The sequence below is a fragment of the Pyrus communis genome, chromosome 10, assembly GCF_041283825.1.
Source record: "Pyrus communis isolate YQ-2024b chromosome 10, ASM4128382v1, whole genome shotgun sequence".
Taxonomy (NCBI): Eukaryota; Viridiplantae; Streptophyta; class Magnoliopsida; order Rosales; family Rosaceae; genus Pyrus; species Pyrus communis.
In genome coordinates, this window is record NC_142574.1 from 15,334,919 (window position 1) to 15,406,405 (window position 71,487).

The window sequence follows — 71,487 nt, forward strand, 5'->3', positions numbered from 1 at the left end:
TCTTTGACGAGAATTAAACATAAGATCTCTCATTTACAAGAGAAGAGGAATATCATTATACCGTAGTACTAAGTGGCAACAATAGATTTTGTTAAATTATATGTTACATTAGTCACCGACATAGTTTGAATCTACACCGTCATGCAAGGACTCAACACATTTCCATTACTGTGGTATAGAACCACTTGCACTTGTGAATAGTTAGGAGTATGGGTAAATAAGAATTTTTTTATTATTTAAAATTTCTTTGTTTTATTTGATTAAATTATTCTACAACACTAATTAATAAAGGGATTTTGGGATTGTTGGAAACTTAATCTTATCGGATAGTTGACATCAATGATAGGAATAAGGCAAGAGAGTGGAGAGGAGAAAAACAGTGTGATCATTTTCTTTTTCTCAAATATAGTATTGATAGGTGAATCAACTGCCAGTGTAGTTAACGAGGAAAACTTATGCACCTAATCTGACCTATTCTGAAAGCATATAGTCACAATATATATATATTTTTATTACAAGAGAAATTATTATTTTAAATTAGATTATAGGGAGGGGATATTATCAAATTCAGAATGCAGTGGGTTAGTTGAATTTGCTCCTAAAAATTATATAGCCTACTAGCACGCATGCCGAAATAACTAAGGAGCTAACTAAGTTTTTCGGTGGTTGATTGTTGATGTGGGCTTGCCATTTCGCTACAAGCTCAGCCAAGCAAATATTTTTTAGTCGGTGGTGCAGTGAAATGCGCTACTAACTTCTAAACTGAGAGATTTCAAAGGTAGAAGGAACACTCTCGGCCTTGGGTGCTATAACCTGAAGACAAGGTTATGCCTATTGCTTTGAAGTTCAATAATGATTCGGCTTTCTGCGTTTATGAATCAAAGACTCACTGGGTGAGACTTGAGATAAATAACTAGTCAAACTTGAGAAACTTACTGTCTATCGACGCAATCAAGACTCCTAATCCAAATTGATTCTGCAACTCTGTTGTTAGCTAACCATGTTGTCGCCTTTGCTAGTTTTCTTTGGAAAACCTCATGTAACCAAACAATGGTCGTCATTCGTCAGTTGCTAACCTAAATTTGTCTAACTAGACTGTATTTGTGTTGACGGTTAGTAAAGCAATTACTGCTTTTTCTCAAAATGGATGAGAAGGTTCGTGTCAAGCGTTGATTTGTGTGTTGATTTGAAGGTCCCTTTTCACAATGTCAACTCTCCTGTATATATATCCAAGCTTTCTTAATTATTGGACAGGGCCAACCCAAGCCTAGTGCGGGTTGAGCGACCGTCTAGGATCCAAAAAAAATTAGGGGCACCAAAATTATTACAGTGGTATTTCATATATGTTTCCATAAGAGTATAAATTTTCAAAATTTGGTAAAATGACACAAATATTTATCTAGAATTGGTGACTTTTGTTTTTAGATTAATGAGGGGGTCTTGGGTTCAAAACACCATGTGTGTTTATTTACTTTCCATTTTTTTTCAAATTTCTTTTCATAAGAGTAAAATTGATAAAATTTGGCCAAATGATCAAAAGTTTGATCAGAAGTGGTGGCTTACGTAATTTAAAATTAACAAGGTGGTCTGGGGTTTGAAACACTAATTTTACAAATTTCTTTTCATAGAAGTTCAAATTTATGAAACTTGGCTAAATGATCAAGAAGTTTAAATAGAAGCAATAGTTTTTGTTGTTTAAAAGTAATGAGAGGTCCTGAGTTCGACATGCTATGTGAATGTTTATTCTTTTCATTTTTTACGAATATATGTTTGGTTATTAATTTCTTTTTAATCATTAGCTAGTAGCTATGTCAGTTTTTAAACATTTGTTCCAATTCAAGTCTAACCTGCACTAAAGAGTAGTGCGTAGACCAAATTTGTAGATCACATTTGCGAATCATATGACGTGTCACCTATAGTTTTAATTTAGTGTTCATTCATTGATTATACATATCAATTAAAGACTCAAAAACATCATTATTTTTTTAGTCCCATATTGATAAGGTTAGTAAATAAGAAAAAACACATCACGATTTGAATAAAAACATTTTAAAAGTTCACACAAAAGGAAAACAAGTTTTTTGGTTCGCTCTCGATACAAAATAAATTAGTTTTTTTGTATTTCTAAATTATTGAGTTTGAAATACTTTTCTAAGTATATTTTATTGAAGCCTTACATGTGAAAACAAATATTTTTTTTTTTATATGAAGTTAGAACACATTTTTCTGGCTTTGCCCAGACCTCAAAATCTCAGGACCAGCCCTATTCCCGCATCACCAATCCGTAGATATCTCCTTAACTGCAAACGTCCACATGCTAAGAATCGCAATCAAATTTAACTCGATGTCCACCATCCAAAGAGATATCAAGTTAATCTCATCAGAATTCTCAGAGATGATTACCATGACTTTAAAATCACAATAATATTTGAAAGATTATCATAACAATCTCTCTATCCAGTGGCTTAAAATGCATAAGTCGATGGTGCAAAAGCGGGTATAAACAGTGTTGAAGAAAAGACCTTATTCACTAAGGCATTCCACCACTTAGTTAGAAATTGCAATATTAACTTGTTAAAATATTACAGCATTTCCATGGAAATGGCTAAATGCTACTCCAGGTTTGTTCCAAGAAGTCAATGGCACCACGTCAGAATTGAGATCCAATCACCATAAGGGAAATGAAGTCAATGAGTTTCCAACTTTCAATTTGTTATCCAATAGAGTTGTGCCTGAAATCGAAACTTGTAATGATTAGGTGAGGTGGTAGACGGCAGTTATGGAATCTTTTCTAACACTTATGTGGATCAATGTCATTGGCTTATGAGTTATAAAAACATCGAGAGGGGACAACAATCCACTCTGCAGATAACACCGTCTGGTTGCAGAAAATATTGGAGAATGTTAGACTTTAGACCCTTTTAGCATGATCTCAACAGCCTATTTGTTCATGTCGCTATCAATATCAGTTGAACCAATATTTATATATGCTTCTTAATTACTCCCACGTTCTTTTGGTTGGTTGCCATGTGTGATTCTCTCTCCACCAACTTCACCAAATATCATTCTCTCAAGCAAGCATCTCTCTTTCCAGAAGTAATTTTTTTAGTGCGACGGTGGAGAGGGATGCGGAGTTAGGAATTTACATAGCAATGGGTTAGTATCTTTCTTCTGTTGGAGCATAGAGTGCAAATTAGGTTTAGGATGGACTAAAATTTTGTTTCTCACAAATTTAAGCTAAATATTAGTAGTAAATTAGTATTATCAGACTTTTCATATGCACTAGTGATGTTATTCATAGTATAATATGAGTTGAAGATAAGTTAGATATATATATATTTCTTGAACTTGGGTTAATATTGATAAAAAATACATGTGTTATAATATCTGTAAGAGTGAAGTGAAAGAGTGCATAGAGTGTGTTGTGCAACTGTCGTATGTCACTAAAGCTCAAGGGAAAATTTTATAGGATGACAATAAGGCCAGTAATGCTTTATGGCACGAAATGTCGGGCTGTAAGGCATCAACACGTACATAAAATGAGTGTAGTGGAGATGAGAATGCTTCGTTGGATGTGTGGGCACACGAGAAAGGATAAGATTAGGAAAAATGATATCCGAGGTAAAGTAGGAATAGCTGAAATTGAAGGAAATATGAGAGAAAATCGGTTAAGGTGGTTTGGACATGTAAAACGAAGGCCTACAGACGCTCCGGTTAGAAGATGTGATTACGAGATAGAGGTTCAGGGCCGAAGAGTAGAGGAAGATCTAAGAAGACTTGGAAAGAGACTCTAAAAAAAGATTTAGAATACTTGGATCTAACAAAAGATGTGGCACAGAATCGAGCACAATGACGTTCTAGGATTCATACAGCCGACCTCACTTAGTGGAACAAGACTTTGTTGTTGTTGTTGTTGGTAATACCAGGTGGGTTTGTGATTGTCATACTAAACCGTTTTCTTAAGTTACTAACCAATCATATAGTGATAATTACTTGTCCATGACACTACAGATCAGTACTATTTCCCTTCACTCTCGAACCATAATTTCTGCATTGTTTTTAAAGTTCTGTTATTTACCTTGGTTCCATCTGAGCTGTGTTGGCCCCAGCAGGGAATCCTGCAATTGGTTTTCAAAGAATTATGAATTGTTATGGCATTGTTCAGATTAACTAAACCCTGGATATGATTAATGACATCATTCTGTATTATTATAATTGAGTTCACAGTTGGGTATAAATAGTCACTTTAATTTCATTTCCACCACTCATTCATAAAGCATCTCTTAATTTAGAATAAAGACAAACCTTTTTGTTCCTTGGGAAAAAATGGAGCATATTGAAGCTGTTTCAGAGGGAGAATGGACCTCTCTCAGTGGGATGTACATTGCTGAGGAAGCAGATTTCATGTCCCAGTTGCTTGGAATTTTTTCAAACCAAACATCAAGCATGGGAATAACTCCAGATGCTTTTTGGTCTGGTGGCAACTATGAAGGTTCACATTATTATTCATCAGAAACATCTTATTCAAATTCACTGGAGGGTAATTTTAGTGGTGGTAATAGGACTTTTTACCCCACTTCAAGGAGTGAGAGTTACTACTTGAGTGAATCTTCTCACCCCATGTTGGTAACAAAGAACAGCAAAATCTCTATGTCTATTGATTTTGGTACTGGGGATGTGATCAAAACCCTAAATTCCTCTCTCATTGAAGGAGATCATGATCAATGCTTGAACCAAGAAAGAAGTGATGGCAATGCAGAAGAGAGTGGTGGAAACCCGGCTGAAGATGTGGCCCTTGGCAATCAGAGATTTGATATGACTGCAGCAAAAGAACAATCCATGGAGGAAATTAACCCCACCAAGAATTCATTGAAAATATCTCAAAGCTTAGAAAATGTAAGTATATTTTTCTCACCCTTCAGTCAAAATTATTTACTTAATTGTTACCATTTCTTAAAAATATAATAATAAGACAGGAGTTAGTTTATTTGAGCATTTTCTGATCATAAATACAATGCAGGTTCAAATGAAGAAGAGGAACATAAAGGCAAAGAAAAGGGGGCAGGTAACAACTAGCAACAATGAAGAAGACGGTAATGCCGCTGGGCTCAACAGACAGAGCTACAGTTGCTGCTCAGGAGATGATCAGTCCAATATTGTTGCCTCACATTCCCATGAGAAATCTCAGGAGCTGAGTGGAGGAGTTAGTATTACTTCAACTTCAAGCTTGAGTCCAACAGAGGTTGCAGCTCTCAACTTGAGTGGCAAATCAAGAGCTAGAAGGGGGTCAGCCACTGATTCCCAAAGCCTCTATGCAAGGGTGAGTTCCTATACACTATAAAAAGGTTTTATAGACTGTCTATTTTCCTTTAAGAAAATGATATATGCACACCAATTTTCTTCCGTTGCACATTCCTATTTATTATTTTTAGAAAAACTAACGAAAAGTTCAAAAAAAATTTCCCTTTTAATAAAAAGCCCTTTTTAAAGGTATAGTAAATTTTACCAGGAAAAAGTATAAATGTGATTTTTCGTTAAAAGTGAACAGTACCGGAAGTGTTTTGTTAAACCTCCTATTTTTAGGAAAACTATTCTATTCAATCGAAGACCAGAAATAAATCTAGTGTCCCAAAATCACTTTCCATTTGTAAAATAGCTCATTTTTCTACTTTTCCCTTGTCGTGCAGAAAAGAAGAGAGAAAATAAATGAGAGGCTGAGAGTCCTGCAGGGCCTTATCCCCAATGGAACAAAGGTAGGCATAATTCCTTGAGACATAATAATATTTTGTCCAAAAAAACATTGATGCAGATTGAATTCTCAAATATCTAATTCAGATGCGTGAAAATGCAGGTTGATATTAGCACAATGCTTGAGGAAGCTGTCCATTATGTGAAATTTTTACAACTCCAAATTAAGGTAATAACAAAATCAAATGTTCTAATTAAGAGGTTTAGAATGAAATCTGAAACAATAATTCTATTCAAAGAAACATGAAAAGGACACTATAGTATGGTTGGGCCTTTCTATTGGACGTAGGACTCACCTGCATTAGAGAGTGTCTCAGCAAATACGTCGGTTTTTATGTGTCCATATAGCAATTACTCTATCTGAGAATAGATACTGATACTGTTCTTTTTTTTTTTTTTTTTTTTGTCCCCTTGTTTGTGGTTTTGTAGATGTTAAGCTCTGATGATACGTGGATGTATGCTCCCATCTGTTACAGTGGAATGGACCTTGGACTTGATCTGAAGCTCACCACACCACAGCAATCATAAAAATTTTGAGATTGGAAAATGCTTTGGAACTCTATACTTCTCTCAATTCTCAACTTATGTGACAAAGTTAAGATAACTGTTCGCAAAGAAGTTGGGTTCTACAGCATTTTCCATAAAAAAAGAATTAGTTATGCAGAGTAGTGAAGTCCTAAATAGCACTTGTCAAGTCCTAATTATTTTATCGAATCGTAGCAACTGAGCTGTGAGCTCCACTACCAAAACTAGATATCCTACAATTTACTCATTATGGTTGAATGGCTTGATCATGTGACTGTGATAGGATGATTCTTCTGCAGATGTTATTCTTCCACTTCAGAATGATGATAATAAAGGTGATGTTGGAAAAAAAAAAAATTCAGTCTCCAATTTGACTTAACATACGAGTCAGATTGAATTCATTGTGATTTTCTAATTAAGCACATATATATTTATACATTTATTTGAAGTTTGTTTTAAATTGAGGATTTATATTCTATTATGATTTATGTGATAACAGATGTGGATGAAAATTAGTAACATGACGTATTAGTCCAAATTCAAAATTTGACAATTTTCTAAAAGTGAAAAAAAAGAAAGACAAATAATTTGTAAAAAAGTGACGTGTCATTGCCAATCCTTCCTCAAATTACAGCGCATTGCAATCCCTATTGCTTTACATGTTGGAATTTATTAGGTTTATTTAGAAAATTAATTAGATATTTGATTTGATTTTGTATTATGGTATTTTTGGTATTTATACATTAGGGTTTTTTAAGTTTATATCGCTATAAAGATAGCTTGTAATTTAATTTGGGAAACAACTCAGTCAAGATGTAGCCTCTTCGGTTCATATAGCATTTTTGGCAATTCCATTTAATAAAATTTTATATTCATTTAGTTCAGTTGTTCGTTGCGTACTGTAATATTCAACTTGGTACCAGAGCAAGTTTGATCCTTCGGGGTTGAATTTGTTCTTGGTAGCTAGTTTGCTTGTCTTGTCACGTTCCTCTTCTTCGTATTGGTTTGTGTTTTTTTTATCGAACAATAGATTTTGTTAGATTAGATGTTAGATTAGCCACTAACGGGTTTGAACCCACGCCGTAATGCAAGGACTCAACACCTTTCTACTACTGTGGTAAAGGGCCATTTGTAGTTTGTTTGTTGTCTTGTCCGTTGTTTGTTCTAATACAGTTGTCCTTTGGTTTAGTTTGAGAAAAACAGGTCTGTAAGATATGAAGTCGTGAAACCCATAAATCATCCCTGTTTTCATTGTCTGATGAACCTCCTGCTTGAGCCACACCATGCATCTACGCCCGCCATTGAACCATCACATCTCACCTGTCATCTCCGCCTTGGATCATTACCGCTTTTTCTAATCCATATTATTGACCTGTTATTCTTAATTTGCATACACTATAGGAATAAATACACGAGAAATATTGACGTGTTATTGCTAATCCGTATACTATTCTTCAATGTATTATATGGTAATTCTATATAAATGTATTCGATGACAATTTGGGTTAATATTTGAACATTGGGCTGCAAGTGTGTGAAAGCCTAGAGATGCCAATTAGAAAGGAGACTTGCCCAAAGCCTAAGCAGCAAGCCCACGGACAAATTGGAGCCTTCCTATTAATGCATAGGCCATGTGCCTATGATTTAAATATCAAGTGATAGGGACTAAATTACAATTAGCTAAAAAGCACTTTTCAGTGGCAATATAAGTAAAAAGCTAATGACTCACTACCCTCCAAGTGCTTTTGGGCAGGAGCAAAGCCACTGCAGTCAGGCTGATTTGCCTATAAAAGGAGGAAGAGGCCCCAAAGACAAGGACACTCAACCAATCAAACAAACAAACATACAAACTCTGCTCTCAAGAAAGATTTGCATCTAAAAGTTGTAATAAGCCCAGATCTCAGTCCTTTTCAGGATATATCCCTCACAAAAGCTATCTTTTATCTTGTTTAGAAACTATGTTATCACCCCTAGTGGTGTAGTATCGATTTCCTTATGTAAATTGGTTTACCATCCATCTCTTTTTAGCATAGAAACCTTTGTAAACTCAAAGAGAAGTGATTGCAAGAGGTTCAACCTTGCCAAAAAAGGTGAAATCTTACCCGAAGCTCTTTGTTTGCTTTCTGAATTTGTAGATCTATTACTTAATGCATTCTCCAGTATGTATTCAAGTCATATCCACCTGTTTTCCTACTTTAAAAGTCTTATTTGTATATGGATCTGGTCAGTTTAAGGGATATACTTTTGTTTAAAACCAATCAAGAACCAAACAAATGACTTAAGGGGTGGACTCCCCTCATTCGAATATACAAGACTATGAACTGAAAGTCCTTGGTCACAAGCCAAGAAAAAGAACTTAATGTGGACTTAACCCATCCACGACAATCCTTTGATAACAAGAAGTCCGAGTAACTTGGGGCGCAAGTAATCGACTTAACACAATCTTGTTCTACATCTGCTATACAGAGATAGAAGTGGCACGCCTAGCACTTAGTTAGTTTTGATTGTGAGCCTCAAGGCTTACACCTAAGACCCCATAAAGGCACCTTTCAAAACTAACTACGCCCTTTTATTGTAGCACATCAGCAAGCAAAAGCCCAATTACACATCCAAAGTGCCAATCCCTTGGGGAGCTGTGCTGAGAGCCGATAAGCCCTCTCCGGAGAAATCTTCGCCCGAACATAGTTTTGGCACACCCGGTGGGACACATTTAGTCTTGTACGCCAAAAAGAATAAGGAAAGAGAAAACATTCAGGTGGAATACAAAATACAGGCCACCCTAGTGTTTACCAAGATCAAGCATGACAACTCATCCAGTGGATTTTCCTTCCCTGCAAGGACCAACTATTCTAGAAAGCCCGACTTCATTTGAGAAGTTAGAAGGGAATGTGACTAATGAGGACTTACAAGCTACCATGGTGCAAGTATTGAGGAGTATGGAAAAGATCACTCTGGAAACCAGAGGAAAAGTAAGCAGACTCTGTTCTTCAATAGGAAGTTTGCAGAGAAGATTACATCTGGAGTACTCTACCCCAAAAGATAGCCATGCTTGGGAAGTGATAAGAGAGGCTAGTCTTGAGAAAGAACCAGTTATTCCCTTATTTCCTTTGCTTGAGGAAAAAAGGGATAAAGGAAAAAACATGGAAAGATTTGGAGCTAGTCAGTCAGTGTTGGAGGAAATCTTAGAAGCGGAGTTGCCCGACCCCTTATTATTTTCACTAGATAGTAGGGGGCAGAGCGGGCCAAAAAGAAAGAAGTATGGGATGCCCCAGTTGATCAGGGAATCCAGTGAAAAAGGCTAGCCTACCAAGGCAGACAAGCCTCTTCCTTATAGGCCCCCATCATTGGACAATAAGGGAGGGGATGCCAAGTGGAGAAAGCCTGAACCAAGAAAAGAGACTTTCTTACGCAATGATCGTAGCCCGAAATGGGAACTTCCTCATACTCCTCCTGATAATGAAGCTCACCAATAACTCAGGGATAAATTGGCCGAGTTAAGAAGGATGATAGCCCAGAATCATCCAACCCTAAGCTCGCCCACTGTTCAGGATCACCTACCAAAAGCCATACCCCAAGCATATCGATGAGCAAAAGTCTTTTTCCCTCAACTTCAAGATGTCTGTAATCCTCACTTTCAGTGGGGAAGATGACAGTATATCCTCTAGAGACCACATCTTCAAGTTTTTCAACCATTGCGTAGCATTTGAAGATAATCTTAACTATAAGTTGAGGTTGTTTGGGAACTCATTGGTTGGCTTAGCATCTCAGTGGTACTCTTTGTTGCCCCCCCAATTCTATTGCTGACTGGGGGCAAATGAAGATGGTTTTCCATGAGCAATTCTATAGGATAGAGCCTGAGATGTCCATCAATGACTTAGTGGAGGTGAAGCAGCATAAGCATGAGTCTATAAAGGACTTCATGATGAGGTTCAAAAAGACAAGAATGAGGTGCCAATTCTCTATCAATCATGCGCAACTTATATCCATTGCTCAGAATGCCTTGAGGCTGCCTTTGAGGAAGAAGTTTTATGATGTACAGTTCAATGAGTTGCAAAAGTTAGTGATTGCTGCCATGAAGTATGAGATGTTGTTGCTTGAAGAACAGCAAGTGAAGCACTCGTCCAAGGTGCCTCATTTCTACAAAAGCAAAGCTGCAATCCAGCAAGTGGAGTTTGAAAAGGTAAAGCTAGAACAAAATGATGGACATGGAAGAGAAGGGATGGACATGTGTGTAGCAAAGATGACTACCCCCTTTAAGCCTTTAATAGTAAAGGGGTTAGTCCAGCTAGTCAAGGACCAGAAAGTGGTGATGAATGATGTGGATTTGTCCTTGTGAAGCCCCTTAAATACCAAAGTTATTCTTTTGATTTAACCAAGGCCGCGAAGATTTATGAAGAGTTGGTGCGGGCAAGAGTGATTGTGCCTAACAGCACCAAAACGATGCCTAAACCGGAAAAGTTGATAAAGAAGAAGTATTGGAAGCTGCATTATACTTTAATCACTCCATAACCAACTGTGTCTAGTTTAGGGATTAGATACAAGACCTTATAGTAAAGGGAAATTTATTGTTGGAGAAACCGCAGGCCAATATGATGATTGACATAGATCCCTTCCCGGAAGCCCTAATAAACATGATCAACCTGACGTGGGCTGAGAAAGGGAAAGGGAAGGCCACTTGGGAAGTAAAAGCAGAAAGGAGGTAAGTAGTTGACAAGCCAAGAGAATGAGCCATCAAGTTGCCTAAAAAGCCCAAAGCAACCATAGTCAAAAGAGTGGTATTATGTAGCAGGTGTCAATGTAAATGTGAGTTGGAAATGTCAGCATCAGGAGCTATCATTAATCAGGAGTTGATCAAAAGAAGAGAAAAGGAAGAACAAGAAGCCCGCAGAAATATCTTGCGGACAGTTGAGAAAGAGACCTCCATAAATGTTTTCCAAAGATTGGAAGGAGATTCTCAACCAAATGGCTTGTCAGAAGTATTCAGAAATTATGAAGCCTCTGAAGAAGTGGAAGACAGAGAAGCCAAAACACCAAGATGGGTGGATGTGAGGCCACCCCAGCTAAGCTATGCCGGTGGAAATGTCAGAATAAGGGAAAGGATAGTGAATCCAGTCACGAAGTAGAATCATGCCCGACTCGGGCAGAAATGGTATGTGGTTAGAAAGGATGGGAAACCCGTAAAGGAAATGGGAACCTCTATGATCAAGAGAGTTCAGAGGCAGCAAAAAGCCCACATGAACTCATTAAAAGTCTCCACTGCCTCAGAAACCTCTAAGAATGTGAAGTTTGAGAAAGTACAAAATCTTGAAGAGAGCTCAAAAAGGATATGGTGATGATGCCAACCCCAAGATGGAGTCTAGAACCAATATGCTTTGGAACTATCTTACCTAAGAGAGTGTTGCCCACACCATTGCTGGTTGATACTCTCTGTGAAAACTCAGCACAGACATAGAACTTTGCCATAACTTGGGAAGAAAGGTTGCCCGAGCTGATGTTACCCGAAGAAGTAGAAGCCTGGTTAAATGAATTCATGAGTCACATTGGGGCAAGAATGAGGACTTACCTGGACTTATCAACTTCCACATAAACATGATATATGTTTTATTTGCCATGTTTTATCCTAAGCATGATCAACCTGCCACAATGGAAGGTGATTATTTGGCAACATAACCTATGATGACATATGTTAGTGTTGAAGAAGCAGGAAAAGAGGAGTCGGGCAGAATAAGTTTACCCAAGCTTGTAAGGAAAAAGCCCGAGAAAATGTACTCGGACATAATAGTCTTCAATCGCCCGAGTTTGATCCTAACTAACCATCTCAAGCCTATTTATGTAACTGCTCATCTGGAGGAAGTACCCTTCAAGAGGGTTTTGTTTGATGGATGAGCTACGGTCAATGTGTTGCCATACAAGCAAATGAAAAAGATGAGTAGAAGTGAGGAGGATCTCATCCCCACAGATCTAACAGTTTCCAGCTTCTCTGGGGTAATCACTAAAACTCATGGGATATTCCCCCTAGAGGTTGACTTAGGTTCCAAACAAATCATGCTAGCCTTCTTCGTGGTGAACAGTACTTCCACTTATGGAGTTTTGCTTAGCTGAGATTAGATTCATCAGAGTCTATCTGTGCCTTCCACCATACGCCAACATGTAGCAGTTTACCATGAGGAATAAGCCCTGAGACCAGGATTTTGGGATATAGTGGAGGCCAAGTTATGACCATTCCTCCCCACAGCTAATGTTGCAGAAGCCAGCTTTTACAATCCTAGTATTGGGATTCTCTAATGCTTATGAGCTGATAAGAATGGCAGCCCGACTAAGGTGACGACCCAAAAGCTTCTAGAACATTATTCATCACCAAGGAAGAATGGGATAGACCCCATATTGTCCCAACTCCTCAACACCAATAATGACAGAACAAAGAATAAAGGACTAAGTAATTGCAATCAGGTCTTTAATCAAAAGATTGTTGGTGTATGGAACAGAGAAGAAGTAGGAAAATGAGAACTGTTGCCCGAGCATACAACAAAAAGGTAAAAGTTAAAAACCTTCAAGAAATGAGAGTTAGTATGGAAAGCAATTCTGCCTTTAGGAGCTCAAGTTGAAGCCTTTGGGAAAATGAGTCCTACTAGAGGAGGACCTTTTATCATTCACTAAGCATTGGATAAGGGAGAATATTACTTGATAGATTTAGAGGCAAACTTGCAAACACATCCAGTTAATGCCAAGTTTTTAAAGAGATATCATCCAATTCTCGGGGATGTTAGAAATTGTTGTGTTAAAGAGAGTTAGTGATTTCAAAAAGAAATGAAGTAAGATGGTGCAATAAGAGCTTCAATATAATTCAAGAAGTACATGCAAAGAATAATTTTATTTCATAAAATGAAAGTTACAATAGCCTAACAGATTTACATCTCTACCCAGAGTGATTATTCTGAAGTGGTAAGTTTGCATAGTTGAGAAAATCCTACTAGGCTTGGCCAAAACAGTGCTGCTATTGATAAGTTGAGACTCGGCATCTTCCAGTTCCATATTTGCCTTCTTCACTTCTTCAATTTGTTGCTGAAGTTTGCCAAGGATAGTCACTTGCTCAGCCCTTAGCACAGTTAGTTGCTCTTCTAACCTTTGGATCTTAGAAGACACTACTTTGATCATCTCCTCTGTGGCTGGGCCTTCATCCACCAACTGTTAAATGCAAGTTGAAATAATAGATTGTTTCTCTTTAAAACACCTCACTTGATTGGCTTGCCTCTTAACCCTTAAATATTGATCCTTCAGAGCTCTCAAGTTCTCGAAATATGAGAAGAATGACTTATACTGAACTCTTGATAGTTAATCAGCCTTGAACAAGTCAATTACGGCCTTTTCTATGTCATGGAGGGCCTTGAGACTGAAGGATGCTGAGAATTTTCTCCCTAACCACTCTTGGAAGACTCAGCGTTGATCTTGAAGACCTGAAGATTTAGAAGGATTCTTTGAGGATCTTAGCTTTGTCTTAAGTTGCCCGAACTCTTTAAAAAGCTTAGGCAAAGATGTTGTTGTGGAAGAGGGTGCATCAAGAGAAGAAGTTTCAACAGAGAGAGGAGCCCGAGAAATAGGAGCAGTGAGGGTTTTAATCTTCTTTTTAAGCCTAGGGATAAGTGTCCCCGTGACTCCAGAAGCTAAGGGAGGTCGTGGAAGCTCGGTCTTACGCAATAGATGAATAGGAGATTTGCCCGAGTCTTCCCTAGAACCCTGTGGGAAACCAAGAAAATAATGTAAGAAGAAAGATTACAAATCAGGACATTGAACAAATAGTAAAACGAGAAAAGTGGTATACCTGAGTCAAGCCTGAAGCCTTGAAAGAAGGAGGAAGATGAGTGGTAACACTTGGGTGTTGAGAGGGATCATCTTTGCTAACTAGAGAAGGATAATTGGTGCCCCAACCTTTACTAGAGGCTTATTAAATCGAAAAAGATAAGTGTCAACAAACTAACTGATGCAGAAAAGGAAAACAGAAGGAAAAAAACCTTCATACCTTAGCAGAACCCTGAGAATGAACAGGCAAACTAGCCCGATCTACAGCTTGAGAAACCTATGGGTTAGTGACCTCTGAAACCACAAGGATCTCAGGGACTACAGGCTCCCCAAATGCAGATGTTGCCTATTGATGAAAGGTTGGTGCAGGGGAAGACTGAAAAGAGTAAAAAGAAAATAAGTATAAAATGAGGGAAGGAGGCTTCAAGCATAAAAGTGCTAAAATAATAAATACCCATCAAGTTAGTATCTTCGTCTACAAAATGCAGTATTTCCTTTGTCTCTGGATTGAATTGGGAGGTTGGAGTCACCGCCAACATAGGTTCCCTAACCTTAACCTACAAAAATAAAATACAAGTGTTAAAGCTCTAAGATTGGTAGAGATACAAGTCAAAAGAATGAAAAAGAGATGTACCTTTGGAGACTTAGCCCGTGGAGGGGAAGTTTGTACCATTCGGGCTGAAGGTGAAAAAGCCTTGGGCAGAGAAATCCTTTCTGCCCTCATGGCCTGTTTCAGAAATCGGGCAGAAAGTCAAGAAGAAAGTAGAAAAGGAGAAAAGGGAAGAACTCAAAGGAATGAAACTTAAGATGCAAGTTAGACCTCCAGTTCTTCCAGGGTGGAATCTTGCAGATTTTTGGCGTGTTGATACATCTCAGCCCCTAATGGGTCATCCTTTGAAGCAATAATAGGCTTCTTGGTTGCTAGGGGCCCTAGAGTCGAAGAAAATAGGGGTTGTCAGCTCTCATTACAAAATTGCGAATAAGAATTAAAGGAATTAAATAAGGTTTACCTCACCCTTTGAGTCTCCAAGCGACTCGGAGACATCTCTGCCCTCTTCAACACCTGGCCTTTCTACCTCAGCTACGGCTGCTTGGAGGATGAAGGCATCTGCGACATCTTCCCCTTGCCCGAGGACCATCTCTGTGGGGTTGCCTTAAGCTGCAAGTACGAAGAAATCAGGAAAAGGATTAAAGTGGGTAGATTCATAAGAATTTCAAGTTAAAAAGTGAGAAATACCTATAAAAAGGAGTTGGTTTTCTGATGAACCATTTCATTCCAGTTCTCAAGCTCATTTGAGCTAGGATAAACTTGATAGAGAAATGCTTGAAAAGACGATCATGGGCTTTGCGCATATCTCATCTATACTTTTTGGTCCACTTTGTCTCCCACCAAGAAGCAAAGCTTGAACTACATTCGAAATTAAGAACCATGGGCTATCGAGCGACCTTTCTCATGACCTCAAGACTGTGTCGGGTGGCTTGAAAAGTAACTTCGGGTGGAAAGTGAAGACGGTAGGAGGTGCCACATTGAACAAAGTCAAAGAAGGGCACCGGGATAACTTGTCTAAAGCCTAACTACCTGCTACAAAAGTTTGGGTGATAGACTTCTAGCCTTTACTCGTAGCGGTCACTCTTTACACCCCAAGCCAGATCCCTCGACTGGATGTAGCTGATAAATTTTTCTATACAAAGGGGACTAGCATCTTCTCCAAAAACATCTTGGAAAGCTTGGTCACTGAACCATGGGTATCTTGTAAGCACTAAAGTGCCCCACTCTAGATCTGCGTGAGTCATGCAGACTCTGAAGAAGTATAAATAGCAAAACATGGAGTGATTGGTGGGAGATGCTTCAGCGAGGATTCGGGTAAGGGTCATTCCTTCTGGGAATTCTAAGTTGAGAGCCCGAAGCTCGGGGAGATACCATTGAAGCCAAAGCTGGATCATCCAAGTTAGGCCATTAAGGTGGGTTTCGAATGGTTCACCCTTTGTGATCTCATACAGAAGATGATAAAGATAAGCAAGAAGGAAGGGGCCCATGGCCACATTGTCAAAGTTGTGAAGAGCTTCCACCAGAGTAATCCATTCGACTTTTACTCCCTTGGACTTATTAGGGAAGACATGTTTGTTGAGCCAATAGAGGAGGAAATACATATGTTCCTGATCTCTATTGGCTTTGGAGGAAGAAGGGCTAAATTCCTTCTTGGTAAACGGGATAAAATCCTTGTAGGAAGTCCCATAACTCTTAAAAGTCACAGTGTTGTACTCCAAATGAAGAAAGGGGGAAGACTGCTCGAAATCTTAGCGGTCGAACGAGAAATAGGAGCCTAGTCGTAGGTAACGTCCACAATTATACCCTGAAGGCCTTAACCCGCAGACCTGTGCCATATCCAGGATAGTCGGGGACATTGGACCCATCCTAAAGTCAAAGGTATTGGTGCCCGAGTTTCAACAGAGAAGAGTTGTTGTAAGAAGCTCGGGCTTAACGATCACGGTGGTTTTAGAGAGCATTATCAGCTCATAAATTTTGTTGTTCATCCACCTCTGCTTAAAGGTGGGCTCGAGTTTTTTTATCTATTGCGTCCATGCTTCATCCTTCATGAGTGGGAAGCCACGGTGATAGTTTGACCATTTAGAGGAAGAAATGCTCGACTTAGCCTGAAATGGGTTGGGCATGAACCATTTCTCCTTGGGTATGTTATTTTCAACGACAACAGAGACCTTAGAAGTCCACGTAGGTCCCAAGGAGTGTACTCCTCCCTCCTCGAAGAAAAGTTCAGTGTGCAGGCCTGCCCAAGTGCGATGAAAGCCATTAAGTAAGCGGCGCATAGTAAAGATCCCCTCACCAGTTTCGTAAGAGGATTGAGCTCGAGCAACTTTAGGTGCCATTGAGGATTGTGAAAAGAAAATAGGAGGAAAAGTTGGAATTCGGGGGCAAGAATTGAAGAACTGAGAAGGCAAGAGCATACTGGAATTTCTCAGAGTTCGAAGGCTTGAAATGGTTAAGGTGCTTTGCTGAAGAAGTTAAGTGAGGACTATATAATAAGTGGTTATTAAACGGTGGAATTCGTGGGTTAGGGCAAATATATTGTTAACAAACGGTTGCTTTAAATGGTGCAAGTCCCTATAGAAGATGTGCGACGACTATTTAATCATTATTAGCGCTTGGGATTGCAGCCTCAACAATGATTAAAGGGGGCAATGTTTGGGTTAATATTTGAACATTAGGCTACAAGTGTGTGGAAACCCAGAGATGCCAATTGCAAGGGAGACTTGCTCGAAGCCAAGCATCAAGCCCAGAGATAAATTGGCATATTCCCATTAATGCATAGGCCATGTGCCTATGATTTAAATGTCAAGTGATGGGGACTAACTCACAATCAGCCAAAAAACACTTTTCAGTAGTAATACAAGTAAAAAACTGAAGACTCACTACCCTCCAAGTGTTTTCAGGCAAGAGTAAAGTCATTGCGATCGGGCTCATTTTCCTATAAATGGAGGAAGAAGCGCCAAAGACAAGGACACTCAACCAATCAAACAAACAAACATACAAACTCTGTTCTTAAAGCTGTAATCAACCCAGATCTCAGTCCTTTTTAGGATATCTCCCTCACAAAAGCTATCTTTTGTCTTGTTTAGAAGCTCTGTTATCACCCCTAGTGGCGTAGTATCGATTCCCTTGTGTAAACTGATTTACCATCCATCTTTTTTTAGAATAAAAACCTCTGTAAACTCAAAGAAAAGTGATTGCAAGAGGTTCAACCTTACCAGACAAAGTGAAATCTTACCCCAAGCTCTTTGTTTGCTTTCTAAATATGTAGAACTATTATTTAATGCATTCTCCAGTATGTTTTCAAGTCATATCCACCTATTTTCCTACTTTAAAAGTCTTATTTGTATCTGGATCTGATCAGTTTAATGGATATGCTTTCATTTAAAACCAATCAAGAACCAAACAAATGACTTAAGGGATTTGGACTCCCCTCATTCGAATATACAAGACTATGAACTGAAAGTCCTTGGTCACAAGGCAAGAAAAAGAACTTAATGTGGACTTAACCCATCCATGACAATCCTTTGATAACAAGAAGTCCGAGTAACTTGGGGAGCAAGTAATCGACTAAACACAATCTTGTTCTACATCTGCTATACTGAGGTAGCAGTGGCATGCCTAGCACTTAGTTAGTTTTAATTGCGTGCCTCAAGGCCTATACCTAAGGCCCCACAAAGGCACTTTTCAAAACAAACTTTGTTCTCTTCTTGCAGCACATCAACAAGCAAAAGCCCGACTACACATCCAAGGTGCCAATCCTTTGGGGAGTTGTGCTGAGAGCCGAGGAGCCCTCTCCGGAGAAATCTTCGTCCGAACAATGACATTGCGAATTCACATACATTCAGTTTTTCTCAAATCCTTATGCATTGTTGGATGTCTATATTCAAACACTTATTTCTAATGCAATATTACTTACAAAATGATTGAAAGCTGACTGATAAAGTCAACAAAACCGATCAAGTTCATGATTGACCAGACACACATAGGCACTGGACCATTATGCCATCCTCAATCATTTATAAGCAGTCGCCATGAGTCAGCGAGAGCAAACGAGGGCGTCACGGCTGAATAAAATGCTCGTCTTTAGGGTTGCATTTACTACGTGTTTACGTAACTGTAATCGAAATTAAATTGCGGAGTTAGATTCTGATTATGGGTTACTCTTGTGTTTACTAAATATTAGGGAATCAAAAAAATATGGGATCCACACAAATTTAGGAATTCAATTCCTCCAAAGTGGAGGAATTGGACTCCTTGGATGAACGTAGTATTTCAATTCCGGGTGAAGCCCGGAATAGGGAATCAACTTGTCTTGCCCATTATACCTTTAAATAATTTCTAAAGATTCAGTTTCCCCGCCCACCACTTCTCGCTACCCAGCACCATTTCGTCTCCATCTCTTGTGCTGGTTATGTTATCTTCAAATTTCTTCTCTCTTTAACCAGCCCATAAACAAAAGAATTCAAAATTTTCAAATTTTATAAATGTTCCAACAAAAGAAAATCTATTAAAAATCAATATTGTCATGTTCTTGGTCAGAATAATATAATTAATTTACTTTAAAAAATAATCCAATTAATTATTATATAAATAAGGGTATTTTAGTAATCATAGTGGTATTCATTTCAATTTTTGTGAACTAGTAAACAACACAAATGAAATCAATACTATTTTTATTCTGATTCCAGAACATTCAAGTAAACATCTTCAACATAAATTTGATTCTGATTCCTCCTCAATCTTATTTCTCCTCAATTCAATTCCTTTTATTTGCAGTTGCATTGAGAAGCGCAGGGTGCCTAAGAATTTGTGGGTTAAGAGTCAGAGTCAATGTCAACTACTATGAATCAACACAGTTTTTTGCATTTCTGACCATTCAACACCTGTATGTAAACTTAATTGACACAACAAAGATACAAGTAATTTGTAGCTTAACTAGTTAAGAGTGTCTGTCTATGCATTTGAGCTCATGTGCTTGATTTTTCCCTTCCTAATATCAAATTAGAATATTCAATGAAAATTGACATCAGAGAATGTAAAAAGAAAGTTTATAGAGTGCCTGAGAATTTGTGGATCAATTATCCAGATTGTACAAATAGTTTAGGTATTTTTTTGAATTTCTATTAATTAGACACATATATGCACTTAGATCATTTTCAGTAGAGTCTCTAAATAGGGACAACCACTGCATAAAATAAGTATAAAACAAATATATGGACAAAATAAATCTTGAGTGGACCATAAAGTATATGGACTCACTGGATATATAGTGTATTTACGCACATATAAAGACCGTATAGGGACAAAACTTTGAGTGGAAAACGGGCTCACAATGTTGATGGAAGCTTTTAATTCTTTTAATGCTTTTAATTAAGGTTTAAATGTCAAAATGGTCCTATCGACCAAATTAGTCCATGTGTTTTCAATTTGGCCAAATTGGTTACTATGTTTACATCTATTAGCCAATTCATGACAATCCGTTAAAAACAGTTAAAATTGACATGTCCTAAACTGCATAGTATTCAAGTGAATTGAACAAAGCATCAATTCTAAAGATATGTATCGTATTTGTTTAGTAGGTGTACATAAAGTTACATTTTTGTCCTCTCATGTGCCTGGCAAATATCAATTTTAATGGTCGTTTAATGGATTGTCTTGAATTGGCTAACAGATGTAAACATAGGGACCAATTTGGCCAAATTGAAAATACAGGGACTAAAATTGGCCAATAGAGTAAATGAAAATTAAAAACGAAATGGTTATAAAATGGACATTTTCTCGACTCACAAACCTTTGTTTAATCCTATCCATTCCGTAGTTAGAAAATGAAAATTAAAAACGAAATGGTTATAAAATGGACTTTTAGGAAACCACAATAACAGCAAGCAAGGAACATCAAAACAAAATAGTTTCTTGCATAAAAATTATATATATACTAAAAGAGAAAATGAACTGAAACACTGTTCATAAGCATAGTGTCCTCCCAATTTTACCCCTACTTGATCTGTTTAATTTCATTTCTGCCAGGTTTACACATGGTGGACGCGTGTTCCCTCTCAGATTTCTTAAGCTCTCTCTCGAAGGTTCAGTAAACTTTTCCATTCCCTTCCAGTGCAGATCTCTGCAATCGGAACCCACGAACGACAAACACAAATCCACTAAATGTCTTCCTTCTCTCTTCCTTTCGCTCGCCTTTCTGCTTTCTCTCTCTTTGGTCTTTTATTTCATTTCTGGATTCTTCCTCCCCACACTGTTTCAGTTTCTCGACTCACCTTTTCTCTGGATGATTCCTCACTGTGTGAGACTGTAAATTGTTTCTCCATATAGTTTACCCAAACCACCGCATCACTGATTCATCCAAATCCATGAATTCACATAATCACGCCACATAACCAGGCAACAACGCAGAGCTCTCTTCATCCACGGCAGCGCATCGATCCACCTCAACGCCGCGTGTGCAACAACTAGCACAATCCCAGCTAGCAGTGGCACCTAAACATTCATCATTGCTTGTGAAGAATAGCAGTAGAACCCGTTTTGCTAAAGGTAAGCAATTTATCCTAATTTAGAATTCAAAAGTTCTTTACAAAAGCAGTTTATCTTCTCAAACACAAAGGAAATTGCAAGTTATACGGTATAAAAAAATCTAATAAAATCCGAACAAGAAATTTAGGTCTGGGTATTAAGGATTTTTTTTTGGTTGTGAAAATCTGCAAAAAAACACAACTCAGAAACAACAATTGATAAAATATTGAACCCAACGATTTTAAATTTTAACTTATTATTTTGATTTTTTTTTTTGGCTGTATTTTAATTGTAGAGGATGAGCAAGCTGTTGTTTGGTTTTGGCCAGAGAAAGGGAAGCCACATGAATGCTCAGTCCAGCTTTTCAACATAATACAACTGGGCAAGACGCATAATACACTCTGAATCGGAAGAAGAAGAAGAAACGTTTACGGCGTGTCAAAGTTTGTTACTTTTTGATGGCCTAGGTTGGGGCATAAGTTTTCCGATGCCTTGAGTGTTTGTGCTCCTTTTTCTTAATCTTCATAACAATCATTCTGATTTTTTTTTTTTTATCTCTGTGCAGACGTTTTCCAAAGTTGTTAGAAGTTGGGCATCAAAAAAGTTCATGACAAGATGGTGGGCATTTCTTTCTTCTGGCTCCTATTTCGTCCAAATCATGTTCATATGAATATTATTTTCTGTTTGATACTGTGTGTGTAAACCATCAATTCTATGTTGTGGGGAGGGTCAAATATCTTTAAAGTTGGTGGATTTCTGATTATTCTTAAGATTTAGAGTTGAAAGATGGAATGCTTTAGTAGTGATAGGAACTTAAACTTAGATTGTTGGCATGTATTTATAATCTATTTTTCTTTCTTTCTAAAAGTAGAAGTATATTACAAGTTAGCTAAGACAGAGAACTAGCCTTTTGCAGGATGAATTCAAGAAATGTACAACTTAGCTTATTACAAGTTTTAGACTGAACCCATTTCATATAATTTTACGCTAATGTCATATGTGCGTGGATTTTTTTTTATGCATCCATTATGTAGTAGCTAATGAGATCAAAGCTTCGTTCTCCTTCTTTAAGACTGCTTTTTGCTCACACACACACACATACACACACACACACCATATTAGCTGCTCACTCTTTGCTCTTTTGTAGTGTGATCCTATTTCCAATAGTGGTCATTTTCTATATCACGTGGTAGTTTACTCACTTTGTGGATGGTTTCTTCTCTCCGAACCAATGCCCCAGTACTCAGTATCCCTCTTATACTGCTCCATCCAACTCTCCAATTTACTCAACAAAACCGAATCACCAAGACGTTTTGAATTTGATTCTTCTGCATTACCTGTTTCGGCTACACTATCGTAAGCAACCCCATTACCAAATTTACTCTCTTTCACACTATCATCAGAAATCGAATTGCTAGATTGACTCTCATAATCAACAAAATTACTATTCAAAAACTGAAATTCAGAACGTGGGTTTAAAGGAATGAAGTTAGTGAGCTTCTTCCTCAGCGAGATTTTGTGGCTGGTGGGCCCATCGAACTGCGCGAAAGCTGGAAACTTTTTGCTGTTACATGAGAGTAAATGGATGGAAAACGATGGGAGATCGAAGGTGGGAATGTTGTTGAAAAGAGTTAGCTGATTTGATAGAGAAGATTGAGAATATGAGAAAAAATGAATCTCTTAAATTTTTATTCCTATCATTTTGACGTCTTTTTTTTTTTGTTGTATTTTAATTGTAGAGGATGAGCATGATGTTGTTTGGTTTTGGCTGGAGAAAGGGAAGCCACATGAATGCCCCGTCTGCACACATTAGTTTGTCGTAAGTGGATGCTTGAACTTGATGTGATAGATTTTATTTTATTTATTTATTTTTTTTCCAGCTTCCAAGACTTTTATGTTATTATTTGGATTATGATCCAATGGCACGTGGTTGGAACTACTGGTAGTGTTTTGAAGGAACAAGAAGACACATAATAGAACCTGAATGGGAAGAAGAATGATGAAAGCCAACTTTTCAACCGATAAGCTAAAATCAATCCCCTCGATCTCCTCATCGGCAGTGGCAACGACCACCAGGTTCATCTTTTTAATTTCATTTTAATTTTTGCTCTTTTTAGTCGATTTAAGAAATGAAGAATCTAAAAACGTTAAGCACTCCAAACGGTTGACCAAATTTAAATTGAAAATTGAGCCTATTTGAGAGAGTTAATTAGTGAAGAATGCTTACTTTTGTTACCTAGAGGTGTTTATAAAGAATTTGATGTAACATGTACTATTAACAAGAAGCCTATCACAACATCCCACAGCCTATCATAATCTCTGTGTACCCTTTTTTCCCTGATATTGTGTGTCCTGCAAAACTTATTTTTTGTGCAGATTAATTCAAAATCATGCTATGGATATACATGGGAAATTGCAAACAAGTTTCCATCTATCCCATGTATCTTTTTTACTCTTTGTTTTATGTGTTTTTTTTTTACAATTAGAGTGCCTATCTGCTCTAACTTTAAAGGAAGGATCTGAAATTTACACTGCTCGGTAATCAATAAACATTGAAAACAATAGAAGGTTAGTTGTTGTATGCAAGTTTTTGAGAAAATGGTATTGAGAATTTGATAAATTGGGAGATACAACGTTTTGAAAAAATGGTATTGAGAATCTGATAACTTGGGAGTGAGTGATCATAGGACCAAAACAAATCGGAGTTGTTATTTCTGAGGCTTCTTTATTTCAACTTCAGGCCTTTCATAACTTAGAATATTTCTTGAGAACCAGAATGTAGTTTTCGTTTTTAGAATATTGTCATTTGACTTGCTGAAAATATTTAGGGACCTAAGTTTATATAGAGCTCTCATTTCTACCATGATTTAGACCTGGTTTGGTACTGAGGTAATTCTGAAAAAAACTGGTATAAAAAATAGCTGGGAGCTATTTTTGTGTTTGGTAAACATTCAGTTTCAGTTTTTTTTCACAGTTTTGGGTGACAAAAAGCCAAAAACAAGAAGCTGCAAAACCCAGCTTTGAAAAATCCGTTTTTTTTCACATCTGTTTTACATAAAAGTTTACCAAACACTATAATACTGTTTTTTTTTTTTCAAAAACACTTTTACAAAAAAGTTTACCAAACACTCTGCTGCTTTATTTCACAGCTGCTTATTCTCACAGCACAACAAAATCAGCTTTTTTTCAAAGCACAACAATACCAAACCAGCCCTTACACGTGTCCTTCATATTTAAGAAGGAAGGAGACTGAAAAAGCCGGGCTTTTCCATTTGCTTCCGGTGCGTTCTTCTTTCCCAACCCCTCCCAAAGTCCCAACACGTTGCCTCTACGCACCCCTCCTGCTGCTCTCTTCCTTCCTTTCCTTCCATGAACGAAGATTTTCACAAGCCCAGCATCCGAACCCTCAGACCCAGTTTGGGTTCAACATTCTCGGCGACTTTCATAAGTTTTCCGGTCGCGGCCGGCCCTGCAACCACATCTATTCAACTCAGGAGAGTCCCAACAACAACATTCGAGTTTTGCATGCTTGAATCTGCCCCTAGACCGAGGAGTTCCATAAACCCAGCTCGCGGTGGATTTTTCCGACAAACATCCGAGTTTTTTCCGAACGGTTTCAGGCATTTCCGACATTTTTTGGGTTAGTACAAGGTGATATTCCTACTCTACAGCCTCAAATTAGCTTACATTGTGAATTTGGTGTGCAATGGTCGATTTTTAAAGCTAATCGAAATCTCTGTGTTTTATATTTTTGTTTTCATGTTAAAGAAGAAAAATTTTCAATTCCTTCTCTGGAGTACCGGTCTCTTGGTGTGAAAGAATAGGCTTTTGTTTTGTTTTGTTTTTTTTTTAAGAAGGGCTTCAATTCGGTTAGGGTTTCGTTCATTTTCAATTTCATTTTCTGATTTTAGTTTTAATTTTAGATTAAATCTCATTATTTTGATTATAATTCAATAAATTTGTGTGAAGTAGGTTTTCTGTTGGAGGGCTCGACTTCTCTCTCTGCGATTCTACTGGTATCTCCCCCACAAAGTTGACAAGAAATTCTTGACAGCTTCCTATTACCACTGCAAAAGGTCCTTCATATTCTCCCTCATTTCTTCATCCTAAACCCTAATTTTCAAAATTATTCAGTAATTTCACATTTTTAATTTTTTTATTTGAGTTTCCTGGGATTTATTCGATTCAACTGGGGTGGGTTTTTCAGTTGTTTGGATTTTTTTTATTAATTTAGATTTCTGGGTTTCTTTTTTTTTTTTTGTTGGTACCGCAATGATAATTTCCTTCAATTTCAATTTCATTTTCTGATCTTTGTTTTAATATTGGATTTAATCTAATTATTTTGATTCTTATTCAATAAATTTGTGTAAAGTAGGTTTTTTGTTGAAGTGGTTGACCTTTTAATTGTCCCTGTTGTGTTAGTGGTCGTTGCTGGACCGGCAAGAAAAAAAATCTGCTGTGCATAACGACACACCTGCTTTTTTGCAGCAAGGACCAAAACAAGTAGAAGTGAAGGGTTAACTGTTTTGGGTATTTCTCCTAAACCTAATTATTCTTATTTAAATGGAGTCTACTTTTACAGATACGAATTTGTATTATGTTATTCAACTGTCTGTGGAAGTCTTTTAATGCAAGCAATTAGGTTTTCTTTTTCAATGAATTTAAGGGGTTTAGGATGAAAAGTGGTACACAGAATTGGTGTTTTGTAAGAGGACGAGGTTTTTCGATCTAGTCTGGTCAGAAAGTGAATGGAGGGAGTGGTGTGGGATGAGATGGGAAAATACTTCTGTGGTTGCCGGCAGCAAAAGCTAAAGGAGCAAAAGGGTTGGAAAAAGGAACTAGGGCGAAGACATCTGTTTTGTCTTGGGAGGAATCTGCAAAGAGGTTAGAGGAAGTTAGTGATAATGGTTCTTGGGGGAGAGCGGCAAAGAGTTTAGATGGAGATAGTAGTAAGTCGTCTTGGGACAATTCAGCAAGTATGTTATAGGAAGAAACAAAGTCGAAAACTGATCGTGCTTCTCAGGAGGTGTCAAGAAAAAGTTATGTTTGGAAAAATGGTGAATCAGAGCATGGGAGTAGAGAAGGTAGAACTGGAAGGGGAACTTTGGTAAGGGATCGTCAAAATGATTACCGTGGGAGGGACAGAAGATTGGGGGAAGCCGATACAAAAAAAAATTATGTTAGGAAAAGTGGTCCATTTGAGCATGGGAGTAGGGGAAGTAGAATTGGAAGGGGTAGTGCGGTAAAGGAAAGAACTTCATTATTTTCTTTTCACAAATAAGCTCTTTCCGCTTTTCATTCCTCATGCACTGAGAAGGCTGTCAAGAATAAAACTCTTTCCTTCCCTTTTCCGCGTGAACTAGCGGACCGATTACTAAGTGGGGATGCTCACTCCAGCATGAGCGAACCTTTTCGAAACTGGTTAGGAATGGGCGCCACTATCCCTGCCCAGATCCGTATATTCAGTCATACCGGCATGGCCCCACTGATTTGTTTTCGATGAAGAAAGAAGAAAAGATTATTTGTGTTGCTATTCATTGTTAAAATGTTTTTTCATAAATTTGCATACATTTCTACTTCTATTCTAATCCCATGTATATTTGCTTGCAGTTCTATGGGAATCTCCTCTGAACCCAGAAAAAAATTTAGCCTTCGGACGACGCCGACTGCTATAATCTAAAGTGGTTCAGCAACTAATAGGTATGCCCAATACCTCTTACTGCTTGTAACAACCTTCGATTTCTTTCTCATTCTGTACATATAATATATATTATATTATCATAACATATATAAACAGTTTTATACATACATAAATAAACATGCATATGATCATTTGCTTGATTTGTGATGCTCAGTGAGCTTGAAAAAAAAATTAGGCCCATTAAATTTTTTTAATTTTTATAATATATCTTGGTTATTGAAATTGTATACTGTGTTTAGTTTGGATTTGTATTGGATTTTGATTCACAAATTTTTGGTAAAACCCCACTGAGAAATTTAGGAATGTGTATTAGTTTTATTTGGGTCTTCTTTTTATTAAGATTTTACAATGGAGAATTCCCAAGTCTTTGTGGTGGAGATCACAGTTTCCATTTAGATATTTTTTTGGGTTATGAAATGAGTTGGAATGTTTGGTTTGTTTCTTTGTGCACTATTACGGATCAGATGCACAAAGAGGTCACTGTTTCAGAATTTTAACCCTCCACCACAAATTTCCTAAGAGCTATAAGAAGACAAAATGTAGAAGATGAATATTTTGGAAAAGAAATGAATTAATTCCTTAACTTAGATGACAAAACAAAATACTTGAACTTGGATGGACTTCCTTGCCCTCGCTAAGCTTAGATTCCTAAAGTTGGGTGGCTGTTTGGTACTCTTGACTAGAGCTTCGCTCAAAGTCTTATCTCTTTCCACTTCAGCCATTGATTTCTTAGGTGGTTTTGCTTCTGGATCTTAGCTTTGACCTGTATTTCTTTTTGTTTATTGATCGTTGGGGCGCCTGTGTTCTCTCCCCTGTCTATGTGTTTCTTGATCAAAGTTTCTCTCCCTTTCATTAAAGAATGGATTTTCGACCAAAAAAAGAAAAGAAAATAGAGATACCAAATCTAGCATTAATTAAGGAAGCTCACCTCTCAAAACTTTTTCCAAAAAAAAAAAAAAAAAAAACAACCCTTTTTTCTATTTCTTCTAGTGTGCAAAAAGTAAGCTTTTTGCTTCACTTTTACCATATTGCTAAGACTGATTAGCAACTAGCTAGACTGTTAGACTTCTCTTATGATTGTATATGTGGTTTTTAAAATTTATTTTGGTTCTTGCCTAAATTTATTTATTTATTTTTTTTGAACCTACTTTGGATAGGTGTTGTTATCTAGCTTTTGTGGATATATTTTTGGAAGTTTTGCAAATCTACTGCAATTACAAGTGAGTTTTATACTCTCTTTTAAAAAATATTAATCATAGTTGTTATAAATTATGGCAAATGAAAATTTCCACATCTATAGTTGTAATATGATTATTGTTTAGTATCTTTATTTTATTTAGTGCGATTGAAAATAAATGATAAGCTGGGTTTAAGCGTTGAATTGGGTTCCTTTGCGGTTGGACTAATTATATCAACTACTGATCTCATATGGTCAAGAAATATGTAAGCTGTCTTTATACTCGAGAGAAATTAAGTACGTTGGATAACATCAGTCGTCCTCTTTGTTTTTCTATTTACTTTTTTTAATTTATTTTCCCCCTCAATTTTCCTGCCATGTTATTTCATTTGGTTTTTGTTTTTTTTTTCCTACAAGTTTTCATTTGAAAGGAAAGTATTGCATTCGTATGAATTCTACATCGTTGCTCAGTATATAATATTTTTTTTTTTGTTCTTTTTCCTTGCTCAGACATTATTTTCTTTTCACTGCATATTGATATTGAGTTTTTGGAAATGCCTCTATTTTTTGGTTCACGTGTTGAGAATGGTTCTGCCAAATTTTTAAGGGCCTTTTCTTTGTTTCTTCTGATCTTCCTCTTTCTTTGTCCAATTATAAGGCAGTTTTTGGTTTTTGTTGCTATAAAGAGCTTTTCTTTGTCCAATTATGCCTAACACAACTCTTTCTAATTTAAATGCACTCCTTTTGTCGCACATTGTATCTGATAGAGCAGATGAAAGAAGAGCGAAAAACGGATTATATATTCTCCCTCTTTATCATAAGAAAATTCTGTTTTAGCTTTTGGTTATGTGTCCCCCATTTGTTTACTTATATGTTATATTATTTTGAGTTAAATTTAACAAACCATCCACACTAAGAGCTCCCTGTTCCAAAATGCAAACCCATACAAAGAAAATTGCAAATTTCATTTTTTCTAGAATATCAAATCCCATTTCCAGCTTACTTTATATATTATTCTACAACATTGTACTCATTTGTATTGCTCTCAGACTTTAGATAATCCTCATTCGCTTTTTAACACTCTAATGTTGCATTGTTTGCACATGATTCTTTTATATATGGTTTCTTTGTGAAATTAATTAGTAGATTATTACATCTTCGTCATAACGATACCTTCTTTACTATTGTAATTTCTACATACACATTTGTTTTTTGACTATTTTTGTTGCTATAAGTGATTTATTTGAACTCCCCGACTCTGTCTAATTATGGCTGGTTTGGTATTGTTGTGCTTTGAAAAAAAACTATTTCTGCTATGCTGTGAGAATAAGTAGCTATGAAATAAAGTAGCAAAGTTTTTGGTTAACTTTTTTGTGAAAGTGGTTTTGGAAAAAAAAAAAAAAAAAAAAAAAAAAGCAGTATTATAGTGTTCGATAAACTTTTATGTTAAACAATTGTGACTATATGAAATGACAAAAAAAGGTATAATAGTGGATGTGCCATTAATTTAATTTTCATAACAAATAAAGGTGAATTACTAAATATACTTTATTTTTAAAAGAAAAATATTTATAAACTTTATCTTAAATATTAATTAGTATGACAAACTACTTCAATTGAAATATTTTAGACTCAATAGCTAGGATTCATTAGTACAATATTGTTAATGTACTTGAAAGTAGTCTAATTAGATGCATTTATCAAACTTGCCACTATTCTATTTCTTAATGTTTCTATCTTATGTGATTCTTCAACTTGATAATTTTGATATTCTTCATCATCATCATCGCTACTATAGCTCTCTTGACAAAAGTCCCTAAGGTCATCAAAATGACGATCATGTTCAGAATGCCTCTGTATGTAGTTATGAAGAGCCATAGTAGCAATGACAATCTTTACTTGCTTATTGAACGGGTAATTAGGCATATCCCTTAAAATTGGCTATCTTTTCTTCCATACCCCAAAAGTTTGTTCAATGATACTCCTAAGAGAAGAATGCATGTGGTTGAATATCTCTTTATGACCTGTTGGTTCGGGACCCCTACAAAAATTCGGGAAATGATATCTTTCACTTTTATATGGTCCCAAATAACCTCTCATTTGTGGGTACCCCGCATCTACCAAGTAATATTTTCTTGAAAATTGAAAATTTTGTTTTGTATTGTAATAATTATACAAAGCAAGTATGTAAAATGTTATATTAAGTATGAAGATTACCAATTGGAGGTTTAGAAAAGTTTAAATTTGGATTCTGTAGCACGAATAGAAAAATCCTTGTATCATGTGCAGTGTCTTCCCATCTGGCACAAGCAAATGTGAATTGCATGTCAAAATTACATGCAGCCATAACATTTTGAGTCGGCATTCCTTTCCTACCAATGTATGGAACTTGATCCGGAGGTGATAATGAAGCCTCAACGTGTACTCCATTTATGGCACCAATACAATCCTAAAAATAATAATATAGAAGAAAACAGTCAACCTACACTTATAGTTTGCAAATAAGTTAGAAGACGAGTCAAACTTTACCTTAAAATGAGGCATGTATCTTGTATCTCTCCCTATTTCTTGGGGAATGCCATGAAACTCCGAATCCATCGGTTTGATAATATCTATTGTCATCTTACATACGATATCTAACATAACACCAAAATATCTACTAATAGTTTCACCAGAATGTTGAAATTTCTCTTGCGCTAATCTTATTTTCACACCATATCCCAACATATGCAAGAACATTCCTAATATTTCAGTGGCATTCATTCTCCTTAAACCTTTCAATCCATAATTAGTTTGCTAGTCATTGGATAATCTATAAAAGACAACTTTGTTCATCCTAAAACATTTCATAGCATCGCACATCATTTCTTTGTAGTACTTTCATCAACCAAATATTACCTGTTTGGGAAGAATTCATACACGGAGTTTTGTGGGCATATTTTAAATAATATGTTTTAACAGCTTTCACTACAGTGCATATAATTACACCATCCTCCAAATCCTCAACATCATCATCAGAGGTGGTCGTATTGAATGTACACCTGTAACCTAACACATAATTCAACATTCCACAAGTCATAATCCAACAATCACTAAGAAGGCATAATCCAACATTCAAGAACAAGTCATAATCCAACATTTAACAAGAAATCATAATTTAACATTCAACATATAATCCAACATTCAATAAACATGTAGCAACATTCAACACATAATCTTAATGCAAAGTACAAATCACACATAGTCCTAATTCATAGTTTTAGTTCCTTATTGTTGTTTGTTGAACAAATATTTCAACCAAGTCAGCTAGACTTCAAAATCTTTTATCGTGGCAAAACCCTCTCGCTTCTTTGCACTACAAAATGAACATGTAGCAAATAGTCATAACTCGCTAGGTGGCTCACAACTAGGCAATTGTGCAACAGCCGCCAACACTTCCAAGATACTACTGTCTATATGCAGTTTGGACATCAATGAGTTTGCAGAACTCCTAGTTTCATAAACTTCAACAAGACGGTCAATTTGACCACAAAGTTTTGCAGCACCTCCAATTTTTTTCCCTTTCTCATCAACTTTCTTGTTTTGCAATTCTCTTTGGTTAGCCGCTGTTTTTTTTTTCCCTTCCTAGTAGCTTGCCTTAGATCCTACATAGTCTCAATTTCATCCTCATCATCTGAATCAATTTATCATATAGATTCCTCTCTGGTCTCTGGTGGTAGTACTCCAGAAGAAGGTGCCCAGGCATGTTCACCAGTAACAACTATGTTCGAGAACATCCTATCTAACTTGTCCTCCATCTCAGGACTGATGCCCTTTTTTCTACAAGTAAGAAAGAATATGGTTAATACATATTGCATGATATCATAATACATAATAAAAGATAAATACACAAACCTGAATTTTATTATTCCACCATTCCTCAGAGGCATCAACGGTACCCTTGCTCGAATTCCATCCTAGGCTAGTTTCTTTACCAACTAACTCTTTCCACAACTTCCACTCATTTTTAAGTGCATCCCACTTATTTTTCAATTGCACTCTTTCATAATCATGGCCTGTCTCTGCCTTGAAGTTAGCTCTAATATTTGCATATCCTTCTTTGTTAAAGTGAGTGTCCAGACGATTTCCGGCCTCAACCTCCTTGATGCAAATATCACAAAATATAGATATATTGTGGGCATTCCATGTAGCTGAAGGATTTGACGAAGATGCCCCCCTTCTTTGCCATCGATACCAACTACTGATTTGTATATAAAGGGCCTCAATCAAACAGCAAGAGCCCCCTTCTTTGCAATCAAACAGCAGGAGCCTAGATCGAAAATGTACAATAAGGCATCAAAAGGGCCTCAGCCAACCATCTACTAGAACATTCTTGAAACCAAAAGATCCATAATCCACATTGGACTTCTGAAATTGGCCGAAGTGAGTAAGAAATCAGGCCTTGCAAGAGTGATGAAACAAGACAGTACCCACCAACTTGCATGTAGAGAGAAAATTATACTAGTCAATGCGAAGCCTACCAAACCAGAAATAGGCTAAGATCCACGGCCACTTATATGCTCTATTTTCCTTTTTGGATAGTTAAGCAACCTTCTAATCTCTACAGAAGCCAACTTAAAAATTCAAATATATCAACCCGCACTGTATCAATGAACAAATTGTAGGTAGCTCTGCAGCTTATTCATTTGCAGAAACAACCATTATGTTTTAACGTTTTAACATCCTCTGAAACAACCATTACGTTTTAACGTTTTAACGTCCTCTGCAGCTTATTCATTTGCTGCTTTCGACATTACAGAAACAACCATTACGTTTTAACGTCCTCTGATTTCCACTAAAATAGCAATTGTCATGTCATTTGCAGTTGCAGTTGTTATTTAAGAACCCATCATTCATGTTAATTAATCAAAATATCCACTCTAACCAACTGCCAATATCCAATACATGGCATATAATATGACAGATAATAAGAAAATCAAACAAACAATGACCATCCAAAACACCATTGAAGAAAAACACAAAGCAAGAACTCACCAGTAAGGCAGGATGTGATTCAAAATCTTCCAATTTCCAAACTTTCCTAGTAAGTGGCTTCGGAATCTAAAACCAATTCCCAAACAATCAAAATAAAGAACAAATCTTGAACATAATTCAAAACAAAATTTAAAAAGAACAAGTATATATGTGGTGCCTCAAAATTGGGAGCTCGAAACCCCAGAGAGACCCCTTTGGACTCGGTTTGAGCAGCTTGAGCGACAAACTTTGCTGCGGGCAGAAAAGTAATCAATTTTTCTTCTTTCCTCCACAAACCCTAATTTTTTCACCTTGCCATCCCTAAATTTAAAAATCCAAACAAATAAATAACAAAATTTTAGACATGAGAAGCTTACCATATGAAGGACGTCGAGCTGGAGAACGCGACCTAGAGAACAAGAGAGATTGGTGAGAGGAAGGAAGTTTCAGGTTGGCGGCTGTTGGGAGTGAATGAGTGAGACCGGAGGGAGAGAAGTGAGATGCCAGAGCAAGGAAGAGAAGTGGGAGTCGAGACGCAAGGGGTGAGGGTAGGATCGTCATTTGAAAACTTTCATTAAACGTTACTGTTCACCCCTATTACTGTGCTAAAAATTTGATTTTTGAAAGCAGCAAATAGTTGCTTCCACTTTCCAGCTATTTCTCACAGCAATTTTGGAAATAAGTGCTTTGTTGCTGAGTTACCAAACACAAAATTGAGCTCAACTTTATTTCATCCCAGCTTTTCAAAAATTTAAGCAGTACTAAACTAGGGCTTAGTATCATTGAGATATATTTGATATAGGACTGAAGTGCAAAAAATGGGTTGGTTTGAATGCACTTATTTTAGCCTTTTTGCATCTGATGGAGTAGATGAAAATAGAGGGAAACAAAAATCTCATTTGTACCTTCAAATTCACAAATGAACTCTATCTTAGTTTTATTTTTATGTCCCCCTTTTATTTCTCATATGTACGAACTAACAACTCTTTTTTTTTCAAAATTTGTAGAGACTAGATGAAACCTTAAACCTCAACATAATGAAGATGAAGATGAGTCGAAAACAATGAAGTAGGAAAATCTAGATTTAGTAACATGTTCATGGTCTATCTAAATATTTTGAATAATGAGCAGTTTAATGCTGTTAATCTTATGATCACGGTAATATGTTGCTAATTTACCTTCTCAAACAACAAACATGTAAATATTGACATATACAACTTTTTTTATGTTAAGTAGTATTGTCTTAAACGGTGTTCTTAAAACCCGCAGCAAAGCACGGGTATTCATGTTTGTTATAACTATAACATGAATAAGGTATAAGTTATAACATGAAGTCAGTCTCAATTTTCAGGCAATAGCAAGTTACAGAATAACAACAGATTAACTAAATGGAAAGGATTTCAAGATTTGAGGATGGGAAGAGACTTTTTCTGACACTAGACCTACACTCCTTGCAATCTACCTTACTCCAAGGGATTGGCATGCTACAGTCCTACGAAACAAGACGTTCTAATCTGCATTCATTTACAGTCCGATACAACGTAGAGGAATATGAAAGATTATGCTCAAACAAACATTCGAGACCACAAAAGAAAGATGTATAACAATCCATCTCCATGCTGCGCCATATAAAATCCTCAACGTGCAATAATGGGGTTCCATCTTCATGCCCTCTCCTCATTCACATGATTTGGAACTTCGGCTTGGCTGTCCAAAGGCATATATTGTGCCATTATAGCTCTTATCTCCGAATCCATGTATGACTGCAAAAATACAATTGAAAGTATCAGCAACCTGAATCAACAACAAAAAAGTGGAAAAGTTTTGTATCCTCACTTTAATTAACTCCCACGATAAAATCATCGTCTAACTATAGCAGTCCTCACAGGTTAAAAAGTTGATTAAAAGACTTGTGAATGCAAATCAAAGTAGATTTCGTAGTCCGAGACACAGCCAGTCTTTAACCATGAAGGTTTCAACACACCAAAATCAGTAGTGTGATAGGTATAGTTAGTACCCTCAAACTATCGTAAATCTCATGTACATTGAAGTCAACCACACAAGACACATAATTAAAGACAGTAGGAAGATTGTTGTCAATTTCGACCCTAAAATCTACCCACATACAAAAACCCATGCATGCGCAAGCAAATTTGTTCCATTATATGACCGGTAACTTATGGGGTTTCACTAAACACAGACAATTCTAATGCACGACAGTCCATTTCCCTGCCAATAGGTTGGGGTCAACACCCCATCAATATGCAGCCCTGCCACTACGAATAAATGGTTCCACTGTACAATATTATCAACCTCAGGACAATTACTAAAGATGATCCAATAATACCACAATTAATCGGAGACTCCAGACTTAACAATGATATACATGAAGTTTGCAACGAAGAAACAAAGCACAGAAAGCTCACTCGTAATCTGTATTTGTACACAAGGTATGCCCCACCAGCAGCTATCGCCAAGCCTAATAAAATAACCCACACAGCAACCCAGGCAGACTTTCCCCCACCAGAAGCCTTACCTGCAGATTACCAAGGGGAGTACATCAGAATAAGCACTTACAGTATATATATTCAGAACTCGTAAACATTAAAAGCTTGAGTTGCTGGACTCACTTATGCAGGTATCATGGTCCCTGATATACAGAAGATTTCCACTGCACGAGCAATCATAACTCCCCCAGGTATCTTTACAGCTACATTCAGGGCACTGACAGGCTTTCCTCTCTTTGCATTCATCAATATCTAAGTTTACAAAAAAAAAAATTTAACAATTAGATCCAAGATATTTCATTGCAAAGATTCTGGATGATGATCTACTTTTATGTCATATTGACTACTTTGATTAATGACAAGTTAAGAAGTTCAGCATGCCACAAAACCTCTACACTGATCTCTAGTTGACCGCATAAATGTAGAACAAAATTAAATGACCATTCAAATGTATATTTGCTTGACATGGATCACCCACTTGCTTACCACAATGATATGGATAAAGCTAAATTTCACTAAACTATCGATAACATGCAGTTTTATAAGATTTACGGCAGGTTCAAGTATAACTTAACCAATAGGGCAAACCAACTGAATGAGAAGCTCCAAAACCTAGCTTGTAGAGACTTTCACTGTTTGCCCATCCTCAATCATTCGAAACTTAAAACACCAAAGCATCTGAAGGAGAATAATAAATATACAGTGCTAGGGGCATAATTGCTGTGACCTAAAATTCGCGGGTTCTACATATTACTGCAGTTTGGTAGCGAGTCCCATTACTTCCTATTTCTGCAAGGCCATAGTCACCGGTTAAAATATGAAGTCATAGAAGAATACTCCAGTAGATTTTTTATGCATAAGCATATACAAGCAAACCATTCAGTTCAATATAGCATAGCAAGGTTAACAACTTCTGTAGAATGTCTTGATGCACTACTGGGACATTAATCCATTTGTAAGTTTATGCTGATTCACAATGAAACTTAAAAAAATATAAAACAAATAAAAAGGAAGCGCATACTTAATTTCAAGTGGTCTGAACTACATATTTTTAGATGTATACAACATAGTAGATTTATTCTGAGCTGAAAACCAACAACAGGACATGCCAAGGCGATAATTTTTCTTACCTTCACAACTTTTAACACCATCGCCTTTAAACCCAGGAGGACACTGACATTGGACCTCGCCATTATCCTGTCCAGAAAATAACCTTACTTAAAATTCAATTATTTGATACGCGAATAAAAACCAATGGCAGTCAGAGTTTTCTTATACAGAAAATGGGAATGCACAAAACCACTTACTGTGCAAGCAGTGAATGCATGCCCATCTCGAGCTTCATGCCAACAACCTCCATTGTTTACCTTGCACCTCCCAGGCCCACTCGCTGGAAATGAAAGGTAATATTCCTCAACCAAAAGTCATAATGCAGAACAAGGAAAAATATGTTTGGAAAAAAATGAAGGATCTGAGCTATCCTTTTTTTTAGGCGAACCTGAGCTATTCTTTTATAAAAATGAAGAATAAAAGAAAATATGTGCAGATTAATTCCCTCAAATTTGGCTTCCCTAGTTAAATTTTATGGAATTCCCTCAAATTTGGCTTCCCTAGTTAAATTTTATGGCTGTTTTAGGTATCTTTTATTGTTACCTTCACAGGTAGTGTAACCATCTCCTTTAAATTGCACACCATCAACCAAAGGGCACTCACATACCCTTCCACGAAATGTATCCTGAGGAAACAAACCATAGTCACCAAAAGCAGGAGTTAGAATACCCATTTATTTCAATTTTCAAAAGATAAATGATAAGCCAGTAGGTTACAATTTATACCTTGCAGGCTGTGAGGTTAGCTGCTTTATTCTGCCAGCAACCACCATTATTATCCAAGCACTCATTCGTCTCCACATCTACCATGAATAAATAGTAAACCAGAACTTAATTTTGGAATAAAAACAATCAGAAAGAGATAAGAAACACCACGATAACAAAAGGGGCATACCAGTACTCAAACAAACAGCTGGCTCAGTAGTTTCCTCAAACCCAGAACAGATGGCCTTCAGAACTGCACCTTTCTCCAACTTGCCTGCAAGCAAATAGTTTAGAGATAGAAGCTTCTCAATTGTTATCTGAGAAACACAAAAACAAGGACAAACCTCGGTATTGGCGATTATTGACAACAAGGGTAGGCAATATGGTTACATCACCTCTTGATCCTTTTCCAACCTACAAAGAGTGTTCTTGTCAAGCAAGTACAAATAACTAAACTAATATCACCAATTCAAAGAATCACATTGCAGAGCCAACAACAACCAAGCCTTATTCCACTAGGTGGGGTCGGTGTATGAATCCTAGAATGCCACTGCCCTCGGTTTTGCGCCAAGTCTTCCGTTAGATCCAAGTACTCCATATCTTTTCTTATAGTCTCTTTCAGAGACTTCCTAAGTCTTCCTCTACTCCTTTTGGCCTAAGCCTACGTCTCATAGTGGCATCTTCTAACCGGAGCATCTGTACTTTCACGTGTCTAAACCATCTTAACCGATTTTCTTTCATCTTATCTTCAATTGCAGTCACTCCTACTTTACCTTGGATATCCTTATTTTTAATCCTATCCTTTCTCGTGTGCCCACACATCCAACGAAGCATTCTCATCTTTGCTACACTCATTTTTTGCACGAGTTGCTTTTTAACCGCCCAACATTTCGTGCCATAAAGCATCACTGGCCTTATTGTCATCCTATAAAATTTTCCCTAGAGCTTTAGTGGCATACGACGATGGCACAACACACCTGATGCACTCTTCCACTTCATCCATCCAGCTTGCATTCTATGGTTGAGATCTCCATCTAATTTTCCGTATTTTGCAAGATAGATCTAGATAATGAAATCGTTTACTCTTTGGTACTTCCTGATCTCCAATCATCACCACTATCTCATTTGGGCCCCATTCCCACTTAACTTGCACTCCTTGCTCCATCTACATATCCTTTATTACTTGGGTATATGCTACTCCTACTCTTTTCTTTTCAATAATCCTCCAAAAAAAAATTCTCTTAGACCCTATCATACGCTTTTCCAAATCTATAAGGACCATGTGCAAATCTTAAAATAGAAAATAAAAGGGAAAGAACAAATACCTGAGCATCTTGCTCTTCTTTCAGAACAGTATTTTCAGAGTCTGCATTAGGGTCTCCCATACACTTCTCAATCTTCTTAATATCAAGCCCTGACAACACGTCACATGAATATTAGAAGCTCATTCTACATTAATCATTAATCTTCTAAGAAACATCAGATGCAATATATAATGACTTACCAAGAGATTTAATGACACCGTCAGCACATTCCTTGTTGTACTTTTTCTCCTTCATGGGACATCTAATTTGAAAATCAGTTACATAGTCCCACCATACCCAAGGCTTTTTGGTCTCATTTACAACTCTAAAAACACATAGCTGCCTTAAATTTTCAAGAACCACATCTTTACCATCGTAACCACTGCTGAAGTCCTGTTCTGGATCAGGAGCACAATATCTTCCATGATTGATGCACTGAGACTTGCACTGTTTGCTTAAGGTAAATGCCTGAGGACAGTACCAAGTTATATAATGAGGTGTGAACTGAGTGTAACCGCCTTTTTCAAGTATCTGGGCTGCACCCCTAAAATCCTTCACAAATTCCATCAACATGTCACATTTAACCCCACATTCATCGTTGCTGTTGGTCCACAGTTGATATTCCACACGATCATCTGGATGTGGAACAGCTTCTCTCCAGTCGAGATTCACATTGACCATATCACCAGCATTGATTGCTTTCTTTAAAATTTGGCCAAAACTTTTTTCAATGAGCGCAGATGGTATTGTTATGTTCTCAATGTATTTGGCAGTGGAACCATCCTCTTCAGGTGAGTCCATGGTTATTAATGCCTCCTCAATATCATCAGCAACAAGAACTGCAGAAGCCCCAGCTTTCTGGGCATTCCAAACCTTCAAGGCAAAGAAACAATCTGGAAAGCACGAGCAACAGTTTTAACACAAGAAATGCTGACTTAAAAAGGGGGGCTATGTATATGTACATTAAAGAATCACTAACGTAGGATTATAATTTAATATAGGTAACTTTTACAGATACAAACAATAACATAAAGAATTTCTGCTAACAAAAACCAAATTAATCATACTTATGAAATGACTGTCTGCAAGATTAACCAAAAGAAGAGCTACTTGATTCAGCCTTGCCAAAAATGGCATATCCAAATCCAACAAAAACTTGAAGCTTATATTTTTCAATAGCACACAAACTACTCAAAGTTACCCCAAAACGAACCAAAACGCACCATTCAAACCGGAAACACTCACAATAACATTCAAATTACCAAAACTACAACAAGGGTAACTCCTAAATTTATCAAAAACAAGCAAATTGAACCCCAAAACTCATAATACTCATCAAATTGCTCAAAAATACAAAAAGGGCACCTCCTAAATTAACCAAGGCAATCAAATTGAACCTCAAAACTCACAAAAGAAATCAAACTATCGAAAATTACGAAATGGGTACCTGCACGATCGACCAAAACGAAAGTTGGGAGAGCTCCGGGTCTCGATTCAAACTTAATCCCAAATTCAGAGAACTCCTTGCATCCCTTCTGATTCTGCTTCGGGTAGAGTACGGCGCCGGCCATGCTGCCTCCGTACTGAGGAATCCCGAAGTTGCCAATGGCACTGTCGTACGTGCCTTTGATTTTATCCGGGGATGTGACCCTCAAGCTGTTCTTCTCCACCACGAATCTCCCATTCGCCATAGACAGCAGCAGAAACCCTAGAAAGAATCTCAGCGCTGCTGATCTCTGAAGCCCCATCATTCCAGAGAATAGCAGGAAAAAAAATGGGGTTTTGGGAATCGAATTTACTGAAAACACACAGATATAAAGCTCGTTTCTTTTTCCTTTTTTTTTTTTTTTTCAATTTATCATAATTTGTTGGGTTTTAGAAAAAAAATAGAAACCGGGTTTTGGTGAATTTGTGGATTTCTGAAATATGTATGAGAAGTTGGAAAATGGAAACGCTAGTAAGATCTCCACTGTCTTTTATTGCTCTGCATCAATGTCTTTTACTCAAACTAATATACTTTTTCTTAATTTAATAGTTAATGGAAATTAATCTAAATCTGATTAGTTACAGGTGGAGCTTATGACGTTGTTTGAGATTCCTAAATTGCCCCTGAAACGTATTAATCACGCCAAAGGATTGAATGGTAGTTTGGTCAGTTCCAGTGAAATCCACAGGGTCTGGAGTCTGTCACCTAACATTAATGAAAGCCTCTTCTAGATGCTTAATTCTCTCTTTGTCAGGATTTTCATCGGCATGCACCTCTAGGAGTAGGTTGTCATCTACTTGGAAGTGGTGGCAAGGTCAATTATGCACGTTGAAATAGGAAGATTTGAAGCCACTTCGTATTACGATCTAATGGTATATTTCTTCACTTGTAAGTGAGAGATCTTCGGTTCGATTTTCGGTAAAAACGAGTTTGAATCATATTATTACTAACACATTGTGAGACTAAGCTCACATATACCCCGTATCGTAGATAATATCATCTTTGTTCTAAAAAAAAAAAAAAAAAAAAGATTTGAAGGATAATCTATTGTATGTCTTACATGTATGAACAATCACAATCAATAGATTTCAAAGATAATTTTATATTTTCACTTTCATATTGCTGTCAATTTAGCTTGTTATATTCACAATGCATGGACAACATGACTATTGTTACAATCACTTTATACGTGCGTAAAAATTAATATTGTCACTATGCATTATAAAATTTGATTCCATTATGCATTATAAAATTTGATTCCATATCCATTAACAATTTTATAATTTCCAATTTCATGATCACGTGTTATTCCAAACACAATATTATATGTTCTTACTACAATCACTTAATAGTTAATTTGGTTGTTCCTCTCCACATAAAATATGTTAACCCACAAGTGGATATTAATATTAAGAGTATAATTGAAGGCATTAATATTCAACTGAGACTTGTTAATTGCACTACCGACTTCCATGTTGATAAGCAAGTGTTTCAACATTATCGAAAAAGATAACATACTTTTTTTTTTTTTTATCAAAAAAATAAAAAAACATACAGATAATGAATTTGCATTGCCTCCCATGCAATGGAATGGGTAGCAGAGCAGAGTGCTGGTTTGGGAATCTGCTATTCAAAGTCCATTATTTCAATTCATGATAAATACAATACAGACCCTCAATTCTACAAAAAAGTATTGTGGTATAATCAATTCATTCGTCTTATGATAATATGAATTGGTTACTGAAATTGTACCTTCAAGCATAATTCTGATAGTTACCTATATTATAACTCGTGAATTAGTTATATAATGTGACATTATTTCAACATTAATTTAATTTTTCTCATTCTGCGCAATGAACCATAATATTGACACACAAAAGAACATTATAGTCACATGGTATTTCAAGGAAACTAATTCTATTTTCCATGCGCTAATTCTAAAATTTAAACTAAAAGGAAGGGAATTCTAACTTAAATGTATAAGAGAAACGCTAATGCTAGCCAACTCACCTACGTCCAAATCTCTACTAATTTTAAGTCAACAGTTTTGTATAGCTCATAGTTTCCGATCTCCAATTATATAGTTCATAGTTGCCGATCTCCAATCAGTGCGTTCATGTGATCCAAAACCATGCAAGTTCTCTGCACAGGCTTCAAAAGCACCCCCATGAATCTTTTTTTGACCCTCCCATAAGCTTCGAACCAGTCACCAACTTTCTTAATCTGGCACATCATCTCGGCCACACATGGCTGTCTGATTCCATGGAACTGCTTTTGCTCATAAGCACTTCATCCAAGTAGCTCTCAGAGCTAGTCAAAAACCATTTTCTGCATTCATTATGCAATGACTTTTCCAGGTCTGCAGTTGCAGATAAAGCACTTCCCTTCGCCCAATCTTGTGAGGAAGTTTCCTTCTCTACCGCCAATCCGAAACGAGAATCATTTTTATGCTTGATTTTAACATTACATGTGCCCTTACATTTTCCACCACGAGTTTTACTTGATTATGAGTAGGGTTTGTAGCCTCCACTGAACTTTTCGCTTGAATGCAAGTACTAGTGCTTCCCTGATGGAGCTGGGGCTGCTTGGATTTGTGTCAGTAGCTTGCAGAATGAGTTTGTTGCATCGGACTATCTCGGATTGGACTAGCTTCAGGGGCTAAGCTAGACTAATTTAGTGAAACGTTTAGTGTAGTGTCGGACTAAGAAACATGAATCAAATATTATATTACTTAATTTGTACCTATTAATATTTTATTATTAATTTAATTTATATTTATTAATATTATATTATTACTTCTACTTTTTCTTTTGTTCTTTTCTAGAATCATGTTTTCCTATTGTTTTCTCCGCCACTGTCTTCCTCCCCTCTCCCCTTTTTCTCCCTTATTTCGCCCTCTTATTCTCTGTACCAAGTTGCTCCTTGCTTTGGGTTGAATTTTGAGTTGGGGGCGGGATGCATGTGTTATTGGCTCGAAGGTGGGAGATAGGGGTTGAATTTGGTTTGGGTTTCTGGGTTTTTTGGTTTTCTGGGTTTTTTTATTTTATGGGTTCAAATTTTGGGAGTTGGATTTGGTTTTGAAAAGGGAAAAATTGAAAAAGTTTTGCTTTTTTGTTTCGAGTTTTGCGGGGTCTGGGTTTGAAAAGGGTTGTAGGAGGCAAGGAAAGAGCAGATTGGAGGGGTGAAGCTGGGAGGGTGAAGCGTTGCAGAGTTGGGCTTAGCAGTCCGCCTGATTTTTGGGGTGTCTCGCTAAGACCCTCTAGCGAAGCTCGTAGTCCGGTTTAGTCGGAGCGAGTCTCATTAAAGTTAGTCTCGTGTGTAACAAACGCAGGATTACACTACCATTTAGTCTAGTGTATTCCAGTGAAAGTTAAGGAGGGCAAACAAACGTGCCCTTAATGGATAGATGTTGGTGAAGGACTGAACAATTAACTGCGTTTGAGCCAAGTCATCCTGAAGGTCAAAAAACTTGTTTACTGATGATGCCTGTTGTTCCTCCCTCTTCGATGATTGGAGTTATGAGGATGTGCTAAAAAAAAGTAACAACGAAAAGAAATGTCAGGTGAAACATGCACAATAGATACCAAATCAGGTGAAACATGCAAAACAGACACCTTTACTTGATCTGGATGCTAAATCTCGATGTGAGCTTTGTATTTTATGTTCCATATTTCCTCATAAAGTCTTATTCCACATTAGAAGTATAAGATCAGTGTCTGGCAGAAATCTGCATGAGTGTACGTTAGCGCACCACCCGAGGCATTTGAGCATTCTTTCAGCAACAAAAGCCTCTTGCAAAGCCTCAACTGTAGCAAGCACAGCAACATCTCTATGTCTTAATACTTCTTGCATATCATATATGACAGTTCTAAGCTTCTTGCTCGACAGCAGGCTATCAATCAACCGTCAGAACAGTCCTCGTAAAATTAAATTAATCAAACAATACCTTGCCAAGTTTCTCTAATGTTGGGGACCTGGACTTCCACAGTATGTTTCTATCTGAATCTTAACCAGTTGTTATCATCAGCCAAATTAAACATCACTAGTGAATCTAAGGATTGCTCACAGTTCTTCGTTGACATGGAGATCCTACTGGAAGTTTTAATCAGTTTCTTAGCTAGATTATCATCACTAGCTCTTTTTTGGCTACTTAATTTGTCAACTGAAATGTAACACTTAACAGAACGAACTGAAGAAGCATGCCAAAGAGGAAAGTGTTTGAAGGGTTTTATAAGGATAATTGATGATCAATTTCATCATAATTTTGAAGGGCAAACTAGAAAACCAATTAGTCCCTGGAGCCATACGATGACGAAACAAGCAAGCAATGAGCTCAAGCAGTTGGCAGTTGTACAATGATCATACAAAGAGGTATTCTGTGGTGCACGACAAATATAATTACATATGCTTCTGATGTTATACGAAATTTATTCGGTTACCAGAATTTTACTAAATTTTGAGTTAAAAATAGCATTCCTCAATATTACAACAAGTACATTTTTTGGTTTCCTGCCTCAGAAAAAGGTTACATTTGATGGTTTAATAGGGTTTAGCAGTTCATACCAGTGAAATGCATTCGAGGTGAAATAGTATCCCAAATGACAGCGCTCTGGCTCGAAAATGGTTAAGTCAAATTCTCAATTATGCTTCAGTCATCTACTTTTAAATTTACTGATTAACAAAAAACAAAATGGCTTGTAGTAAATCTACACAAAATTTCACTAATTGATCATCAGTGAAGAAGAAACAGTGAGACACTCACACAAGCACTATGAAGACAGCAAGCAGTTGGCTTCATCTCATCCTTGACAACTGGGGCGTCTGCAACTTCTACCCCATTCCATTTCCTTCGATTCACTGTCAGTGCAAACGACAAAGAAGACAATGTTCTTGTACAATCAGAATCACTGTCTTTCTCAATAAAACTAGAGCTTAATTCTCTAAACCCCTTTGTCACAACACACATTTCCCTCTCGACAACATCACAACTTTCAGACCTACAGGAGGCCCTTTTCATCTCATTCGGGCAGGAATTGGATGCAATTAAAGATCGATATCTACCCTGAGGCGTATTCTCCACATCCCTTATCTTCTTCATTACTAAATCAGATGCCCCTTTAGAATCCGCCAACTTATCTACAGCAAAAAGATCTTCAGGGTTTCCAACACAGGGAAATAGACCCTGGAAAGGCCAAATTCCTTTAAGCATTGGCACCGGATGCGCTGCCTCCAACTTTTTGACAAATAACAACTGCCCGAGTTGCAACTGGCTGTAGAGAACCATGTCATCTTATTCTTGAGGCAAAGAAGCAAACATGGCATGCATAGAATCTGAAATCTTCAAGTAAAAACCTTGATTAGGCCAAAGATCACCTTTTGCTAACACAAGGATTATGCTTCGGATTTGCAGTAACACCGGTTTTTGATCACTCAAGAACTTTTCGCGACTTCCCATTTCTTCAACCAGCTTTAAAAGAACACATGAACCCAGAGTTGCCATTTTCTTGGGCAGAAAGTAAATAAAAAAAGTTTCAATCTTTTCTCTGTAAAAAGAATATTATTTTCACAAATCAATTTCTTTAAATTTTTTTTTATGAAACCCAAGATTGACTGCGTCGATAGCATTAAAATACATAATAGTTTTTTTTTTTTGTCGGATTTTAATATCTTACTGAGGTGCTAAAATTCGGAAACAGAAAGAAATTTCAAATGATGAAATTGTTACAAAAAGTTAAACGAGGAGGACACAAGAAAGAGGTTGGGACTAATTTGGGACTGGGATTAGAGAATGCCGCATTGTTGTGTGTGATGGAAGTGTTTGTGCCATGGGAAAATCTATAAAGTTACCATAGAAGTTGGGAGAGGGAGAGAGGTAGTTAAAACCGTTATGCTTTGCAGAGCTGGAAACAGACTGGATAAAGTGCGGGGTTGGGTTGGACTGCAGCAACAAAAACAATAAAAAATATTGGGCTGGAGAACTTGTCCATTTCATCTTATCCCATGTTTGAAAGATCAAACTCATTTTTCATTTTTCTTTTTCAAATCTTGTTATGTATCTTCTATATATATAATGAGTGAACAACAAAATGGTTAAGTATTTAAAATATCAGAAAATATCCTTTAATTTTTTTTTTTCATCGGATACCCTTCAATTTTAGGAATTCATAACATTTTGAATAATTTTTTAGAGTAGTGCTACACTTATCATCTATATGTACTATATGTCTAATAGAGGTTACGCTCACTAACACATGTGAGTCTCATCTCTGTTAGAAAAATGATACAAATAAATGATAAGAATAATATTTTTTTATTTTTTTTTATTAAACTTAAAAATTTTAAAAACATAATTTAACATAAAAAGTCCAATTGTCACAGACCTACGTGTATGGCAAGAGGCTACTTGAATATAAAGGGAGAGACAGGATTTGGTGAATCATTCAAAATACCAAAAAATGCCCAGGGTTTTCAAAAATAAAATAATTTATTTATAATGATAAAATAGTAAAATGACATCATTTTGATTTTAAAAAAAATTCAAAACTAACAAACCAAGTATATATTTTTTAGATTATTCAATAGTACATAGTATCAAATGATACGAAAAGTAAATAGGTAAGTTGAAAATAGAAAATTTAATAGTTGTGAAAATTGTCACTTAGTACTACAGTTTGGTGGTATTCCTCTTTACTTGTAAGTGAGAGGTTTTAGATTCGATTCTCACCAAAGACAAATTCAATGTCAAATTAGGTTGCCCATTGTGTGACTCAGCCGAACTCCTTCTTCCCCTCCTTAGTGTAAAATATTTCATTGTACTACAAAAATAGTTGTGAAAATCGAATCTAGCGGCTAAAACACTTGTAGCATTAAATGTTATTTTTGTTTATTTCTTTAATTTTTTAAATTAAAAAATGAAAACATGTTTTTAAAAATGGTCCCTATGTCTTACTCTATTGGCCATTGTAGTCTCTGTGATTTCAATTTGACCAAATTGGTCTCCGTGTTACATTCATTAGCTAATTAAGCAATCCATTAAAAGACGTTAAAATTGACACATGTGCTTGGCACATGAGAAGACAAAAACGTAATTTTATTGTACACCCACTAAACTTAGTCACAATCATACAAACAGAGAAATGATTCATTCAAATATGAGATTATTGACTTCTTGTTCCCTTTCAGTAATAAATAAGACTACAGTTGTTCCAATTACATCTGCACATAAACTTGATCACAAGTACATTCCTATCCACACAAACGAAAACAAAAAGCAACTTGAAATTGAACTCCAGCAAGATCACAAAGAAAACAAATTCCATGCTTTTGTAAACGAAGAAAACAAAACCCATGCTTTAATTCCAAACAGTACATAATGAAGTTGAACTCTCCCAAAAAAAAGTACTACATGGTCTTTCTCATCCCATAAATAAAAATTAACAGAATCCCTACTGCCAAACAAAATACTAAAAACAACTCAAATATTCTTTTTCATTGAACTTGTAGTTGTTTTCGTTGTATAAGCAGTTTTGCCAGGTGGTTTCCATGGATGTGAAGTTCCAGATGTACTTGAAGTTAAGGGTGTGGTTTGTATGCTAGGCCTGGATATGCTAGGGTTGTACATACGAGAGTCTAGGACAGCTTGTGGCAATGGAAACCTAGCTGACAAGGAAGTTGGAGTTGCACTTGCCTCTATCACATTTGGTCTAATGAAAGTGTCTCCTCTAGGCATGCACATATTACAGCATATGACTATTAATGGCATTGGAGGCCAGTTTTCTTGCGAAGAAGGTTTGGTTGCAATTGGCCTTGCTTTTATTTGACACGTAATTGGTGGCCTTGACTCAGGTGTAATGAAAGTGCCCTCTCTAGAGCCTCTGGTGATGGTTGAACAAAATCTTGAGGTGGATGGAACTGCAAATGTAAGTATTAAACAACTATATCTGATAATCTATGTGTACGTTGCTAATTGTTACGGAAATGAAGCAAGGAATGTAATAAGAGAACTTACATCAGCAGGATTGAAGTATTTAGGTTGGGAAGTCTTTAGTGTTGTGCCATTTTTTTCTGTAACTTTCTTCACCTATCACAAGTAAAAATTAACAACAAAGAAAATATTAAATATTGCCTCTAAATTTGAAGAATAACAAGTCAGTATGTTATTCCTTTCTTGCAAATCAGATGGTCTTGCATTCTTCTTATTAAGAGCATGTCTTGATGACTTTCCAGTTACATTCCTCTAGGGCATAATGACTTCCCCACTTTGTTGTACATTGGAGCACTGATATGGAGGAGTATGACGAGTTTTTTCATTACCTTCATGGTTGTTCACACACCTACCACGACTGTCATTTTTATGAAATTGATAAGCTGATCGTTTGTCTATATAAACCCCAGTTGAAGCTTCTCGAGGTTGAATTTTGCATCCAACTCTATTATGTCCCTTCTCCCAACATTTTTTTGTACATGTTTTACTACTCCCATTCTTACCCAATTTGGTGGGATCTTTGTTCTTTTCCATTTCAGGATCCCTTATTATTCTCCTTTTTTTGGGTTTCCCTGGCTGCTTTTTTAACTATTGGAGGTAGGACATGTGTTTGGTTAACTTTTGGCCCATACTTCATACTCTTGACATGATATATAACTAGGGAATAATCCCTTAAATAAGCATATGGAGTGTAACATTGATCCACAAACTCATCAGCTTGTTGCTTATTATGGAAGATGGAAGAAATTGCATGCATACATGCTATTCCATTGAGCTCCCTTTTTTCAACCAATTATTGACTTCTTCGTCTAACTGTTTCAAATTTTCCATCTCACAATTAAGATCTACTTCGTTTGATGACATGGCTGCACTCCACAGTTTACCCTTCAGTACTAGACCCTTAAAAAGTTGCTTGAAATTTCTATGGAGATGCCTCACACACTACCTATGAGATTCTTCAAAGACCACTGATGGAAAAGCCTTATCTAACCCCTATATGCATAAGAAGGTATAAAGCTTTTTTTGGATGAATAAATAAATAAATATATATATATGCATGTATGTATGTATGTATGAATATTTATATATTTGTTTCCATGGGTCATGGAATGGGTGGACTTTCAGAAAAAAAACGAAAAATTAAAACATTTCAATTTATTATATAAAGATTAAGGCAAATAATTACCTTTTGTTGTTCTTAAATAAAAGTCCAACCATGTTACTAACTGGATCAATGTCCTCAATTAAAAATTGGAGAAACCAACATCATGACTTTTTAGTCTTCAATTCAGCAACCGCATAAGCAATGGGATACATATTATCATTTGCATCAATCCCCACTTCCACAAGTAATTGCCATGCCAATGTATTGAATTAATATGCACGTATTGTTCTGAAATTGAGGATATGTGTGCAGTGGAATATAAAGTAAATAGACACAGTATTTACAAGATTCAGCAAGTGCACGTCCATGGTGTGGCTGTAATTGTTTCTCTCATTATCATAAATAATAGGAGTACAAAGGTAACTCTCAATATTTCTCTATCTTCACTCTAGCCTTTCTTTTCTCTTCTTTCTTTCTTTTCTCACCTCTTTTTCTTTTCTTCCTTTCGCGTTTGTTTCTAGATGTCAGGGTGACGTCGTTCTAGAGGCATGGTGCAGGCCAAAGCTGATAGGTCGGCGTGGTCGGCATGGCACGACTTGGCTTCAGGCCAACTAGGCATCGATTCATCGTCGACTCGACACGGTGGAACGACTTAGTCGCGAATTCCCAAATTTTCTTTTTGATCTCTAGGGTTTTCAAAAACCCAAAATTGCTTCTATTTTCTTTCCATTCTTTGACTCTCAAATTCCACATAGCAAATTTATATTTGTGTTATGTATGAACATATATATATTGACAAATATATAAAATATACAATATATATAAGAAGGTAAATATAAATATAGAGGGTTCATGCATCATGTTGAATGTTTTCCTGCTTCATGGTCGCTAAAAATATCTAACTGGATTTTAGGGGAACCTGATTGGTAGAAAACAATTGAACCTTTGAATTTGTAGACGATCATTCTCGGAAAGTTAGAATTTCATCTCCAATGCGTTGTATCACATTCAATACAAAAAAATAAATTGAATCAATAGCATATAGATCATTAAAATAATAAGTTAATCATAAACAGAATGATCAAAACATAATATTCCCTGATTTAAGATGAACAAACTCTCTTCCGCTCAGTGTCAAGAGTGTGCTAATAATGTGTAGTAAGCTTATTTGACTACAAAATTATAGAGAAATTGAAAGAGAGGGTGCGGCAACCATAGAGAGAAATGAGTGAATTCTGATTTTTGATTTCTCACCCCATTGTGCCTTTATTTATAGTAGTATGGAAGGTTAATCCCTTACCCTAATAGAATTACAACTTTAATAAGATAATATCTAAAGTATAAGATAAGGTAGTATCCCATAAAGGTTTCCTAGGATTTACACAATCACATTCCTAAACTATTAGGACTACAACAATATGCTTAATATTAAAGTAGTCCATAAAATTAAGGCTTCTATAGTTGATGTTCTTAAGTAACAACATGTGGTTTTCAAAGGGCATCAAGAAGAGATCAATAAGGTCAGCTCAAAACTTGGCTTCATCTCAGCTAAACCATTATCAGAGGTTGCCATCGCTGAGAGGACTCATTTGATGGTACATTTAGATGTCTTACCCAGTCAGGAAAAGACCTATTAGCGCCAAAGGTCTCGTGCCTTATGGCTGTGGTAGGGGGATATGAATACCAAATTTTTTTCACCAGAGAGCTAGAAACAAAAAGTCCAAAAATCATATCAAGGCATTGTCCAATGAGGCTGGATCTTGGCTTACTAATGATAGGGGCACTGAGATAACGGTTTTGAATTATTTTGAGGATATTTTTCAAGTTGGTCCCTTGGGTGGTGGTGATGTTCTCTAGTTAATGAGACTCGAGTCACTCCCGAGATGAATTTACATTTGGAAATGTTGATGTCTATGGAAGTAGTTAGGGTGGCCTTGTTCCAAATGTATCATTCCAAGGCACCGAGGCTAGACGACATGTCCCTAATGTTCTTTCAAAGATTCTGGTCCATCGTTAGTATAGATGTGATTATCGCCATCCAAAGTCTCTTCCATTATGGCAAGGTGTTGAAGCGAATTAACTACACCCATGTTTTTCTCATTCCCAAGGTGAAAGCACCCAAGGATGTTACACAGTTCAGGCCCACAAGTCTCTGCAATGTCATATTCAAGATTGCATCGAAAGTTATGGCAAATTTCTTAAGTTCATCCTTACTCGTATCATCTCATCTGCCCAATGTGTGTTTGTTCTTGGAAGACTTATCTTGGCCAATTCGCTGCTTGTTTATCAGATTTCTAACTTTCTCTCTGAGCAACAACGTGGAAAGAAGAGCTTCTTGTCCTAAAAGTTGGACATTAGCAAGGCTTACGACATAATTAAATGGTGCTCAGAAGCATCCTAACTAGAATGGGTTTCTCATTAAAATGGATTGATCAGGTGATGGAGTTCGTTTCCTACGTTTTATATTCCTTTATTATCAACGGGCACCCAAGAGGATATGTGCTTCCCTCTTGAGGTCTCCGGCAAGGGGACCCCATATCGCCCTACTTATTTATTTTATGTGCAGATGGCATGTCTGCTCTTATTGCTAAATGGGAGAAGGAAGGTAAAATTTAGGGTGTCTCCATCTGCTTTGATGCCTTAAGAGTGAACCATTTCCTATTTGCAGATGACAGTCTTTTTTTCTGTCGGGCTAGCGAGGTTGAATGCTTTCAAATTTCTGAGATCCTTGCTTCTTATAATGTGCTTTGAGCCAGAAAGTTAATCTCCTTAAAAGTGAGGTATGTTTTAGTCGCAACATCAAGCATCCTGTGCAATCTAAGTTCGCTGATCTGCTTAGTGTTCAAAGGGTTGACTGACTCGCCATGTACCTGGGTATGCTAATTATAGTGAACAGAAATAAAAGTCAATGTTTTGTGTACATCAAGGAACATTTTTGGAAGAGGCTTCAAAGTTGGAAGGGGAAAATTCTTAGTGTTGCTGGGAAAGAGCTTCTCATTAAATCCGTTGCACTTGCCATCCCTATATATATGATGAATTGTTTTCTGTTACCCAAATACTGTTGTGACGACTTAAATCACTTAATTGCATCCTTTTGGTGGAATGATTATGATGGAGGAAACAGGATTCATTGGCTTTCTTGGAACAAGCTATGTATACCGAAAGCCAAAGGTGTTTTATCTTTATGCTTTCAATCTCAGTTTATTGGCGAAACAAGGATGGCGAATCCTAATGAAACCTAACTCTTTTGTTGCGATGGTGCTTAAAGCCAAATACTTTTCCAACACTAATTTCCTCTCTGTCTCTGTGGATATGAATGCCTCATATTCTCGGAAAAGTATATGTGCTGCTCGTAATAGTATCTCTCTAAGCTCTAGGTGGCAAGTGGGTGGGGGTGTCTTGATGAGAATTTGGGATGACCATTGGATTACATCATCGGCCCTATTTCAGTTTTTCTTACCCCAAACATGTGGGTTGTTCTCTCCAGACGTTTAATGAGTTAATTGACTATATTTCTTGAAAGTGGAATGCTAAGTTGTTGACTTTTTTTTTTTTTTTTTTTTTTTTGAGAAGGAAGTGAACTCTATTTAGTGTATCTTAGTGAGCATACGACAATCTGATGATTATCTAAATTGGCACTATGAAACAAACGACTGATTTACGGTGGAGAGTGTCTACCATATTGTGGGAGTGGTTCAACCTTGTTGCATTGGTTATCCTTTTTCCTCTGAATCCTAATTGACTTTCTATTTTCTAGACCAAGATTTGACTGGCCACTGTTCCTTCTAAGGTTAGAGTTTGTGTGTGGAGGCTCTATAACAACATTATCCCTACTAAATTAGATCTCACTAAGTGCCACATCATGATTGATATGTCGTGCGTGGTGTGTAACCACCATGAGGAATCAATCCTCCATTTATTAAAGGAATGTCCCTTTGCTAAATGTGTTTGATTGTCTTCCCACTTTGGTGGTTTGTTACGGGGTTCTTCCTCTTCATCATTCCTTTTCTGGGCTATGGTCATTGTGGAGCTAATCAAATCGGTGCTCTTTGAGTTTTTATGGTAATCTGATGGGCTCTTTAGGGAGCTAGAAATGAGATGTTGTGGAATAACAATTGTGATCCTCCTGATGTCATTGTGGCTCGAGCAATCTAGTGGTGGTAATGCTTTGTGTCTATTAATAAAGGGAAAATTTCCTCTCTTCCCTCTTGCCAATCTCCTGCAAAATGATGCATCCCTCATTCTGGACACCTCAAACTTAATATCGACTGCTTTTGGAATCGTGAGAAAATCTTAGAGGGATTTGGTTTAATTGTATGTAATGATACTGAGGGTTTTTTGGCTGCAAAATGTGGGAATTTCTTTGATGTTTCCTCCAATTAAAAGCTATGGCTATTAGAATTGGCTTGACTTGGGCACATGAAAGGGCCTCTACTAATATTTTATGCGAGTCTGATTTACTTCAGATTGTCAATGCACTGCGGGATTCTTTAGTTAATTTATCCTTGGTCGGGCAAATAATTGAAGACATCAAAATGCTCTCTCCAGCAGTTACTGAATCTTCTATTACCCACATTTTTCGTCAAGCCAACATGGAGGCTCATAGATTAGCTCGTCTCAGCCTATTATATGGCTTAATTTAGAGGGTAAACTGTCATTTAACCCCCTAAACTATTACATGAGTGTCAATTTCCCCTTGAACTTTTTTTTTCAGCCAATTGATCCCCTGGACTATGTTTAAGTGGCCAATTTTCCCCCTACCGTCAAGTTTTTTTAAGTGACCAATTTGCCCCCTATCGGCTTCACCACATCTTTTGGCAATAGGTGTCGAATTCCTACTAGGAGAAGGCATTAAAGAATCACATGACAATCTTAACTCTTGAAGCATACCCATCCGAAAATTGTACAAAAGATAAAAACTGCAAAAACTCTTTCCTCTTAACCGGTTTCCCCGAAAACAATGCAAACTTTTTTCTGGCTATGTCTCTGTCCCTCGTCATCCATAAACTTGGCCTAATGCCCATTTTTTCCACATCGATACGAGCTTTTATTGTGTCCTTTGTTTTTTCCTCGATGTCTAGTATAATTCTGACCAGTGTATCAAACACATTTTTCTCAACATGCATTACAACGATGTTGTGTCTCATCTTATGTGTCCAGTTTAGATGTGTTCGGTATTCTCCTATTTATGGATTTGCCCAATGGAGCAAAATCCAAACGATTCACCTGAGCCAAAATTTCATCTCCAGACCATTCTCTAGGTCATGGCCAAAGCTCTGTGCCATTGAAAAAGGTTGTCTCATTTTGACTCCACTCGTGGTCCCATGACAACCATCTACGATGCCTTAGGTAACAAATTTTTCCCGCGTGCTAACCAGACGTAGTGTTCTCTTTACAAACTGGGCATGCGTAATAACCCTTAGTGCTCCACCCAAACATCATAGCGTACGCAGGAAAATCGTTTATAGTTAGCATCACTCCTGCTCTCAAAGTGAACATCTTCCCAATAGGTTTATCGTACGTGGGAACACTGTTTTTCCATAAATCTTTTAGTTTATTGATCAACAGTTGTAAATAAACATCAATAGACTTGCCTGAATCTTCCTTATCAACAATGTCATCATCATATATTCTTTTTTCATGCACTTCCATGGCAGCAAATTATACGAAATTGTGAAGATTGGCCAATTGTTGTGGTTTTGGTTTAGAAGCGAGGTAGTAGGTTGAAAGGCAAAGATTTCTGGCCAAAATGTGGCAAAATAAACTTGTAGCCAGAGTTGGAAGACCTAGAGGGGACCGTTCTGGTTTGGGTCAATTTTCCAATAGTCGCCTTGGCCAGACAACGGAGAAGATTGGCGAGAACGGCTGAGCTAAGCACCAGAGTATGACCACTGGCCAGGGCTTCGACCACTGGCATATTCTCAACAAAACACTTGTTTGACCAGGTGCAACAAATAAATTTGTTGTACCAGTAGAATAGGAAGGCTTCGTGTTCTCCCTTCCGAAGACTTGCCTCTCCTCGGCCAGCGAAGTGGAGGATGAGGGTGCTATAGTTGAAGAAGTTCTTGTGTAGCTTCTAAACCTCTTCTTTCGAAGGCTCTTGACCATCTCGACTTAGTGTTTCGACAGCTCGATCGTCGAAGAACGCCTTAAGGTCGGGATTCGACGAGCATCCAAAGAGAGCGACATCTATCGGGATGCCAGAGGGAGGAGTCCTGAGAATAGTCGAGACATCAAGGATGGTAGGGCTGATAGGGCCAAAGGGAAGAACCATGGTGTTCGTGGCCAAGCACCAGAAACTCAGCGCTGCCATAAGGAGTTCTTTATCCATGGTTATCGAGATGGTTAAGTCTAATGGCAAATGACGTTTTCGCTTCTTCAAGGTCGAGACTCGATCGAGGATTAGCGGTCAATGACCTCAGAAACGAGGGGTGATGTTTGGACCTAAGATTATTAGGTTGGGCTGAGTATGGAATTGTTCTCGACCCAGAAACTTTGCTCAAGGATTTCTACAAACCAGCCGGTTTATGGGCCGCCTAACTAAAGTCGGCCAAGCCCTGTTTGGGAAAAAATATTCCATATGAATAGGAAGTAGGTGGGCCCTAGTGTGAAATGGATGAATGAAGTGGTTAAGTCCTGATGCAGTAAGAATTCTCGGCCAGATAAGTATATCGGAAAGTGGAAGTGAGTGTGGCCTAATAAGAGGGTGAATTCAAAATCCTAACAGAAGTAGGATTGGCCGAGATAGGATGGATTGGGGTAAGGAGTCCTAGTTCGAGTATGGTTAGGATTTGTTCTTGCTGTTATAAATAAAAAACATAGTGTGCAATTCAGGGCCTCCCTGCGCAAACCTCTCAAACAACTTGAGATTTTTTATTTTCTTTTTCTGCCAATACATCTTCAGTTTGGATAAACAGCATTGTGGAGGCAACCGGTGAACATCTTCAGTTTGGATAAACAACACTGTTGCCGTAGAATCAATCGACCAAGGAGCATCTTCAGTTTGGATAAACAGCACTGCATCGAGGCTGACTGGTTATCTATCCAAGTGTCGGTTGAGAAGGGTTTCCAGATTCTTGTTGGCAGAGGTCATCTTATTAGCCTTCTTGGCGAAGTAAGGTGTTACAAGTTACGACATTTGGCACATTAAACGCCGAGTGATTTTATAATTGGATACTCACAAGTGAGTTTCATTGTTTGGCATTTTGGCTGCCGAACTACATTTACCATCAAGACATACATTACCTTTGAGTACTTATGTCCATATAGTCTGGTGTCGATTCAACGTGCTTATACTCTTACGAATATAATCACTGTGACCGAATCCAGCGTCGACGATTCGTGAACTTCGCAGAATTAGTAGCCTTGTCTTCAGGCTCGAGAATCCAAAGGTCGAGACTTGTTCATTCCTCGGCCGCAATCGCAAGATCAAGAAGTCAGCAACGCGCTCAACGCAACATCAACAAATTTTACTCCTCAGCCGAGCTCGGCCGACGAGTTGGCACGCCCCGCATTCAACCAAAAGACGTAGTGAGCTTATTAGTTACTCGGCATGCGCGCCACGTAGGTTTTGTAATTTTTAGAGTCAACAAGGAGATATTATCTTGTAATTATTCTTACTTGTTTACAGTAGGATTGTATATGATTATATATACCGTTGAATGAGAAGAATAAAATACATTATTACCGGTAGCACAGCCAAGACAGCGATGGGTTTTCTGCCCCACGTATTTATATAATTTAACACATATTCTATTTATAGATAATGTGGTACATGGACAACTATATGGACTGACGGTCATTCCGGATAACGCTTGCATCCTCTGTATTACCGCGGCTAATCTTAATCACATAAAAAAAAAGAGGGGATATGGCGAAATTGGTAGACGCTACGGACTTAATTGGATTGAGCCTTCAAAGCAATCTGTTCTGAAGTAAGCATTGTGATAGAGACTTATTATTTAAAAGGTGTAAAGCAAATATGTTGTTTAACGTTCTATAATTTATAGAAAAATAAATAAAATAAACGAAACTTTAATGAAAAGCTTCTGGTATTGTTCATTTTAACGAAAAATCATATTTTTACACTAAAAAGTCAATCTTGGTACTATTCACTTTATCCTTTATTTTGTCATTTTCGTTAAAACTTCAAATTTTCAAATATTTTTTATTAGTTTTTCTTAAAATAAAAAGGTTTGTATTGGTATTTAGGAAGTCCTAAATTGGTAGCCGTTACTGAATGTAGATTCCACGGTTATCCAGGCTTCCGTAATTAATTCAAAAAACAGTGTGTACGTATGAGCGTATACGGTGATTGATGCTAGCTTTAGCTAGCACCTTTTAATAGACATGTTAGGTTCGGTGTGTTGTAATAAATCCATATGGCGATTTGTCAAAGTGGGCACACTTCACTGAAAAGCCGCTTTGACTACTTCTAAATCTCAATCTTCTTGTTGAGACCAATTCAACATATAAAATTCAACTTGTGCTTGACAGCTATCTTATGTGGAATCATACAAATTAAACTAACTTTAGCATTAAGGTCTTGGGTCCATATTTGGGAGTTTATCTGCATACTAAAAATAATAATTTAAATCTAAGGATTTCATTACATCCTCTAAAATGAGAAAAACATTATTACGTACGAGCATTCGGATCACATGTTTTGTTTGGTTATACACAAAAAAAAATCTCTTTTATTTTAATCATTCCCTCTTAATTGATTGTGACCTAGGCCTAATAAAAATTGAATATGCAAGTTTTTCTAGTGTATACTTCATAACACATTCCTTAAAACAAATGATTAGCAAAAGGGACCCATATGCTCTACAAAACCCAGAAAATAGGTGTGAAAGCTAAGATGCTTCTCTCCATGAAAGTCAAGAACTTCTATATAATAAAGTGTGAGAAAAAGGGTCAGGATCCTCTCCTAAACAAATGGTGAGGATTCTTCTGACCAGGCTCATCGGATCGTTCAAATTTTATCCAACGGCTACAAATTGGGGACTCCTCTAAACGTTATAATAATTGTAGCCGTTGGATAAAATCTGAACGGGCCGATGGGTCTGATCAGGGCGATCCTTACCATTTGCTTAAGAGAGGATCCTGATCTTGACATCACCACATATACTTACTGCTATTGGTGCAATAAACTGTGGCGAAATCCAACGTGATTAATATTCAAAAGAGAAAACCAACTTCCATTTTACAGTTGATTACATGCATATAGTGTCAATTGTTCCACTTGTTTGACTAAATTTTAGGTGTAACTCGAACATCATTATATGATATTATTGTTGTTTCATTTAAATTATGTAACATATGATTTTTTAAATATATTGTGTAAATAAGACATATTAGTTCTCTTGTTCATTCATCTTATAACTCAAAATGCTAACATCATCCGACAATGTTCTCTTGGGTTATCTGTAATATTGTTTGGGCCCAAAATAATATTGTTGGGCCGAGCAGCAGGTTGTGCTCGGCCCAAGGCTGTCAAATGCTATGGGCCGAGTGATAAATCCCGGGCCAGTTGGCAGGGTCGGTCGAGTCCTATCCTAAGAAGTAGCCCAGATAAACAGAAAGGGTCGAGGAAGTCCTGGTGCGACCAGGATTCCCGGCCGGCAGAGAATAAAGCCTCGAAAAAGGGGAAAATTCAAAGTCCCAGTGGGAGTAGGTTTGTTCGAGGTAGAGTTGAAACGGGACAAGGACTCCCAATCCAGATAAGGATGCAATTCGGTTTCAAGGAATGAGGTGCTATAAATATAAGAAATCATGCAACAAAAGAAAGGACCTTCGATTCAGCATACAATTGCCCTGCGCAAAACCTCTCAAATACCTTGAGATTTTTTTCCTTTTCTTTTTCTGCCAATACACCTTCAATTTGGATAAACAGCACTGTGGAGGCACCCGGTGAGCACCTTCAGTTTGGATAAACAGCACTGCTGCCGCAGAATCAGCCGACCGAGAAGCACCTTCAGTTTGGATAAACAGCACTGCGTCGAGGCCGACTGGTTACCTATCTAAGTCTCGGCCGAGAAGGGTTTTCGAACCCTTGTTGGTAGAGGTCACCTTACTAGCCTTCTCGGTGTAGTCAGGTGTTACGAATTGCGTTACTCGGCGTACTGGACGCCGAGTGATTTTATGATTGGATACTCGCAAGTAAGTTTCAGAGTTCGGCATTCCGACGGCCGAACCACATTTACCATCAAGACATACATCACATTTAAGTACCTGTGTCCATATAGTTTGGTTTCGATTCGACGTGCTTATACTCTTACGAATATAATCACAGTGACCGAATCGGGCTCCGACGATTTGTGAACTTCGCAGAATTAGTAGCCTTGTCTTCAGGCTATAGAACCCAGAGACCGAGAGTGTTCCTTCCTCGGTCGCAATCGCAAGATAGAGAAGTCAACAACGCGCTTAACGCGACATCAACGAATTTTACTTCTCGGCCGAGTTCGGCCGACGAGTTGGCACGCCCTGCATTCAACCGAAGAACGTAGTTAGCTTATTAGTTACTCAGCCTGCGCGCCACGTAGGTTTTGTAATTTTTAGAGTCAACAAATATATATATATATATATATTAACAAACGATATTATCTAGAGCTTAAACTCATAATAAGTTAGCAGTAATGTGGTTCAAATTCGCTTTTAGCAAGAATCGAATCTAAGATCTCTATCTTACAAGTGAAGAGGAATAAGTAGCCAACGTATTTTGTTTAGCCAAATGCAATTTCAAACCAATCCATTGTGATCCTACGCGTATAGCCGCCTAACCTTACTGATATAATTTAGATTTGTTTTGAGGGGGGGAAGGAAAAAAAAAAAAAAAAAAACTCAAAGCCATCGCAATCCCACCAGATCTCCCACGACACGCCATTATATCATATTGCGAAGTCAAATATGAAAACCCTCCAATTCAAGGGACCGTGCACGGAAACTACCCTCAAGCCCCCACGAAACCCTAATATCTTCCCACAAAGAAATGGCATAAGCGTCATTCCGCATATATTACCTGCCTCGTATGCCCTACCCAGTTGTCTGTGTATATAAAGTCTTTGCTTCCTAACTACTTTGTATACCACACATAAAGCGCAATACATATCTAAGGAACAAAGTGCTTTTTCAATAATCTGCAACAAGACAATAAGCAAAAGCAAGAGATCGTCTGGCAAGTTACGGCAAAAAAATGGAAGGTTTGATTCCATTTCTTCTTCATGCAATCAAGAAGCAAAGGCCTCAGCACAAGTTCAGATCGTTTTCTGTTTCTGAGAGCAACTCCAACCGTAGCTACCATCTTCTGATGAGCGGCCAGGATTCATTGGAGGGCTCGTCTCACCGCCGGACACGGTCGGAATTCCAGCCTCCCACCTTCAATAAGCAAGAAGGCGGTGTTTCCGCTGTTGCTCCTTCGGTGCTCGTTGGATCGAAGATGGGGTCGTATCCTTACCAAGGCTCTAATGTGGGCATGGCTAGAAGGAAGTGATTGATATGTTCATCCCAAATATTTCATTGATTTTTTTCTTGCTTTGGTTTGGGGTTTCTTTTGTGTTTTAAAGTAGGAACAAAGTGTTCAATGGTGCAGCTTCAATCATAGTGTTTTAAAGCAGTTCAGTTCCATTTAAAAGTTCAATGTGTTAATAAAATTAGCATATGATGTTATTTTGATAATGTTGGTGAAATTGAAATTTAGTGTTTATTTGAAATTTTATCTCGCATAAGATTTAAAACCATTTTCATCAGAATGATTATGTTCCCTTCACTGGGACGTTCGGGTTTTAACTATGATCGTTTTGATTCGGGTTGTACTCGGAGCTACGTCTTGCGATTTTCTTCTCTTACCAAAAAGAAAAAGAAAACCCTGCCCGGAAAAAAGCACTGGATAAGAACCATGCCCAAGAAAGAGCACTAGATAGTAACCATGCCCAAGCAAGCAAAGTGGTTTGTCCTTTTAGTATATAAAATTATTGAATTGTGATTTGGGCTATCATCTATGATAGCTTTGTGTCGTAATTAGATTACCTTTCATTTAGGCTAAGGGTTCGTTTGTTGGTCGGACCAGGATTGTCTTCCCTTCATTTTTCATCTTCTTCCATCCCCTCCTACTTTCTCAGCCGTTCATTCCAACTCACTTAGGTTCTTTAATGCCCAATTTTCTGTCTTTACCACAACCACCAAGGCTCAGCCTGAGACAGAGCTCGAGCCCAGACCCGTCAGGGTTAGAAGAGTCCTCAGAAGGCATGGCAAAATTCTCCTCCTTGGACAGCGGTAACTTGGTTAACGACGCACTTGCAGAACCTCCACTATCTACTGAAAAATACAAAAGAAAAGCTTCCTCCTTTCCACCTCAAATCCAACCAAAAAGCTCACAGGATCACAACTCAAATGGTGACTTTTATAAAATTTGTAGCTGGAGTGATTGCATAAAAGGGAAGATGATATGATTTTTACCACTGCAAAAGTAGGGATAAAAACAGTTAAAATACTTGCAAAAGAACAAAGTAATTGTAATAAGAATGCTCATGTAATGTCGTTCCCACAAGGATTGAATGAATAATTTCTATTTAAACTAATTCTTAGGTAACTATTTAAAACAAGGTTTGGAAAAGATTGATTTTGTGACCTAAAATATTAAAAAGATAAAAGAAACTGGCAAAGTAAGAAAAACTCAAGAAAATAGTTTTGAATATAAATTTAAACACTAGGGTGGTCTGCCGTCACCTTAACAATCTTATGTAATTATACCAATTATTCATGAATTACACATGCAACTTTGAAGGTTAGGTTTTCTTAACGCATACTAATTCTCCTCGTGATATTCAAGTAAGAACGTATATCTAACATGCAATTCGTCTGTGATATTCAAATCAAATATGAACATGCAAGACTCATTAAGTTTTGTGAAAACCTTTTGAAAAACCATGCAACCCTTAAGAGCGTGATATTTGCTTTAAGTGAAATTACAATTATTAACCACAAGAAGCAATACTCAATCCTCTGGTGATATTCCGACCGATTTGCATTCGACTACTTATTTAAACATCCTAATGGTAGCTAAACATTAAGACATAGAGATAGCTTAAACATAGTGATTAATAATTCAAAGTATGCACACTAATATTATAAGCAATTGAATAAAGACTACATGACACATCCCGATCGAAATCAAGACGTGATGGTCGTCACGTGAAGGTGACATAGCCATGTGCACGGTGCGGAAGCAATATTAATATAAGAAATGCAAATAAATAAAAACCCAACTAACTAGAGTACTAGATAAGATAAGGTGCAAGACGAAATAAATGTGAATTCACAACCAGAGCATAAGTAGCCTAACTGCAGTCCAGCATGACGATTACTAATTATATAATAGTAAAGGTAAACCTACAATGGTGATAATCTGTCAAAGCTGCCATGGATTCCTCGCAAGCCACCAAAAAGCACTCCTAACTAGAACCTGGAGGGGCGCAAAACAGAAAATGTGAGTGGGCAAAAACAAAGTTTTTCAAAACCATTTCATTTATCAAATATTGTAACCCTTCACCGTAAAACCTGTATAATTTCCCAGAAAATAGAATACATATCTATACCACAACCATGCTCAAAATATCAAAATTCACAAATATGCCATGTCAGATATATCAGCAATAAAATATGTAAGCCAGGTGATATAAATCAATGTAAATGATATGTCAGCCGGAGTCACCTAACGTGACCTGTACGGTCGAATCTAGAGCTTATCCATCTGGCCGGAGTCACCTAACGTGACATGTACGGCTCAAATCCACATCTTAACAAATATACATGCACACGAGTCGGAACCACCTAAAGTGGTATGTACAACAGAACTGGGTGTAAATAAATACACTCAAGTGCTACGATCACGTGAAGACTGTGCGGATAATTGCGGGTCACCTACGAGTCGGAACCACCTATAGTGGTCTGTACGACATGACTGTGCACCTAACTTGGATCCAAGATGAGCGTATGGTGCGAGAAGTGAACATCACGTGAAGGACTGTGCCCTAACTCTGGGCGGGAGCACTAACACCGGGGTTTAGGTTTATGAGCTCTCAACACATCTCACATAATCATCAAGTAACATAAACAATCTACAACTCACCTGGTACTTACCTGAGCGTCCACCGTGTCAAATCACAACATGCACACTATATTAATTCAATGATCTACGTATAAATCAATATGCATGGCATTTCTAAACATAATTTCATTTAAATCGATTTTCTAGGAAAAATCTCAAGTATATAGATATATACGGAAAACCAAAAGCCCACTCACTGATATGTGGAAGGGTCGTAGCCCCAAGCCTCGATTGACTACACTTGTCCTGAGGATAGGTCTCACCTATATGCGAAACAACTATATAAATGTTAATTTAAAGCACATAAGCGAAACTAGCTAATAACTTCTCATACAATGCTCAAAATGGGGTGTTTGAATATACCAACGTGATCTACTCAACACCACAAACATCCCCATTGGACCACCCACGCGCCGCCACGCTCCAGCAAGGGCATGGCCAAACGCACCCCCACGCGCAGCCAACCTAATGGAAACTTAACTGCCGTTAAGAATATTCCTAACGCCGCTAATCGCCGTTAGGAATATTCCGTTAAAGTTGACGGAATATTCTCCTTTCTTCTCCGGTGGATCGCTGGACTCCGCCGCCGGCTGCCGTCTGTGTCACCGGAAACTAGAAAATTTTCTAAACTTGATATCTCCGCCATTTCTCAACCAAATTTCATAAAATTTGTCTCAAATTGAAGCTCTAAACAAGTAGAACACATTCTTACCTTTCAAAGTCCTAAAACCAATAGAAAAATGACCGAAGAAATCCTTGAAAACTGGCTAATCCTGCAAACCCATAACCAAGCTCATTTTGACGTCCAAACTTAACCAAAACTAACCTAACATGCTAGAGAAGACTAATGATTACCTTTGTAAGTCTTAAAATCTAGTATAACCTCGACAATCACATTGGAATGAAATCGACTCCTCGCCGAAGTTCAAAGTTTTGGGGTTCTCGAGGTCCTTACTTCGAGAACTGGTATGTACAAGTTCGTGAGACCACGAGGGAAGTGATGGTACCTTCCAAACACTCGATCTGTGAGAGTAATGTAGGTTTGGAGGTTGGTCAATCAATGTATGGACGGAGAGAGTTCGAGAGAAAGAGAGAGAAAGATGCAGGTTGCACGTGTGTGCGAGTGCGTGCATGTGTGTCCGGATTGGGCACCTAAAAACCACCCTAAGCTCTAATTAGGCTGCATGCCAAATCCATACAAAACAATACCAATTTCCAATTGGGTCCAACAAGGTAGGATATGAAATAATTGGTCTCATTCCTTAGCCCAATAACACACACCACACAACGTTCAAGGGCAAAATAGATATTTCACACTATCAATAAAAATAATTCGGGACGGGTTGTCACACTACATATTCATACTAAGGCTCGTGGCCTGGCCCTAGCAAAAGAAAGTTAGTTATGAATAATCATAAAACAAAATGAATTTTATTGAAATAGAAAAATGATAGAAAACACCTTGTAAATAAACTTGAATAATCAAAAGCTCTCTACGTCAAGTTATCCAAAATAGTGCATTGTGAACCCTAATGGCTAAATAGCATAATTTATCATACTAGAGAATAAAATCCTTCCTAGAAAAGGTCTTCTAAAAACTAGGAAACATAATAGAATAAGATATCTAGGAAATACATTTCTAATCAATAATGAGAAATTTGTCCAGCCACAAAACAGCCACGTTTATGGACCTTTAGGACACCAAAACAAGCCCAAAACGACTTGACTTAAAGCTTGAGATGTCCTCAACATTATCTCCAAAAGACCTCGAACCCCAAAGACACCATCTTCGACACCAAAAAACCCCAATAAGCCCAAAACATCACTTTGATAGCACTGCGCACCGGTCTTTTATTTCATCGCCATAAATTATCCGCCTGGTAGAAAAATCTGAAACTTTGGCATGATCAAGTTGAGAGAATCAAAACACCCTCCAATTAGAATAACTCCAAAATTCATCCGTTTGATCATTTTTTTGCTCAAGGGGAAGTTGAATGTCCTAGATTGAGAATAATATAACAAAGTAACAAAATTCTCACAAAATAATCAATAAATTAATACTAAGATTAGAGTAAAATGTATTGTATAATATCGACTCATCAGGAGACAAGGCATCAATAGGAGGGTGGGAAAGGCACCGAAAGAGGCAGGAAAATGGAGCTTAATGAAATGTGAATATTGTTGGTGATGTGACAGAAATTGAAGATTTAAATTAACTTGGCATAGAATGAACAATTAAGAAAGTAAGAGGGGATGAAAGCAGATTATAAAATGAGGGCTTTTCCTCAAAGTTTTGGGCCCCGTAACCTATTTGATTGAGCTCTTAAAATATATTTTTGACAAAATCCGTTAGCCCAAAATTGTGAGTTTGAGCACTAGTTAATTCCTTACAATATGGTATTAACGATGTACTAACATGATATTAACAAAGAGAAACTAATAAAAAAAATGTTTAAAAAAAAAGTAATGTTAGAGAGATTATATGTATAGAAAAAAAATTACAAACTAAATAATGTCTCACCAGTAGAAATGAACACGTTTATCAACGCTTAAGTAGTAATCCAAACATCAACTTTCATGTCATTTAGTTTACAAAATTTAGTCTCCCTAGCATTACTCAATTTTAAATCTTTATCAAAAGTTTGCAGATGTTTTTATTTGAAGGTTATGACGAAATTAACTCGATATCACACCAACCCAAGCAAAGTAACTTATCGAGTTTCTAATTTTGCACATGACGGCAAGTCTTTGCCCGTTTAATCTCACTCTCTCTCTTTCTCGATTGATATTTTTATAAATAGCCACTATTTCTAAATTGATATATAAAGAAAGTCATTGTTTTTACATAAGCTCAAAGGAGTTTTTAAGTTTTAGTGATTTTTACATTTTCCTTTTGAGTTGTAAATCATTGTTAATATATATTAATTTTGAGTTGTCTGTTACTTTCTTTATTATAGTTGTAAAGGATTTCATGCTCGTCAATTCTTTGTAAGAAGCTTTAATAAAAATGACTTACGCTAAGTTGAAATTTAATTAAAAAAAAAACAAAATACAATATAATAAAGACAAAAACCAAAGCTTTATGAGTAGAAAATAAGCCCACATGCAAAGATTTTTTTTTTTTTTTTTTTTTTTGCCAATACCCCTGATGGAAGCCTAACAATAAGGTCCTACAAAGTCACTTAGGACTTTATATGCAGCCTCAACTGCGATAGACTTGTTGCAGTAAGAAAGTTGAATTTTCCCAATACGCTCTAACCTAAGTGAAAAGTTTTGTCGGGGCCACACTCCCAAGATACTGTTGTGATGGTTTCAGAGAGCCAAACTATCTGTTGAGCAAAAACTGTACAAGAACTGTAAACAAATAATTCACTTTACATAATTTTATTTTCGTTCATTTTTTTTAGAGGATTTTATTAATTTGAGTTGGACTCATTTTAGATTATGTGCCTATTAATTATAACTCTTCATTTTAAGAACAAAATACCCTTTGGTTCTAACATGAAATATATGAATTTTGAGGGTTGGTGTTTTTGTTTGACTTTGACTTTGTGGCTGCATTTAAGTAAAAGGCCTAAATTGCCCATGTACCTCTGTTGAGAGATCACGCTGGTCGTAGTTCTTTGGAATGGATTTAGAATTTTTGGTGAATGAACAACCCACTAAAATATGGAAAAGAATTTGGTATTTAGATTTTGCGGTTGCATCCAAAATGTGAAATTAGATTGCCTACGTATTTGTCTCCTGGTTCATGAGAACCTCAATACAAGCTTTGGACCTTTGGTGAAGAATTTTCACAGTAACAGAAAAGGAAACATTATTCCAAATCTAGCTCAAAAGCAGGCACAGTGCACAATTCAATTACTTTCTAACACGGAAAATGTTACAAGAATATTAAACGAGTTCTAACACTAATGACTTAGATAATGGAAACCAATACATATTTAAAACCCTTAGATCTGCTGGGGATATTTTGAATAAACTAGAACCATTTTCATACCAGATAGCCACATCAGTTTACTCCCAGAGACAGAATCTCGCATTGAAATATCTAAGCCTAGCATCTTAAGGTATAAGATCATGGGTCTCTCTGCGAATTGCAGATTAGTTTCGGGCTTGGATGCAAAAGAAGTATCCATAAAGTCGTATGCAATGCTTCTTAATTTAACAGGAGCTCAAAAAAGCTCTAGGCAAACTTGGCATTTAATCCTGAGTTACGAATCCACCACCAAATTGGGAAAAATATGATTTCAGATTTTGTTCTGTTCTTGTTTTTGGGTTAGGAACAAAAACTTGGAAACAAGACACAACACATCGGGGAATCCGTAGTTGATCAACTGTAAAAATAAAAAATAAAAAATAAAAACCAAATAGCTAAAATATTTTCACGAGTAAACAAAATTATCAATTATACACATGAAAAGTCTCCAAAATCTAAAGTCTTCGAACTCAATACTATTATTATTTTTAGAACTGAACACGGACTATTTCTAGTATTGAGCAATAACACTACCACTATTTCCAAAACTTAACACTGGCTATTTTTAAAACTCAAAATTAATTATTTCTAGAATTGAACACTAATTAGTTTTAGAACTAAAGACTGATTATTTCTATAAGTGAATATTGGCTATTTCTTGAACTGAACACTGGTACTATATTATTTCGTAAACTGAACATTGATTTCTAGAACTGAACACGAGTACTATCACTATTTTTGAAACTGAACAATAATACTATCATTATTTCTTAAATTGAACACTGACTATTTTTTAATCTGAACATAGTATTATCACTATTTCTTAAATTGAACACTAGTACTATCACTATTTTTGAATTGATTACGGATTATTTCTTAAACTGAACACGGCACTATCACTATTTCTTAAACTAAACACTAGTACTATTACTATTTTTAAACTGAACATAGATACTATCTCTGTGCCTTGAACTTGTTTATCTCAGAGCTTGTAACATGAAAACCGACCAACGCATCCACGCCACTTTCACCCTGGTAAGATGAAAACACGAGGAATATTAGCCTTATGCAACAACATTCCAATGAGTAAAGTGGATTGTCAGCATAACAGGCACAAAGTTGTCCACAGTAACGGAACAAGCTTAAGTTCCTAAGGGGACTGAAAGCATCCAAGAACTTGAATAAAGCACCTAGCCTCGCTGGAATGGCAAACTGGCAAAGGATCTCATTTTCGAAAGAGGATGATCGACCTCCCACCTGAAGCATATAACCGGAAACTTATAGGATCAAAATCTTGACTGTGAACCATTTTGGGGAAGCAAATAAAGGAAACAAAATATGGACTTGTCATTTCCTAAATCTCATGTTACATGTATGTTTAGAAACATATATCACACCATTTCATGGCACCCAAGTCGATAGATAGAAGAAAGAAAAAACAACGCTTTGTGAACCAACAAGCCTCAACATAGCACCCAAGCCTCAACAAGCCTCAACAAGCCTCAACAAGAAAGAAAAAACAACGCTGGGTGTTAATTAGGTTAAAACAGAAGTTCGAACATGACTGAGTGAACCAACAAGCCTCAACATGTCATTACACATCAAATTTTGTTACTGTTTCTGCATCGATTTGATGCTTTTAAAAACGGAGATATGTAATTGGTGTCTATTCAGAATGAAAAAAATAAAAATAAAAAGGGAAAAGGTAAGGAGATTGATTACCAAAAATTTGCATTTGCTGCATCACTTCAATGCCTGATTAGCTATCCCCGTACTCAGCCAAATACGCATTTTTTGTTCTACTACTGAATAGCTCTAATTAACACCCAGAGCCCCCAAATCTCAATAAAAAAGATCACTAACTTCAAATGAGTAATTGATTAACAACAAAGCAAAACAAGAATGATTGATTTGAAATTAGAGAAGAAAAAGGGAACCGGAAAATTGAATAGGAATATCGAATTGGGAGATTTAACTGCAATCAGTAGATGATCGAGGGAGCTCTTGATCGACTGGAACTGAGCAAGATAGTTCGCCATGTTCGACCTCGATCTTCGCCAGACCTATGCAATTGTTCATGATCCATACAAAGAGAGAGAAAGAGACATATACATACATGTATTGAGAGAAAGCTGAGCGAGATGGTGGTTGTAATTATGTGGGTTTGCTCTCTCACTGTGTAATGGAAGAACTGGAAACTCATTAATTCGGCCTATTTATTTTGGACTAGTTTGATGTTGGATTTCTTTTAATTATTAAATAAAGTTATTAAAATGCTTTTGATTAAGGTTTAAAGTTTGAAACTCTTTTATTTGGTTTTTCTTTCTTTATATGGTGTTGATGCATTTTTGGTTCATCATGCATGGCATAACAAAGTGACTTGTAAAAATGCAATTCAAAATTCGTTGGTGGTATATAGACAATAATTGTACGAGATGGTGCTTCTATATAATTTGAGTGATTTTATTTTAGTTTTAATAAATGAGAATGGTTTGTTTTGTTATAGAATGCTGATTTTTTTTTTTAAAAAAAAAAAAATTGGATTTTATTAATGTACTTGGATTATTGAGCCAGATTATATTTCATAAATGAATAATTGTGATCTTTAGTTATTAAACATGTATGTGTTTGGGCTCAAAATAACAGTTTGGACCGAAAATGGGCTAACCTAAACTCAAAAGCTAGATTTCTCAGCCCAGTAAAAATCCCTCATGCCACAAAGCTTTTAGCCCAAGAAAGGGTTGATTGGATCGAGTCTTTATGAAAATAGGACTGTGTGGCGATTAAGATCAGATATGACTCGGTTAAGTTCTAGGCAAGTTGAAATTGCTAAAGATCAGGATAAAATCCTGATTAAATGCAAATCCTAATTCAGAACCCAGTTAAACCAAAGAAGCTGAGACTAGATGAAGATGAACTTCGGCTAAGGAAGGGAAAAAGAAAGAATATTTAGGACTCTATTCAGCAGACTTGTTTATCCTTAAGGGGCCTCTTCAACTCAACAAACAAACTCTACACGAAAACTTCGCTCTACACGAAACCTTCTCACAACCTAAAGGAAAATACTAATTATCCTAACTCCTCTGTGAACACATATTCATTTAGTTGGAATATCACTAGGATGACAACCAACAACATGTTTAGTTCGTTGGAGCATCACCTGGAACATAGAACTAATTGCTTTGGAAAAGGATGACCAGTCTCGGAAGTTCCCTAATAAGAAACAAAAGTATTCCAGTACTTTTATGAGTAGTTTCATTAATCCTTTTTTCATGATAGGTAAGGCAAAGCGCTTTCTTTTAAGAATGTATCTGGTTCCATCTTTCTTTCGTTAGTTAACCCACCTTTTTCTAAAAGGGATTGTAGTAATTCAGGTTGTACACTTTTTGGAATGGCTCTCTCATATTGAGAGATTCTGTCCAGTGGCACTCGATCACAGAATCCATTGATAGCTGCATAAATGACTAGAATTTGTTTTTCAATTGGAAGTGGTGCATATTGTGGTTGTTTACCTTCACCTTGGTGGAACAACACTACTTCTAGTTTAGTTGGTTATCTATCCAAGTCTCAGCCAGCGAATAATCTTTGATTTCCTCTCGAAAGAGGTCACTTTATTAGCTTCCCAGCAACATGAAGTATTTTATGATTTGTTACTCTCAAGTGCATTTTGCAGTTCGACATTCAGACGGCCAAACCATGTTCACCATTAAACACTTATGTCCCTTGAGTATCTTTGCCCCTAAAACCTGATATCGATTCGACACACTTATATTCTTACTAATATAAATAAGGCAGCCGAACCTGGTGCGGAGATTCTGTACTAAGTGGTGAACTAGGCAACCTTATCTTCAAGTTCTAAAACCCTAGGTTGAGAGGTGTTCCCCTCAGACGTAATTGCTCAAGTGCAAAAGTCAGCAGTGCATTCGACACACCACCAAATCTATTATACTCGCCCGACCCAACTCTGTTGCGAGTTGGCACGCCCGCATTCACAAAGATGACGTAGTTAACTCATAATTACTCAATCTGTGCAATATCAATGTATAAGTATATTTTTATAAAGTTTGAATCAAACTAGGTTTTTAACTATAATAGTGTTGTGCCACTTAGTACTACCATGTAGGTGGTATTCCTCTTCACTTGTAACTGAAAAGGCCTTAGATTC

At 37.0% G+C, this 71,487-nt stretch overlaps 4 protein-coding genes, 2 long non-coding RNA genes and 4 pseudogenes across 13 annotated transcripts in view; 3 read left to right on the plus strand and 7 right to left on the minus strand.

The window, feature by feature from the left end:
• The first annotated feature begins 4,283 nt into the window (after positions 1 to 4,283).
• LOC137727615 (uncharacterized) lies at positions 4,284 to 6,593 on the plus strand. The gene is made up of 5 exons (XM_068466443.2): positions 4,284 to 4,896; positions 5,021 to 5,320; positions 5,688 to 5,753; positions 5,852 to 5,917; positions 6,178 to 6,593. Exons 1-5 carry the CDS (start codon positions 4,327 to 4,329, stop codon positions 6,274 to 6,276), a joined length of 1,101 nt encoding a protein of 366 aa, XP_068322544.2. The 5' UTR covers positions 4,284 to 4,326; the 3' UTR covers positions 6,277 to 6,593.
• An 8,714-nt stretch (positions 6,594 to 15,307) lies between these two features.
• On the minus strand, positions 15,308 to 16,956 carry LOC148693567 (uncharacterized; annotated as a pseudogene).
• A 3,701-nt stretch (positions 16,957 to 20,657) lies between these two features.
• LOC137730342 (uncharacterized) lies at positions 20,658 to 34,284 on the plus strand. 6 transcript variants are annotated; one of them, XR_015952644.1, is made up of 13 exons: positions 20,658 to 21,166; positions 21,441 to 21,612; positions 21,711 to 21,763; positions 22,386 to 22,501; positions 22,627 to 22,754; positions 22,885 to 22,964; positions 23,092 to 23,221; positions 24,295 to 24,796; positions 25,118 to 25,221; positions 25,634 to 25,675; positions 26,756 to 26,845; positions 28,004 to 28,066; positions 34,044 to 34,284. It is a non-coding gene; the product is annotated as an uncharacterized LOC137730342 (long non-coding RNA). The 6 variants fall into 6 exon arrangements; XR_015952641.1 differs by having other exon boundaries at positions 20,696 to 21,166; positions 22,293 to 22,754; XR_015952643.1 differs by lacking the exon at positions 28,004 to 28,066 and having other exon boundaries at positions 20,696 to 21,166; positions 22,293 to 22,501.
• LOC148693568 (uncharacterized) lies at positions 29,707 to 33,179 on the minus strand (annotated as a pseudogene). The gene is made up of 2 exons (XR_015952126.1): positions 30,241 to 33,179; positions 29,707 to 30,158 (listed from the first exon to the last, which is right to left on the minus strand). The product of XR_015952126.1 is annotated as an uncharacterized LOC148693568 (transcript).
• On the minus strand, positions 31,293 to 31,978 carry LOC137728049 (uncharacterized; annotated as a pseudogene).
• Positions 34,285 to 34,353: 69 nt separating the features above from the next.
• On the minus strand, positions 34,354 to 40,713 carry LOC137728048 (vacuolar-sorting receptor 3). Its single transcript, XM_068466926.2, has 12 exons — positions 40,109 to 40,713; positions 38,862 to 39,554; positions 38,683 to 38,771; positions 37,702 to 37,771; positions 37,548 to 37,631; positions 37,379 to 37,455; positions 37,197 to 37,278; positions 36,851 to 36,933; positions 36,674 to 36,740; positions 35,667 to 35,795; positions 35,463 to 35,572; positions 34,354 to 34,799 (listed from the first exon to the last, which is right to left on the minus strand). The coding sequence occupies exons 1-12, from the start codon at positions 40,410 to 40,412 to the stop codon at positions 34,701 to 34,703; spliced, it is 1,887 nt and encodes a 628-aa protein (XP_068323027.2). The 5' UTR covers positions 40,413 to 40,713; the 3' UTR covers positions 34,354 to 34,700.
• A 1,519-nt stretch (positions 40,714 to 42,232) lies between these two features.
• LOC148693569 (protein CORTICAL MICROTUBULE DISORDERING 6) lies at positions 42,233 to 45,647 on the minus strand. Its single transcript, XM_088678053.1, is given in 8 exon segments — positions 42,233 to 42,391; positions 42,394 to 42,652; positions 42,654 to 42,750; positions 43,537 to 43,676; positions 43,902 to 44,020; positions 44,094 to 44,150; positions 44,152 to 44,350; positions 44,914 to 45,647. Coding segments are annotated over 8 exon segments (1,764 nt in total).
• A 1,974-nt stretch (positions 45,648 to 47,621) lies between these two features.
• On the minus strand, positions 47,622 to 49,349 carry LOC148693570 (uncharacterized; annotated as a pseudogene).
• Positions 49,350 to 60,299: 10,950 nt separating this feature from the next.
• LOC137729910 (beta-1,4-xylosidase) lies at positions 60,300 to 60,947 on the plus strand. The gene has a single exon (XM_068468963.2). It carries the CDS (start codon positions 60,431 to 60,433, stop codon positions 60,725 to 60,727), a length of 297 nt encoding a protein of 98 aa, XP_068325064.1. The 5' UTR covers positions 60,300 to 60,430; the 3' UTR covers positions 60,728 to 60,947.
• A 6,244-nt stretch (positions 60,948 to 67,191) lies between these two features.
• LOC137727350 (uncharacterized) overlaps positions 67,192 to 71,487 on the minus strand; it is a 4,445-nt gene continuing 149 nt past the window's right edge. Inside the window, exons 1-3 of one of the 2 annotated variants that reach the window (XR_011067786.2) lie at positions 69,045 to 71,487; positions 68,513 to 68,579; positions 67,192 to 68,354 (exon numbers count right to left, since the gene is read on the minus strand). The exon at positions 69,045 to 71,487 is cut by the window's right edge and continues 149 nt beyond it. This is a non-coding gene — a long non-coding RNA (uncharacterized LOC137727350). Of the gene's footprint in view, positions 68,580 to 69,044 lie in introns of both variants that reach the window. The other variant, XR_015952519.1, reaches the window with a different exon arrangement.

Bases quoted from the DNA above. Each gene is read 5' to 3' on its own strand.
- LOC137729910 (XM_068468963.2), top strand. From the start codon at position 60,431: ATGGAAGGTTTGATTCCATTTCTTCTTCATGCAATCAAGAAGCAAAGG.
- LOC137727615 (XM_068466443.2), top strand. From the start codon at position 4,327: ATGGAGCATATTGAAGCTGTTTCAGAGGGAGAATGGACCTCTCTCAGT. The intron at 5,321-5,687 runs GTGAGTTCCTAT...CTTGTCGTGCAG, and splicing joins CCCAAAGCCTCTATGCAAGG to AAAAGAAGAGAGAAAATAAA. The intron at 5,918-6,177 runs GTAATAACAAAA...GTGGTTTTGTAG, and splicing joins TTTTACAACTCCAAATTAAG to ATGTTAAGCTCTGATGATAC.
- LOC137728048 (XM_068466926.2), bottom strand. From the start codon at position 40,412: ATGATGGGGCTTCAGAGATCAGCAGCGCTGAGATTCTTTCTAGGGTTT. The intron at 37,772-38,682 runs GTATTTGTTCTT...CACTCTTTGTAG, and splicing joins AAGAAGAGCAAGATGCTCAG to GTTGGAAAAGGATCAAGAGG. The intron at 37,279-37,378 runs GTATAAATTGTA...TTGTTTCCTCAG, and splicing joins CTAACCTCACAGCCTGCAAG to GATACATTTCGTGGAAGGGT.